This window comes from Pongo abelii, chromosome 22, assembly GCF_028885655.2.
Source record: "Pongo abelii isolate AG06213 chromosome 22, NHGRI_mPonAbe1-v2.0_pri, whole genome shotgun sequence".
Taxonomy (NCBI): Eukaryota; Metazoa; Chordata; class Mammalia; order Primates; family Hominidae; genus Pongo; species Pongo abelii.
Genome location: NC_072007.2, coordinates 5265293 through 5337381, shown reverse-complemented (window position 1 = coordinate 5337381; position 72089 = coordinate 5265293).

Below are 72089 nucleotides of genomic sequence, written 5' to 3'. Positions count from 1 at the left end.
TCAGGTAGCGTGATGCCTCCAGCTTTGTTCTTTTGGCTTAGGATTGACTTGGTGATGCGGGCTCTTTTTTGGTTCCCTATGAACTTTAAAGTAGTTTTTTCCAATTCTGTGAAGAAAGTCATTGGTAACTTGATGGGGATGGCATTGAATCTGTAAATTACCTTGGGAAGGATGGCCATTTTCATGATATTGATTCTTCCTACCCATGAGCATGGAATGTTCTTCCATTTGTTTGTATCCTCTTTTATTTCCTTGAGCAGTGGTTTGTAGTTTTCTCCTTGAAGAGGTCCTTCACATCCCTTGTAAGTTGGATTCCTAGGTATTTTATTCTCTTTGAAGCAATTGTGAATGAGAGTTCACTCATGATTTGGCTCTCTGTTTGTCTGTTATGGATGTATAAGAATGCTTGTGATTTTTGTACATTGATTTTGTATCCTGAGACTTTGCTGAAGTTGCTTATCAGCTTAAGGAGATTTTGGGCTGAGACAATGGGGTTTTCTAGATATACTATCACGTCATCTGCAAACAGGGACAATTTGACTTCCTTTTTTCCTAATTGAATACCCTTGATTTCCTTCTCTTGCCTAATTGCCCTGGCGAGAACTTCCAACACTATGTTGAATAGAAGTGGTGAGAGAGGGCATCCCTGTCTTGTGCCAGTTTTCAAAGTGAATGCTTCCAGTTTTTGCCCATTCAGTATGATATTGGCTGTGGGTTTGTCATAAATAGCTCTTATTATTTTGAGATACGACCCGTCAATACCTAATTTATTGAGAGTTTTTAGCATGAAGGGTTGTTGAATTTTGTCAAAGGCCTTTTCTTCATGTATTGAGATAATCATGTGGTTTTTGACTTTGGTTCTGTTTATATGCTGTATTACATTTATTGCTTTGCGTATATTGAACCAGCCTTGCATCCCAGGGATGAAGCCCCCTTGATCATGGTGGATAAGCTGTTTGATGTGCTGCGAGATTCGGTTTGCCAGTAATTTATTGAGGAATTTTGCATCAATATTCATCAAGGATATTGGTCTAAAATTCTCTTTTTTGGTTGTGTCTCTGCCCAGCTTTGGTATCAGCATGATGCTGGCCTCATAAAATGAGTTAGGAAGGATTCCCTCTTTTTCTATTGATTGGAATAGTTTCTGAAGTAATGGTTCCAGTTCCTCCTTGTACCTCTGGTAGAATTCGGCTGTGAACGCATCTGATCCTGGACTCCTTTTGGTTGGTAAGCTATTGATTATTGCCGCAATTTCAGCTCCTGTTATTAGTCTATTCAGAGATTCAACTTCTTCCTGGTTTAGTCATGGGAGAGTGTATGTGTCGAGGAATTTATACCTTTCTTTTCATTTAATTTTTTTTCTTTTTATCATTATTATTGTTATTATTAACATTATTATTATTGTTATACTTTAGGCTCTATGGTACATGTGCGCAACGTGCAGGTAAGCTACATATGTATACATGCGCCATGCTGGTGCGCTGCACCCACCAACTCGTCATCTAGCATTAGGTATATCTCCCAATGCTGTCCCTCCCCCCTCCCCCCACCCCACAACAGTCCCCGAAGTGTGATGTTCCCCTTCCTGTGTCCATGTGTTCTCATTGTTCAATTCCCACCTATGAGTGAGAATATGTGGTGTTTGGTTTTTTGTTCTTGCAATAGTTTACTGAGAACGATGATTTCCAATTTCATCCATGTCCCTACAAAGGATATGAACTCATCAGTTTTTATGGCTGCCTAGTATTCCATGGTGTATATGTGCCATATTTTCTTAATCCAGTCTATCATTGTTGGACATTTGGGTTGGTTCCAAATCTTTGCTATTGTGTATAATGCCGCAATAAACATACGTGTGCATGTGTCTTTATAGCAGCATGATTTATAGTCCTTTGGGTATATACCCAGTAATGGGATGGCTGGGTCAAATGGAATTTCTAGTTCTAGATCCCTGAGGAATCGCCACAGTGACCTGCACAAGGGTTGAACTAGTTTACAGTCCCACCAACAGTGTAAAGTGTTCCTATTTCTCCACATCCTCTCCAGCACCTGTTGTTTCCTGACTTTTTAATGATTGCCATTCTATCTGGTGTGAGATGGTATCTCATTGTGGTTTTGATTTGCATTTCTCTGATGGCCAGTGATGGTGAGCTTTTTTTCACGTGTTTTTTGGCTGCATAAATGTCTTCTTTTGAGGAGTGTCTGTTCATGTCCTTCGCCCACTTTTTGATGGGGTTGTTTGGTGTTTTCTTGTAAATTTGTTGGAGTTCATTGTAGATTCTGGATATTAGCCGTTTGTCAGATGAGTAGGTTGCGAAAATTTTCTCCCATTTTGTAGGTTGCCTGTTCACTCTGATGGTAGTTTCCTTTGCTGTGCAGAAGCTCTTTAGTTTAATTAGATCCCATTTGTCAATTTTGGCTTTTGTTGCCATTGCTTTTGGTGTTTTAGACATGAAGTCCTTGCCCATGCCTATGTCCTGAATGGTATTGCCTAGGTTTTCTTCTAGGGTTTTTATGGGTTTAGGTCTAACGTTTAAGTCTTTAATCCATCTTGAGTTGACTTTTGTATAAGGTGTAAGGAAGGGATCCAGTTTCAGCTTTCTACACGTGGCTAGCCAGTTTTCCCAGCACCATTTATTAAATAGGGAATCCTTTCTCCATTTCTTGTTTTTGTCAGGTTTGTCAAAGATCAGATAGTTGTAGATATGTGGCATTATTTCTGACGGCTCTGTTCGGTTCCATTGATCTATATCTCTGTTTTGGTACCAGTACCATGCTGTTTGGGTTACTGTAGCCTTGTAGTATAGTTTGAAGTCAGGTAGCGTGATGCCTCCAGCTTTGTTCTTTTGGCTTAGGATTGACTTGGTGATGCGGGCTCTTTTTTGGTTCCCTATGAACTTTAAAGTAGTTTTTTCCAATTCTGTGAAGAAAGTCATTGGTAACTTGATGGGGATGGCATTGAATCTGTAAATTACCTTGGGAAGGATGGCCATTTTCATGATATTGATTCTTCCTACCCATGAGCATGGAATGTTCTTCCATTTGTTTGTATCCTCTTTTATTTCCTTGAGCAGTGGTTTGTAGTTTTCTCCTTGAAGAGGTCCTTCACATCCCTTGTAAGTTGGATTCCTAGGTATTTTATTCTCTTTGAAGCAATTGTGAATGGGAGTTCACTCATGATTTGGCTCTCTGTTTGTCTGTTATTGATGTATAAGAATGCTTGTGATTTTTGTACATTGATGTTGTATCCTGAGACTTTGCTGAAGTTGCTTATCAGCTTAAGGAGATTTTGGGCTGAGACAATGGGGTTTTCTACATATACTATCACGTCATCTGCAAACAGGGACAATTTGACTTCCAGTTTTCCTAATTGAATACCCTTGATTTCCTTCTCTTGCCTAATTGCCCTGGCCAGAACTTCCAACACTATGTTGAATAAAAGTGGTGAGAGAGGGCATCCCTGTCTTGTGCCAGTTTTCAAAGTGAATGCTTCCAGTTTTTGCCCATTCAGTATGATATTGGCTGTGGGTTTGTCATAAATAGCTCTTATTATTTTGAGATACGACCCGTCAATACCTAATTTATTGAGAGTTTTTAGCATGAAGGGTTGTTGAATTTTGTCAAAGGCCTTTTCTTCATGTATTGAGATAATCATGTGGTTTTTGACTTTGGTTCTGTTTATATGCTGTATTACATTTATTGCTTTGCGTATATTGAACCAGCCTTGCATCCCAGGGATGAAGCCCACTTGATCATGGTGGATAAGCTGTTTGATGTGCTGCGAGATTCGGTTTGCCAGTAATTTATTGAGGAATTTTGCATCAATATTCATCAAGGATATTGGTCTAAAATTCTCTTTTTTGGTTGTGTCTCTGCCCAGCTTTGGTATCAGCATGATGCTGGCCTCATAAAATGAGTTAGGAAGGATTCCCTCTTTTTCTATTGATTGGAATAGTTTCTGAAGTAATGGTTCCAGTTCCTCCTTGTACCTCTGGTAGAATTCGGCTGTGAACGCATCTGATCCTGGACTCCTTTTGGTTGGTAAGCTATTGATTATTGCCGCAATTTCAGCTCCTGTTATTAGTCTATTCAGAGATTCAACTTCTTCCTGGTTTAGTCATGGGAGAGTGTATGTGTCGAGGAATTTATACCTTTCTCTTTTTTTTAATTTTTTTTCTTTTTATCATTATTATTATTATTATTACCATTATTATTATTGTTATACTTTAGGCTCTATGGTACATGTGCGCAACGTGCAGGTAAGCTACATATGTATACATGCGCCATGCTGGTGCGCTGCACCCAGCAACTCGTCATCTAGCATTAGGTATATCTCCCAATGCTGTCCCTCCCCCCTCCCCCCACCCCACAACAGTCCCCGAAGTGTGATGTTCCCCTTCCTGTGTCCATGTGTTCTCATTGTTCAATTCCCACCTATGAGTGAGAATATGTGGTGTTTGGTTTTTTGTTCTTGCGATAGTTTACTGAGAACGATGATTTCCTATTTCATCCATGTCCCTACAAAGGATATGAACTCATCAGTTTTTATGGCTGCCTAGTATTCCATGGTGTATATGTGCCATATTTTCTTAATCCAGTCTATCATTGTTGGACATTTGGGTTGGTTCCAAATCTTTGCTATTGTGTATAATGCCGCAATAAACATACGTGTGCATGTGTCTTTATAGCAGCATGATTTATAGTCCTTTGGGTATATACCCAGTAATGGGATGGCTGGGTCAAATGGAATTTCTAGTTCTAGATCCCTGAGGAATCGCCACAGTGACCTGCACAAGGGTTGAACTAGTTTACAGTCCCACCAACAGTGTAAAGTGTTCCTATTTCTCCACATCCTCTCCAGCACCTGTTGTTTCCTGACTTTTTAATGATTGCCATTCTAACTGGTGTGAGATGGTATCTCATTGTGGTTTTGATTTGCATTTCTCTGATGGCCAGTGATGGTGAGCTTTTTTTCACGTGTTTTTTGGCTGCATAAATGTCTTCTTTTGAGGAGTGTCTGTTCATGTCCTTCGCCCACTTTTTGATGGGGTTGTTTGGTGTTTTCTTGTAAATTTGTTGGAGTGCATTGTAGATTCTGGATATTAGCCGTTTGTCAGATGAGTAGGTTGCGAAAATTTTCTCCCATTTTGTAGGTTGCCTGTTCACTCTGATGGTAGTTTCCTTTGCTGTGCAGAAGCTCTTTAGTTTAATTAGATCCCATTTGTCAATTTTGGCTTTTGTTGCCATTGCTTTTGGTGTTTTAGACATGAAGTCCTTGCCCATGCCTATGTCCTGAATGGTATTGCCTAGGTTTTCTTCTAGGGTTTTTATGGGTTTAGGTCTAACGTTTAAGTCTTTAATCCATCTTGAGTTGACTTTTGTATAAGGTGTAAGGAAGGGATCCAGTTTCAGCTTTCTACACGTGGCTAGCCAGTTTTCCCAGCACCATTTATTAAATAGGGAATCCTTTCTCCATTTCTTGTTTTTGTCAGGTTTGTCAAAGATCAGATAGTTGTAGATATGTGGCATTATTTCTGACGGCTCTGTTCTGTTCCATTGATCTATATCTCTGTTTTGGTACCAGTACCATGCTGTTTGGGTTACTGTAGCCTTGTAGTATAGTTTGAAGTCAGGTAGCGTGATGCCTCCAGCTTTGTTCTTTTGGCTTAGGATTGACTTGGTGATGCGGGCTCTTTTTTGGTTCCCTATGAACTTTAAAGTAGTTTTTTCCAATTCTGTGAAGAAAGTCATTGGTAACTTGATGGGGATGGCATTGAATCTGTAAATTACCTTGGGAAGGATGGCCATTTTCATGATATTGATTCTTCCTACCCATGAGCATGGAATGTTCTTCCATTTGTTTGTATCCTCTTTTATTTCCTTGAGCAGTGGTTTGTAGTTTTCTCCTTGAAGAGGTCCTTCACATCCCTTGTAAGTTGGATTCCTAGGTATTTTATTCTCTTTGAAGCAATTGTGAATGGGAGTTCACTCATGATTTGGCTCTCTGTTTGTCTGTTATTGATGTATAAGAATGCTTGTGATTTTTGTACATTGATGTTGTATCCTGAGACTTTGCTGAAGTTGCTTATCAGCTTAAGGAGATTTTGGGCTGAGACAATGGGGTTTTCTACATATACTATCACGTCATCTGCAAACAGGGACAATTTGACTTCCTTTTTTCCTAATTGAATACCCTTGATTTCCTTCTCTTGCCTAATTGCCCTGGCCAGAACTTCCAACACTATGTTGAATAGAAGTGGTGAGAGAGGGCATCCCTGTCTTGTGCCAGTTTTCAAAGTGAATGCTTCCAGTTTCTGCCCATTCAGTATGATATTGGCTGTGGGTTTGTCATAAATAGCTCTTATTATTTTGAGATACGACCCGTCAATACCTAATTTATTGAGAGTTTTTAGCATGAAGGGTTGTTGAATTTTGTCAAAGGCCTTTTCTTCATGTATTGAGATAATCATGTGGTTTTTGACTTTGGTTCTGTTTATATGCTGTATTACATTTATTGCTTTGCGTATATTGAACCAGCCTTGCATCCCAGGGATGAAGCCCACTTGATCATGGTGGATAAGCTGTTTGATGTGCTGCGAGATTCGGTTTGCCAGTAATTTATTGAGGAATTTTGCATCAATATTCATCAAGGATATTGGTCTAAAATTCTCTTTTTTGGTTGTGTCTCTGCCCAGCTTTGGTATCAGCATGATGCTGGCCTCATAAAATGAGTTAGGAAGGATTCCCTCTTTTTCTATTGATTGGAATAGTTTCTGAAGTAATGGTTCCAGTTCCTCCTTGTACCTCTGGTAGAATTCGGCTGTGAACGCATCTGATCCTGGACTCCTTTTGGTTGGTAAGCTATTGATTATTGCCGCAATTTCAGCTCCTGTTATTAGTCTATTCAGAGATTCAACTTCTTCCTGGTTTAGTCATGGGAGAGTGTATGTGTCGAGGAATTTATACCTTTCTCTTTTTTTTATTTTTTTTCTTTTTATCATTATTATTATTATTATTACCATTATTATTATTGTTATACTTTAGGCTCTATGGTACATGTGCGCAACGTGCAGGTAAGCTACATATGTATACATGCGCCATGCTGGTGCGCTGCACCCAGCAACTCGTCATCTAGCATTAGGTATATCTCCCAATGCTGTCCCTCCCCCCTCCCCCCACCCCACAACAGTCCCCGAAGTGTGATGTTCCCCTTCCTGTGTCCATGTGTTCTCATTGTTCAATTCCCACCTATGAGTGAGAATATGTGGTGTTTGGTTTTTTGTTCTTGCGATAGTTTACTGAGAACGATGATTTCCTATTTCATCCATGTCCCTACAAAGGATATGAACTCATCAGTTTTTATGGCTGCCTAGTATTCCATGGTGTATATGTGCCATATTTTCTTAATCCAGTCTATCATTGTTGGACATTTGGGTTGGTTCCAAATCTTTGCTATTGTGTATAATGCCGCAATAAACATACGTGTGCATGTGTCTTTATAGCAGCATGATTTATAGTCCTTTGGGTATATACCCAGTAATGGGATGGCTGGGTCAAATGGAATTTCTAGTTCTAGATCCCTGAGGAATCGCCACAGTGACCTGCACAAGGGTTGAACTAGTTTACAGTCCCACCAACAGTGTAAAGTGTTCCTATTTCTCCACATCCTCTCCAGCACCTGTTGTTTCCTGACTTTTTAATGATTGCCATTCTATCTGGTGTGAGATGGTATCTCATTGTGGTTTTGATTTGCATTTCTCTGATGGCCAGTGATGGTGAGCTTTTTTTCACGTGTTTTTTGGCTGCATAAATGTCTTCTTTTGAGGAGTGTCTGTTCATGTCCTTCGCCCACTTTTTGATGGGGTTGTTTGGTGTTTTCTTGTAAATTTGTTGGAGTGCATTGTAGATTCTGGATATTAGCCGTTTGTCAGATGAGTAGGTTGCGAAAATTTTCTCCCATTTTGTAGGTTGCCTGATCACTCTGATGGTAGTTTCCTTTGCTGTGCAGAAGCTCTTTAGTTTAATTAGATCCCATTAGTCAATTTTGGCTTTTGTTGCCATTGCTTTTGGTGTTTTAGACATGAAGTCCTTGCCCATGCCTATGTCCTGAATGGTATTGCCTAGGTTTTCTTCTAGGGTTTTTATGGGTTTAGGTCTAACGTTTAAGTCTTTAATCCATCTTGAGTTGACTTTTGTATAAGGTGTAAGGAAGGGATCCAGTTTCAGCTTTCTACACGTGGCTAGCCAGTTTTCCCAGCACCATTTATTAAATAGGGAATCCTTTCTCCATTTCTTGTTTTTGTCAGGTTTGTCAAAGATCAGATAGTTGTAGATATGTGGCATTATTTCTGACGGCTCTGTTCTGTTCCATTGATCTATATCTCTGTTTTGGTACCAGTACCATGCTGTTTGGGTTACTGTAGCCTTGTAGTATAGTTTGAAGTCAGGTAGCGTGATGCCTCCAGCTTTGTTCTTTTGGCTTAGGATTGACTTGGTGATGCGGGCTCTTTTTTGGTTCCCTATGAACTTTAAAGTAGTTTTTTCCAATTCTGTGAAGAAAGTCATTGGTAACTTGATGGGGATGGCATTGAATCTGTAAATTACCTTGGGAAGGATGGCCATTTTCATGATATTGATTCTTCCTACCCATGAGCATGGAATGTTCTTCCATTTGTTTGTATCCTCTTTTATTTCCTTGAGCAGTGGTTTGTAGTTTTCTCCTTGAAGAGGTCCTTCACATCCCTTGTAAGTTGGATTCCTAGGTATTTTATTCTCTTTGAAGCAATTGTGAATGGGAGTTCACTCATGATTTGGCTCTCTGTTTGTCTGTTATTGATGTATAAGAATGCTTGTGATTTTTGTACATTGATGTTGTATCCTGAGACTTTGCTGAAGTTGCTTATCAGCTTAAGGAGATTTTGGGCTGAGACAATGGGGTTTTCTAGATATACTATCACGTCATCTGCAAACAGGGACAATTTGACTTCCTTTTTTCCTAATTGAATACCCTTGATTTCCTTCTCTTGCCTAATTGCCCTGGCCAGAACTTCCAACACTATGTTGAATAGAAGTGGTGAGAGAGGGCATCCCTGTCTTGTGCCAGTTTTCAAAGTGAATGCTTCCAGTTTTTGCCCATTCAGTATGATATTGGCTGTGGGTTTGTCATAAATAGCTCTTATTATTTTGAGATACGACCCGTCAATACCTAATTTATTGAGAGTTTTTAGCATGAAGGGTTGTTGAATTTTGTCAAAGGCCTTTTCTTCATGTATTGAGATAATCATGTGGTTTTTGACTTTGGTTCTGTTTATATGCTGTATTACATTTATTGCTTTGCGTATATTGAACCAGCCTTGCATCCCAGGGATGAAGCCCACTTGATCATGGTGGATAAGCTGTTTGATGTGCTGCGAGATTCGGTTTGCCAGTAATTTATTGAGGAATTTTGCATCAATATTCATCAAGGATATTGGTCTAAAATTCTCTTTTTTGGTTGTGTCTCTGCCCAGCTTTGGTATCAGCATGATGCTGGCCTCATAAAATGAGTTAGGAAGGATTCCCTCTTTTTCTATTGATTGGAATAGTTTCTGAAGTAATGGTTCCAGTTCCTCCTTGTACCTCTGGTAGAATTCGGCTGTGAACGCATCTGATCCTGGACTCCTTTTGGTTGGTAAGCTATTGATTATTGCCGCAATTTCAGCTCCTGTTATTAGTCTATTCAGAGATTCAACTTCTTCCTGGTTTAGTCATGGGAGAGTGTATGTGTCGAGGAATTTATACCTTTCTCTTTTTTTTAATTTTTTTTCTTTTTATCATTATTATTATGATTATTACCATTATTATTATTGTTATACTTTAGGCTCTATGGTACATGTGCGCAACGTGCAGGTAAGCTACATATGTATACATGCGCCATGCTGGTGCGCTGCACCCAGCAACTCGTCATCTAGCATTAGGTATATCTCCCAATGCTGTCCCTCCCCCCTCCCCCCACCCCACAACAGTCCCCGAAGTGTGATGTTCCCCTTCCTGTGTCCATGTGTTCTCATTGTTCAATTCCCACCTATGAGTGAGAATATGTGGTGTTTGGTTTTTTGTTCTTGCGATAGTTTACTGAGAACGATGATTTCCAATTTCATCCATGTCCCTACAAAGGATATGAACTCATCAGTTTTTATGGCTGCCTAGTATTCCATGGTGTATATGTGCCATATTTTCTTAATCCAGTCTATCATTGTTGGACATTTGGGTTGGTTCCAAATCTTTGCTATTGTGTATAATGCCGCAATAAACATACGTGTGCATGTGTCTTTATAGCAGCATGATTTATAGTCCTTTGGGTATATACCCAGTAATGGGATGGCTGGGTCAAATGGAATTTCTAGTTCTAGATCCCTGAGGAATCGCCACAGTGACCTGCACAAGGGTTGAACTAGTTTACAGTCCCACCAACAGTGTAAAGTGTTCCTATTTCTCCACATCCTCTCCAGCACCTGTTGTTCCCTGACTTTTTAATGATTGCCATTCTAACTGGTGTGAGATGGTATCTCATTGTGGTTTTGATTTGCATTTCTCTGATGGCCAGTGATGGTGAGCTTTTTTTCACGTGTTTTTTGGCTGCATAAATGTCTTCTTTTGAGGAGTGTCTGTTCATGTCCTTCGCCCACTTTTTGATGGGGTTGTTTGGTGTTTTCTTGTAAATTTGTTGGAGTTCATTGTAGATTCTGGATATTAGCCGTTTGTCAGATGAGTAGGTTGCGAAAATTTTCTCCCATTTTGTAGGTTGCCTGTTCACTCTGATGGTAGTTTCCTTTGCTGTGCAGAAGCTCTTTAGTTTAATTAGATCCCATTTGTCAATTTTGGCTTTTGTTGCCATTGCTTTTGGTGTTTTAGACATGAAGTCCTTGCCCATGCCTATGTCCTGAATGGTATTGCCTAGGTTTTCTTCTAGGGTTTTTATGGGTTTAGGTCTAACGTTTAAGTCTTTAATCCATCTTGAGTTGACTTTTGTATAAGGTGTAAGGAAGGGATCCAGTTTCAGCTTTCTACACGTGGCTAGCCAGTTTTCCCAGCACCATTTATTAAATAGGGAATCCTTTCTCCATTTCTTGCTTTTGTCAGGTTTGTCAAAGATCAGATAGTTGTAGATATGTGGCATTATTTCTGACGGCTCTGTTCTGTTCCATTGATCTATATCTCTGTTTTGGTACCATTACCATGCTGTTTGGGTTACTGTAGCCTTGTAGTATAGTTTGAAGTCAGGTAGCGTGATGCCTCCAGCTTTGTTCTTTTGGCTTAGGATTGACTTGGTGATGCGGGCTCTTTTTTGGTTCCCTATGAACTTTAAAGTAGTTTTTTCCAATTCTGTGAAGAAAGTCATTGGTAACTTGATGGGGATGGCATTGAATCTGTAAATTACCTTGGGAAGGATGGCCATTTTCATGATATTGATTCTTCCTACCCATGAGCATGGAATGTTCTTCCATTTGTTTGTATCCTCTTTTATTTCCTTGAGCAGTGGTTTGTAGTTTTCTCCTTGAAGAGGTCCTTCACATCCCTTGTAAGTTGGATTCCTAGGTATTTTATTCTCTTTGAAGCAATTGTGAATGGGAGTTCACTCATGATTTGGCTCTCTGTTTGTCTGTTATTGATGTATAAGAATGCTTGTGATTTTTGTACATTGATGTTGTATCCTGAGACTTTGCTGAAGTTGCTTATCAGCTTAAGGAGATTTTGGGCTGAGACAATGGGGTTTTCTACATATACTATCACGTCATCTGCAAACAGGGACAATTTGACTTCCTTTTTTCCTAATTGAATACCCTTGATTTCCTTCTCTTGCCTAATTGCCCTGGCCAGAACTTCCAACACTATGTTGAATAGAAGTGGTGAGAGAGGGCATCCCTGTCTTGTGCCAGTTTTCAAAGTGAATGCTTCCAGTTTCTGCCCATTCGGTATGATATTGGCTGTGGGTTTGTCATAAATAGCTCTTATTATTTTGAGATACGACCCGTCAATACCTAATTTATTGAGAGTTTTTAGCATGAAGGGTTGTTGAATTTTGTCAAAGGCCTTTTCTTCATGTATTGAGATAATCATGTGGTTTTTGACTTTGGTTCTGTTTATATGCTGTATTACATTTATTGCTTTGCGTATATTGAACCAGCCTTGCATCCCAGGGATGAAGCCCACTTGATCATGGTGGATAAGCTGTTTGATGTGCTGCGAGATTCGGTTTGCCAGTAATTTATTGAGGAATTTTGCATCAATATTCATCAAGGATATTGGTCTAAAATTCTCTTTTTTGGTTGTGTCTCTGCCCAGCTTTGGTATCAGCATGATGCTGGCCTCATAAAATGAGTTAGGAAGGATTCCCTCTTTTTCTATTGATTGGAATAGTTTCTGAAGTAATGGTTCCAGTTCCTCCTTGTACCTCTGGTAGAATTCGGCTGTGAACGCATCTGATCCTGGACTCCTTTTGGTTGGTAAGCTATTGATTATTGCCGCAATTTCAGCTCCTGTTATTAGTCTATTCAGAGATTCAACTTCTTCCTGGTTTAGTCATGGGAGAGTGTATGTGTCGAGGAATTTATACCTTTCTCTTTTTTTTAATTTTTTTTCTTTTTATCATTATTATTATTATTATTACCATTATCATTATTGTTATACTTTAGGCTCTATGGTACATGTGCGCAACGTGCAGGTAAGCTACATATGTATACATGCGCCATGCTGGTGCGCTGCACCCAGCAACTCGTCATCTAGCATTAGGTATATCTCCCAATGCTGTCCCTCCCACCTCCCCCCACCCCACAACAGTCCCCGAAGTGTGATGTTCCCCTTCCTGTGTCCATGTGTTCTCATTGTTCAATTCCCACCTATGAGTGAGAATATGTGGTGTTTGGTTTTTTGTTCTTGCGATAGTTTACTGAGAACGATGATTTCCTATTTCATCCATGTCCCTACAAAGGATATGAACTCATCAGTTTTTATGGCTGCCTAGTATTCCATGGTGTATATGTGCCATATTTTCTTAATCCAGTCTATCATTGTTGGACATTTGGGTTGGTTCCAAATCTTTGCTATTGTGTATAATGCCGCAATAAACATACGTGTGCATGTGTCTTTATAGCAGCATGATTTATAGTCCTTTGGGTATATACCCAGTAATGGGATGGCTGGGTCAAATGGAATTTCTAGTTCTAGATCCCTGAGGAATCGCCACAGTGACCTGCACAAGGGTTGAACTAGTTTACAGTCCCACCAACAGTGTAAAGTGTTCCTATTTCTCCACATCCTCTCCAGCACCTGTTGTTTCCTGACTTTTTAATGATTGCCATTCTAACTGGTGTGAGATGGTATCTCATTGTGGTTTTGATTTGCATTTCTCTGATGGCCAGTGATGGTGAGCTTTTTTTCACGTGTTTTTTGGCTGCATAAATGTCTTCTTTTGAGGAGTGTCTGTTCATGTCCTTCGCCCACTTTTTGATGGGGTTGTTTGGTGTTTTCTTGTAAATTTGTTGGAGTTCATTGTAGATTCTGGATATTAGCCGTTTGTCAGATGAGTAGGTTGCGAAAATTTTCTCCCATTTTGTAGGTTGCCTGTTCACTCTGATGGTAGTTTCCTTTGCTGTGCAGAAGCTCTTTAGTTTAATTAGATCCCATTTGTCAATTTTGGCTTTTGTTGCCATTGCTTTTGGTGTTTTAGACATGAAGTCCTTGCCCATGCCTATGTCCTGAATGGTATTGCCTAGGTTTTCTTCTAGGGTTTTTATGGGTTTAGGTCTAACGTTTAAGTCTTTAATCCATCTTGAGTTGACTTTTGTATAAGGTGTAAGGAAGGGATCCAGTTTCAGCTTTCTACACGTGGCTAGCCAGTTTTCCCAGCACCATTTATTAAATAGGGAATCCTTTCTCCATTTCTTGTTTTTGTCAGGTTTGTCAAAGATCAGATAGTTGTAGATATGTGGCATTATTTCTGACGGCTCTGTTCTGTTCCATTGATCTATATCTCTGTTTTGGTACCAGTACCATGCTGTTTGGGTTACTGTAGCCTTGTAGTATAGTTTGAAGTCAGGTAGCGTGATGCCTCCAGCTTTGTTCTTTTGGCTTAGGATTGACTTGGTGATGCGGGCTCTTTTTTGGTTCCCTATGAACTTTAAAGTAGTTTTTTCCAATTCTGTGAAGAAAGTCATTGGTAACTTGATGGGGATGGCATTGAATCTGTAAATTACCTTGGGAAGGATGGCCATTTTCATGATATTGATTCTTCCTACCCATGAGCATGGAATGTTCTTCCATTTGTTTGTATCCTCTTTTATTTCCTTGAGCAGTGGTTTGTAGTTTTCTCCTTGAAGAGGTCCTTCACATCCCTTGTAAGTTGGATTCCTAGGTATTTTATTCTCTTTGAAGCAATTGTGAATGGGAGTTCACTCATGATTTGGCTCTCTGTTTGTCTGTTATTGATGTATAAGAATGCTTGTGATTTTTGTACATTGATGTTGTATCCTGAGACTTTGCTGAAGTTGCTTATCAGCTTAAGGAGAGTTTGGGCTGAGACAATGGGGTTTTCTAGATATACTATCACGTCATCTGCAAACAGGGACAATTTGACTTCCTTTTTTCCTAATTGAATACCCTTGATTTCCTTCTCTTGCCTAATTGCCCTGGCCAGAACTTCCAACACTATGTTGAATAGAAGTGGTGAGAGAGGGCATCCCTGTCTTGTGCCAGTTTTCAAAGTGAATGCTTCCAGTTTTTGCCCATTCAGTATGATATTGGCTGTGGGTTTGTCATAAATAGCTCTTATTATTTTGAGATACGACCCGTCAATACCTAATTTATTGAGAGTTTTTAGCATGAAGGGTTGTTGAATTTTGTCAAAGGCCTTTTCTTCATGTATTGAGATAATCATGTGGTTTTTGACTTTGGTTCTGTTTATATGCTGTATTACATTTATTGCTTTGCGTATATTGAACCAGCCTTGCATCCCAGGGATGAAGCCCACTTGATCATGGTGGATAAGCTGTTTGATGTGCTGCGAGATTCGGTTTGCCAGTAATTTATTGAGGAATTTTGCATCAATATTCATCAAGGATATTGGTCTAAAATTCTCTTTTTTGGTTGTGTCTCTGCCCAGCTTTGGTATCAGCATGATGCTGGCCTCATAAAATGAGTTAGGAAGGATTCCCTCTTTTTCTATTGATTGGAATAGTTTCTGAAGTAATGGTTCCAGTTCCTCCTTGTACCTCTGGTAGAATTCGGCTGTGAACGCATCTGATCCTGGACTCCTTTTGGTTGGTAAGCTATTGATTATTGCCGCAATTTCAGCTCCTGTTATTAGTCTATTCAGAGATTCAACTTCTTCCTGGTTTAGTCATGGGAGAGTGTATGTGTCGAGGAATTTATACCTTTCTCTTTTTTTTAATTTTTTTTCTTTTTATCATTATTATTATTATTATTACCATTATTATTATTGTTATACTTTAGGCTCTATGGTACATGTGCGCAACGTGCAGGTAAGCTACATATGTATACATGCGCCATGCTGGTGCGCTGCACCCAGCAACTCGTCATCTAGCATTAGGTATATCTCCCAATGCTGTCCCTCCCCCCTCCCCCCACCCCACAACAGTCCCCGAAGTGTGATGTTCCCCTTCCTGTGTCCATGTGTTCTCATTGTTCAATTCCCACCTATGAGTGAGAATATGTGGTGTTTGGTTTTTTGTTCTTGCGATAGTTTACTGAGAACGATGATTTCCAATTTCATCCATGTCCCTACAAAGGATATGAACTCATCAGTTTTTATGGCTGCCTAGTATTCCATGGTGTATATGTGCCATATTTTCTTAATCCAGTCTATCATTGTTGGACATTTGGGTTGGTTCCAAATCTTTGCTATTGTGTATAATGCCGCAATAAACATACGTGTGCATGTGTCTTTATAGCAGCATGATTTATAGTCCTTTGGGTATATACCCAGTAATGGGATGGCTGGGTCAAATGGAATTTCTAGTTCTAGATCCCTGAGGAATCGCCACAGTGACCTGCACAAGGGTTGAACTAGTTTACAGTCCCACCAACAGTGTAAAGTGTTCCTATTTCTCCACATCCTCTCCAGCACCTGTTGTTTCCTGACTTTTTAATGATTGCCATTCTAACTGGTGTGAGATGGTATCTCATTGTGGTTTTGATTTGCATTTCTCTGATGGCCAGTGATGGTGAGCTTTTTTTCACGTGTTTTTTGGCTGCATAAATGCCTTCTTTTGAGGAGTGTCTGTTCATGTCCTTCGCCCACTTTTTGATGGGGTTGTTTGGTGTTTTCTTGTAAATTTGTTGGAGTGCATTGTAGATTCTGGATATTAGCCGTTTGTCAGATGAGTAGGTTGCGAAAATTTTCTCCCATTTTGTAGGTTGCCTGTTCACTCTGATGGTAGTTTCCTTTGCTGTGCAGAAGCTCTTTAGTTTAATTAGATCCCATTTGTCAATTTTGGCTTTTGTTGCCATTGCTTTTGGTGTTTTAGACATGAAGTCCTTGCCCATGCCTATGTCCTGAATGGTATTGCCTAGGTTTTCTTCTAGGGTTTTTATGGGTTTAGGTCTAACGTTTAAGTCTTTAATCCATCTTGAGTTGACTTTTGTATAAGGTGTAAGGAAGGGATCCAGTTTCAGCTTTCTACACGTGGCTAGCCAGTTTTCCCAGCACCATTTATTAAATAGGGAATCCTTTCTCCATTTCTTGTTTTTGTCAGGTTTGTCAAAGATCAGATAGTTGTAGATATGTGGCATTATTTCTGACGGCTCTGTTCTGTTCCATCAATCTATATCTCTGTTTTGGTACCAGTACCATGCTGTTTGGGTTACTGTAGCCTTGTAGTATAGTTTGAAGTCAGGTAGCGTGATGCCTCCAGCTTTGTTCTTTTGGCTTAGGATTGACTTGGTGATGCGGGCTCTTTTTTGGTTCCCTATGAACTTTAAAGTAGTTTTTTCCAATTCTGTGAAGAAAGTCATTGGTAACTTGATGGGGATGGCATTGAATCTGTAAATTACCTTGGGAAGGATGGCCATTTTCATGATATTGATTCTTCCTACCCATGAGCATGGAATGTTCTTCCATTTGTTTGTATCCTCTTTTATTTCCTTGAGCAGTGGTTTGTAGTTTTCTCCTTGAAGAGGTCCTTCACATCCCTTGTAAGTTGGATTCCTAGGTATTTTATTCTCTTTGAAGCAATTGTGAATGGGAGTTCACTCATGATTCGGCTCTCTGTTTGTCTGTTATTGATGTATAAGAATGCTTGTGATTTTTGTACATTGATGTTGTATCCTGAGACTTTGCTGAAGTTGCTTATCAGCTTAAGGAGATTTTGGGCTGAGACAATGGGGTTTTCTAGATATACTATCACGTCATCTGCAAACAGGGACAGTTTGACTTCCTTTTTTCCTAATTGAATACCCTTGATTTCCTTCTCTTGCCTAATTGCCCTGGCGAGAACTTCCAACACTATGTTGAATAGAAGTGGTGAGAGAGGGCATCCCTGTCTTGTGCCAGTTTTCAAAGTGAATGCTTCCAGTTTTTGCCCATTCAGTATGATATTGGCTGTGGGTTTGTCATAAATAGCTCTTATTATTTTGAGATACGACCCGTCAATACCTAATTTATTGAGAGTTTTTAGCATGAAGGGTTGTTGAATTTTGTCAAAGGCCTTTTCTTCATGTATTGAGATAATCATGTGGTTTTTGACTTTGGTTCTGTTTATATGCTGTATTACATTTATTGCTTTGCGTATATTGAACCAGCCTTGCATCCCAGGGATGAAGCCCACTTGATCATGGTGGATAAGCTGTTTGATGTGCTGCGAGATTCGGTTTGCCAGTAATTTATTGAGGAATTTTGCATCAATATTCATCAAGGATATTGGTCTAAAATTCTCTTTTTTGGTTGTGTCTCTGCCCAGCTTTGGTATCAGCATGATGCTGGCCTCATAAAATGAGTTAGGAAGGATTCCCTCTTTTTCTATTGATTGGAATAGTTTCTGAAGTAATGGTTCCAGTTCCTCCTTGTACCTCTGGTAGAATTCGGCTGTGAACGCATCTGATCCTGGACTCCTTTTTGTTGGTAAGCTATTGATTATTGCCGCAATTTCAGCTCCTGTTATTAGTCTATTCAGAGATTCAACTTCTTCCTGGTTTAGTCATGGGAGAGTGTATGTGTCGAGGAATTTATACCTTTCTCTTTTTTTTAATTTTTTTTCTTTTTATCATTATTATTATTATTATTACCATTATTATTATTGTTATACTTTAGGCTCTATGGTACATGTGCGCAACGTGCAGGTAAGCTACATATGTATACATGCGCCATGCTGGTGCGCTGCACCCAGCAACTCGTCATCTAGCATTAGGTATATCTCCCAATGCTGTCCCTCCCCCCTCCCCCCACCCCACAACAGTCCCCGAAGTGTGATGTTCCCCTTCCTGTGTCCATGTGTTCTCATTGTTCAATTCCCACCTATGAGTGAGAATATGTGGTGTTTGGTTTTTTGTTCTTGCGATAGTTTACTGAGAACGATGATTTCCAATTTCATCCATGTCCCTACAAAGGATATGAACTCATCAGTTTTTATGGCTGCCTAGTATTCCATGGGGTATATGTGCCATATTTTCTTAATCCAGTCTATCATTGTTGGACATTTGGGTTGGTTCCAAATCTTTGCTATTGTGTATAATGCCGCAATAAACATACGTGTGCATGTGTCTTTATAGCAGCATGATTTATAGTCCTTTGGGTATATACCCAGTAATGGGATGGCTGGGTCAAATGGAATTTCTAGTTCTAGATCCCTGAGGAATCGCCACAGTGACCTGCACAAGGGTTGAACTAGTTTACAGTCCCACCAACAGTGTAAAGTGTTCCTATTTCTCCACATCCTCTCCAGCACCTGTTGTTTCCTGACTTTTTAATGATTGCCATTCTAACTGGTGTGAGATGGTATCTCATTGTGGTTTTGATTTGCATTTCTCTGATGGCCAGTGATGGTGAGCTTTTTTTCACGTGTTTTTTGGCTGCATAAATGTCTTCTTTTGAGGAGTGTCTGTTCATGTCCTTCGCCCACTTTTTGATGGGGTTGTTTGGTGTTTTCTTGTAAATTTGTTGGAGTTCATTGTAGATTCTGGATATTAGCCGTTTGTCAGATGAGTAGGTTGCGAAAATTTTCTCCCATTTTGTAGGTTGCCTGTTCACTCTGATGGTAGTTTCCTTTGCTGTGCAGAAGCTCTTTAGTTTAATTAGATCCCATTTGTCAATTTTGGCTTTTGTTGCCATTGCTTTTGGTGTTTTAGACATGAAGTCCTTGCCCATGCCTATGTCCTGAATGGTATTGCCTAGGTTTTCTTCTAGGGTTTTTATGGGTTTAGGTCTAACGTTTAAGTCTTTAATCCATCTTGAGTTGACTTTTGTATAAGGTGTAAGGAAGGGATCCAGTTTCAGCTTTCTACACGTGGCTAGCCAGTTTTCCCAGCACCATTTATTAAATAGGGAATCCTTTCTCCATTTCTTGTTTTTGTCAGGTTTGTCAAAGATCAGATAGTTGTAGATATGTGGCATTATTTCTGACGGCTCTGTTCTGTTCCATTGATCTATATCTCTGTTTTGGTACCAGTACCATGCTGTTTGGGTTACTGTAGCCTTGTAGTATAGTTTGAAGTCAGGTAGCGTGATGCCTCCAGCTTTGTTCTTTTGGCTTAGGATTGACTTGGTGATGCGGGCTCTTTTTTGGTTCCCTATGAACTTTAAAGTAGTTTTTTCCAATTCTGTGAAGAAAGTCATTGGTAACTTGATGGGGATGGCATTGAATCTGTAAATTACCTTGGGAAGGATGGCCATTTTCATGATATTGATTCTTCCTACCCATGAGCATGGAATGTTCTTCCATTTGTTTGTATCCTCTTTTATTTCCTTGAGCAGTGGTTTGTAGTTTTCTCCTTGAAGAGGTCCTTCACATCCCTTGTAAGTTGGATTCCTAGGTATTTTATTCTCTTTGAAGCAATTGTGAATGGGAGTTCACTCATGATTTGGCTCTCTGTTTGTCTGTTATTGATGTATAAGAATCCTTGTGATTTTTGTACATTGATGTTGTATCCTGAGACTTTGCTGAAGTTGCTTATCAGCTTAAGGAGATTTTGGGCTGAGACAATGGGGTTTTCTAGATGTACTATCACGTCATCTGCAAACAGGGACAATTTGACTTCCTTTTTTCCTAATTGAATACCCTTGATTTCCTTCTCTTGCCTAATTGCCCTGGCCAGAACTTCCAACACTATGTTGAATAAAAGTGGTGAGAGAGGGCATCCCTGTCTTGTGCCAGTTTTCAAAGTGAATGCTTCCAGTTTTTGCCCATTCAGTATGATATTGGCTGTGGGTTTGTCATAAATAGCTCTTATTATTTTGAGATACGACCCATCAATACCTAATTTATTGAGAGTTTTTAGCATGAAGGGTTGTTGAATTTTGTCAAAGGCCTTTTCTTCATGTATTGAGATAATCATGTGGTTTTTGACTTTGGTTCTGTTTATATGCTGTATTACATTTATTGCTTTGCGTATATTGAACCAGCCTTGCATCCCAGGGATGAAGCCCACTTGATCATGGTGGATAAGCTGTTTGATGTGCTGCGAGATTCGGTTTGCCAGTAATTTATTGAGGAATTTTGCATCAATATTCATCAAGGATATTGGTCTAAAATTCTCTTTTTTGGTTGTGTCTCTGCCCAGCTTTGGTATCAGCATGATGCTGGCCTCATAAAATGAGTTAGGAAGGATTCCCTCTTTTTCTATTGATTGGAATAGTTTCTGAAGTAATGGTTCCAGTTCCTCCTTGTACCTCTGGTAGAATTCGGCTGTGAACGCATCTGATCCTGGACTCCTTTTGGTTGGTAAGCTATTGATTATTGCCGCAATTTCAGCTCCTGTTATTAGTCTATTCAGAGATTCAACTTCTTCCTGGTTTAGTCATGGGAGAGTGTATGTGTCGAGGAATTTATACCTTTCTTTTTTTTTTAATTTTTTTTCTTTTTATCATTATTATTATTATTATTACCATTATTATTATTGTTATACTTTAGGCTCTATGGTACATGTGCGCAACGTGCAGGTAAGCTACATATGTATACATGCGCCATGCTGGTGCGCTGCACCCAGCAGCTCGTCATCTAGCATTAGGTATATCTCCCAATGCTGTCCCTCCCCCCTCCCCCCACCCCACAACAGTCCCCGAAGTGTGATGTTCCCCTTCCTGTGTCCATGTGTTCTCATTGTTCAATTCCCACCTATGAGTGAGAATATGTGGTGTTTGGTTTTTTGTTCTTGCGATAGTTTACTGAGAACGATGATTTCCTATTTCATCCATGTCCCTACAAAGGATATGAACTCATCAGTTTTTATGGCTGCCTAGTATTCCATGGTGTATATGTGCCATATTTTCTTAATCCAGTCTATCATTGTTGGACATTTGGGTTGGTTCCAAATCTTTGCTATTGTGTATAATGCCGCAATAAACATACGTGTGCATGTGTCTTTATAGCAGCATGATTTATAGTCCTTTGGGTATATACCCAGTAATGGGATGGCTGGGTCAAATGGAATTTGTAGTTCTAGATCCCTGAGGAATCGCCACAGTGACCTGCACAAGGGTTGAACTAGTTTACAGTCCCACCAACAGTGTAAAGTGTTCCTATTTCTCCACATCCTCTCCAGCACCTGTTGTTTCCTGACATTTTAATGATTGCCATTCTAACTGGTGTGAGATGGTATCTCATTGTGGTTTTGATTTGCATTTCTCTGATGGCCAGTGATGGTGAGCTTTTTTTCACGTGTTTTTTGGCTGCATAAATGTCTTCTTTTGAGGAGTGTCTGTTCATGTCCTTCGCCCACTTTTTGATGGCTTTGTTTGGTGTTTTCTTGTAAATTTGTTGGAGTTCATTGTAGATTCTGGATATTAGCCGTTTGTCAGATGAGTAGGTTGCGAAAATTTTCTCCCATTTTGTAGGTTGCCTGTTCACTCTGATGGTAGTTTCCTTTGCTGTGCAGAAGCTCTTTAGTTTAATTAGATCCCATTTGTCAATTTTGGCTTTTGTTGCCATTGCTTTTGGTGTTTTAGGCATGAAGTCCTTGCCCATGCCTATGTCCTGAATGGTATTGCCTAGGTTTTCTTCTAGGGTTTTTATGGGTTTAGGTCTAACGTTTAAGTCTTTAATCCATCTTGAGTTGACTTTTGTATAAGGTGTAAGGAAGCGATCCAGTTTCAGCTTTCTACAGGTGGCTAGCCAGTTTTCCCAGCACCATTTATTAAATAGGGAATCCTTTCTCCATTTCTTGTTTTTGTCAGGTTTGTCAAAGATCAGATAGTTGTAGATATGTGGCATTATTTCTGACGGCTCTGTTCTGTTCCATTGATCTATATCTCTGTTTTGGTACCAGTACCATGCTGTTTGGGTTACTGTAGCCTTGTAGTATAGTTTGAAGTCAGGTAGCGTGATGCCTCCAGCTTTGTTCTTTTGGCTTAGGATTGACTTGGTGATGCGGGCTCTTTTTTGGTTCCCTATGAACTTTAAAGTAGTTTTTTCCAATTCTGTGAAGAAAGTCATTGGTAACTTGATGGGGATGGCATTGAATCTGTAAATTACCTTGGGAAGGATGGCCATTTTCATGATATTGATTCTTCCTACCCATGAGCATGGAATGTTCTTCCATTTGTTTGTATCCTCTTTTATTTCCTTGAGCAGTGGTTTGTAGTTTTCTCCTTGAAGAGGTCCTTCACATCCCTTGTAAGTTGGATTCCTAGGTATTTTATTCTCTTTGAAGCAATTGTGAATGGGAGTTCACTCATGATTTGGCTCTCTGTTTGTCTGTTATTGATGTATAAGAATGCTTGTGATTTTTGTACATTGATGTTGTATCCTGAGACTTTGCTGAAGTTGCTTATCAGCTTAAGGAGATTTTGGGCTGAGACAATGGGGTTTTCTACATATACTATCACGTCATCTGCAAACAGGGACAATTTGACTTCCTTTTTTCCTAATTGAATACCCTTGATTTCCTTCTCTTGCCTAATTGCCCTGGCCAGAACTTCCAACACTATGTTGAATAGAAGTGGTGAGAGAGGGCATCCCTGTCTTGTGCCAGTTTTCAAAGTGAATGCTTCCAGTTTCTGCCCATTCAGTATGATATTGGCTGTGGGTTTGTCATAAATAGCTCTTATTATTTTGAGATACGACCCGTCAATACCTAATTTATTGAGAGTTTTTAGCATGAAGGGTTGTTGAATTTTGTCAAAGGCCTTTTCTTCATGTATTGAGATAATCATGTGGTTTTTGACTTTGGTTCTGTTTATATGCTGTATTACATTTATTGCTTTGCGTATATTGAACCAGCCTTGCATCCCAGGGATGAAGCCCACTTGATCATGGTGGATAAGCTGTTTGATGTGCTGCGAGATTCGGTTTGCCAGTAATTTATTGAGGAATTTTGCATCAATATTCATCAAGGATATTGGTCTAAAATTCTCTTTTTTGGTTGTGTCTCTGCCCAGCTTTGGTATCAGCATGATGCTGGCCTCATAAAATGAGTTAGGAAGGATTCCCTCTTTTTCTATTGATTGGAATAGTTTCTGAAGTAATGGTTCCAGTTCCTCCTTGTACCTCTGGTAGAATTCGGCTGTGAACGCATCTGATCCTGGACTCCTTTTGGTTGGTAAGCTATTGATTATTGCCGCAATTTCAGCTCCTGTTATTAGTCTATTCAGAGATTCAACTTCTTCCTGGTTTAGTCATGGGAGAGTGTATGTGTCGAGGAATTTATACCTTTCTCTTTTTTTTAATTTTTTTTCTTTTTATCATTATTATTATTATTATTACCATTATTATTATTGTTATACTTTAGGCTCTATGGTACATGTGCGCAACGTGCAGGTAAGCTACATATGTATACATGCGCCATGCTGGTGCGCTGCACCCAGCAACTCGTCATCTAGCATTAGGTATATCTCCCAATGCTGTCCCTCCCCCCTCCCCCCACCCCACAACAGTCCCCGAAGTGTGATGTTCCCCTTCCTGTGTCCATGTGTTCTCATTGTTCAATTCCCACCTATGAGTGAGAATATGTGGTGTTTGGTTTTTTGTTCTTGCGATAGTTTACTGAGAACGATGATTTCCTATTTCATCCATGTCCCTACAAAGGATATGAACTCATCAGTTTTTATGGCTGCCTAGTATTCCATGGTGTATATGTGCCATATTTTCTTAATCCAGTCTATCATTGTTGGACATTTGGGTTGGTTCCAAATCTTTGCTATTGTGTATAATGCCGCAATAAACATACGTGTGCATGTGTCTTTATAGCAGCATGATTTATAGTCCTTTGGGTATATACCCAGTAATGGGATGGCTGGGTCAAATGGAATTTCTAGTTCTAGATCCCTGAGGAATCGCCACAGTGACCTGCACAAGGGTTGAACTAGTTTACAGTCCCACCAACAGTGTAAAGTGTTCCTATTTCTCCACATCCTCTCCAGCACCTGTTGTTTCCTGACTTTTTAATGATTGCCATTCTAACTGGTGTGAGATGGTATCTCATTGTGGTTTTGATTTGCATTTCTCTGATGGCCAGTGATGGTGAGCTTTTTTTCACGTGTTTTTTGGCTGCATAAATGTCTTCTTTTGAGGAGTGTCTGTTCATGTCCTTCGCCCACTTTTTGATGGGGTTGTTTGGTGTTTTCTTGTAAATTTGTTGGAGTTCATTGTAGTTTCTGGATATTAGCCGTTTGTCAGATGAGTAGGTTGCGAAAATTTTCTCCCATTTTGTAGGTTGCCTGTTCACTCTGATGGTAGTTTCCTTTGCTGTGCAGAAGCTCTTTAGTTTAATTAGATCCCATTTGTCAATTTTGGCTTTTGTTGCCATTGCTTTTGGTGTTTTAGACATGAAGTCCTTGCCCATGCCTATGTCCTGAATGGTATTGCCTAGGTTTTCTTCTAGGGTTTTTATGGGTTTAGGTCTAACGTTTAAGTCTTTAATCCATCTTGAGTTGACTTTTGTATAAGGTGTAAGGAAGGGATCCAGTTTCAGCTTTCTACACGTGGCTAGCCAGTTTTCCCAGCACCATTTATTAAATAGGGAATCCTTTCTCCATTTCTTGTTTTTGTCAGGTTTGTCAAAGATCAGATAGTTGTAGATATGTGGCATTATTTCTGACGGCTCTGTTCTGTTCCATTGATCTATATCTCTGTTTTGGTACCAGTACCATGCTGTTTGGGTTACTGTAGCCTTGTAGTATAGTTTGAAGTCAGGTAGCGTGATGCCTCCAGCTTTGTTCTTTTGGCTTAGGATTGACTTGGTGATGCGGGCTCTTTTTTGGTTCCCTATGAACTTTAAAGTAGTTTTTTCCAATTCTGTGAAGAAAGTCATTGGTAACTTGATGGGGATGGCATTGAATCTGTAAATTACCTTGGGAAGGATGGCCATTTTCATGATATTGATTCTTCCTACCCATGAGCATGGAATGTTCTTCCATTTGTTTGTATCCTCTTTTATTTCCTTGAGCAGTGGTTTGTAGTTTTCTCCTTGAAGAGGTCCTTCACATCCCTTGTAAGTTGGATTCCTAGGTATTTTATTCTCTTTGAAGCAATTGTGAATGGGAGTTCACTCATGATTTGGCTCTCTGTTTGTCTGTTATTGATGTATAAGAATGCTTGTGATTTTTGTACATTGATGTTGTATCCTGAGACTTTGCTGAAGTTGCTTATCAGCTTAAGGAGATTTTGGGCTGAGACAATGGGGTTTTCTACATATACTATCACGTCATCTGCAAACAGGGACAATTTGACTTCCTTTTTTCCTAATTGAATACCCTTGATTTCCTTCTCTTGCCTAATTGCCCTGGCCAGAACTTCCAACACTATGTTGAATAGAAGTGGTGAGAGAGGGCATCCCTGTCTTGTGCCAGTTTTCAAAGTGAATGCTTCCAGTTTCTGCCCATTCAGTATGATATTGGCTGTGGGTTTGTCATAAATAGCTCTTATTATTTTGAGATACGACCCGTCAATACCTAATTTATTGAGAGTTTTTAGCATGAAGGGTTGTTGAATTTTGTCAAAGGCCTTTTCTTCATGTATTGAGATAATCATGTGGTTTTTGACTTTGGTTCTGTTTATATGCTGTATTACATTTATTGCTTTGCGTATATTGAACCAGCCTTGCATCCCAGGGATGAAGCCCACTTGATCATGGTGGATAAGCTGTTTGATGTGCTGCGAGATTCGGTTTGCCAGTAATTTATTGAGGAATTTTGCATCAATATTCATCAAGGATATTGGTCTAAAATTCTCTTTTTTGGTTGTGTCTCTGCCCAGCTTTGGTATCAGCATGATGCTGGCCTCATAAAATGAGTTAGGAAGGATTCCCTCTTTTTCTATTGATTGGAATAGTTTCTGAAGTAATGGTTCCAGTTCCTCCTTGTACCTCTGGTAGAATTCGGCTTTGAACGCATCTGATCCTGGACTCCTTTTGGTTGGTAAGCTATTGATTATTGCCGCAATTTCAGCTCCTGTTATTAGTCTATTCAGAGATTCAACTTCTTCCTGGTTTAGTCATGGGAGAGTGTATGTGTCGAGGAATTTATACCTTTCTCTTTTTTTTATTTTTTTTCTTTTTATCATTATTATTATTATTATTACCATTATTATTATTGTTATACTTTAGGCTCTATGGTACATGTGCGCAACGTGCAGGTAAGCTACATATGTATACATGCGCCATGCTGGTGCGCTGCACCCAGCAACTCGTCATCTAGCATTAGGTATATCTCCCAATGCTGTCCCTCCCCCCTCCCCCCACCCCACAACAGTCCCCGAAGTGTGATGTTCCCCTTCCTGTGTCCATGTGTTCTCATTGTTCAATTCCCACCTATGAGTGAGAATATGTGGTGTTTGGTTTTTTGTTCTTGCGATAGTTTACTGAGAACGATGATTTCCTATTTCATCCATGTCCCTACAAAGGATATGAACTCATCAGTTTTTATGGCTGCCTAGTATTCCATGGTGTATATGTGCCATATTTTCTTAATCCAGTCTATCATTGTTGGACATTTGGGTTGGTTCCAAATCTTTGCTATTGTGTATAATGCCGCAATAAACATACGTGTGCATGTGTCTTTATAGCAGCATGATTTATAGTCCTTTGGGTATATACCCAGTAATGGGATGGCTGGGTCAAATGGAATTTCTAGTTCTAGATCCCTGAGGAATCGCCACAGTGACCTGCACAAGGGTTGAACTAGTTTACAGTCCCACCAACAGTGTAAAGTGTTCCTATTTCTCCACATCCTCTCCAGCACCTGTTGTTTCCTGACTTTTTAATGATTGCCATTCTATCTGGTGTGAGATGGTATCTCATTGTGGTTTTGATTTGCATTTCTCTGATGGCCAGTGATGGTGAGCTTTTTTTCACGTGTTTTTTGGCTGCATAAATGTCTTCTTTTGAGGAGTGTCTGTTCATGTCCTTCGCCCACTTTTTGATGGGGTTGTTTGGTGTTTTCTTGTAAATTTGTTGGAGTGCATTGTAGATTCTGGATATTAGCCGTTTGTCAGATGAGTAGGTTGCGAAAATTTTCTCCCATTTTGTAGGTTGCCTGATCACTCTGATGGTAGTTTCCTTTGCTGTGCAGAAGCTCTTTAGTTTAATTAGATCCCATTTGTCAATTTTGGCTTTTGTTGCCATTGCTTTTGGTGTTTTAGACATGAAGTCCTTGCCCATGCCTATGTCCTGAATGGTATTGCCTAGGTTTTCTTCTAGGGTTTTTATGGGTTTAGGTCTAACGTTTAAGTCTTTAATCCATCTTGAGTTGACTTTTGTATAAGGTGTAAGGAAGGGATCCAGTTTCAGCTTTCTACACGTGGCTAGCCAGTTTTCCCAGCACCATTTATTAAATAGGGAATCCTTTCTCCATTTCTTGTTTTTGTCAGGTTTGTCAAAGATCAGATAGTTGTAGATATGTGGCATTATTTCTGACGGCTCTGTTCTGTTCCATTGATCTATATCTCTGTTTTGGTACCAGTACCATGCTGTTTGGGTTACTGTAGCCTTGTAGTATAGTTTGAAGTCAGGTAGCGTGATGCCTCCAGCTTTGTTCTTTTGGCTTAGGATTGACTTGGTGATGCGGGCTCTTTTTTGGTTCCCTATGAACTTTAAAGTAGTTTTTTCCAATTCTGTGAAGAAAGTCATTGGTAACTTGATGGGGATGGCATTGAATCTGTAAATTACCTTGGGAAGGATGGCCATTTTCATGATATTGATTCTTCCTACCCATGAGCATGGAATGTTCTTCCATTTGTTTGTATCCTCTTTTATTTCCTTGAGCAGTGGTTTGTAGTTTTCTCCTTGAAGAGGTCCTTCACATCCCTTGTAAGTTGGATTCCTAGGTATTTTATTCTCTTTGAAGCAATTGTGAATGGGAGTTCACTCATGATTTGGCTCTCTGTTTGTCTGTTATTGATGTATAAGAATGCTTGTGATTTTTGTACATTGATGTTGTATCCTGAGACTTTGCTGAAGTTGCTTATCAGCTTAAGGAGATTTTGGGCTGAGACAATGGGGTTTTCTAGATATACTATCACGTCATCTGCAAACAGGGACAATTTGACTTCCTTTTTTCCTAATTGAATACCCTTGATTTCCTTCTCTTGCCTAATTGCCCTGGCCAGAACTTCCAACACTATGTTGAATAGAAGTGGTGAGAGAGGGCATCCCTGTCTTGTGCCAGTTTTCAAAGTGAATGCTTCCAGTTTTTGCCCGTTCAGTATGATATTGGCTGTGGGTTTGTCATAAATAGCTCTTATTATTTTGAGATACGACCCGTCAATACCTAATTTATTGAGAGTTTTTAGCATGAAGGGTTGTTGAATTTTGTCAAAGGCCTTTTCTTCATGTATTGAGATAATCATGTGGTTTTTGACTTTGGTTCTGTTTATATGCTGTATTACATTTATTGCTTTGCGTATATTGAACCAGCCTTGCATCCCAGGGATGAAGCCCACTTGATCATGGTGGATAAGCTGTTTGATGTGCTGCGAGATTCGGTTTGCCAGTAATTTATTGAGGAATTTTGCATCAATATTCATCAAGGATATTGGTCTAAAATTCTCTTTTTTGGTTGTGTCTCTGCCCAGCTTTGGTATCAGCATGATGCTGGCCTCATAAAATGAGTTAGGAAGGATTCCCTCTTTTTCTATTGATTGGAATAGTTTCTGAAGTAATGGTTCCAGTTCCTCCTTGTACCTCTGGTAGAATTCGGCTGTGAACGCATCTGATCCTGGACTCCTTTTGGTTGGTAAGCTATTGATTATTGCCGCAATTTCAGCTCCTGTTATTAGTCTATTCAGAGATTCAACTTCTTCCTGGTTTAGTCATGGGAGAGTGTATGTGTCGAGGAATTTATACCTTTCTCTTTTTTTTAATTTTTTTTCTTTTTATCATTATTATTATGATTATTACCATTATTATTATTGTTATACTTTAGGCTCTATGGTACATGTGCGCAACGTGCAGGTAAGCTACATATGTATACATGCGCCATGCTGGTGCGCTGCACCCAGCAACTCGTCATCTAGCATTAGGTATATCTCCCAATGCTGTCCCTCCCCCCTCCCCCCACCCCACAACAGTCCCCGAAGTGTGATGTTCCCCTTCCTGTGTCCATGTGTTCTCATTGTTCAATTCCCACCTATGAGTGAGAATATGTGGTGTTTGGTTTTTTGTTCTTGCGATAGTTTACTGAGAACGATGATTTCCAATTTCATCCATGTCCCTACAAAGGATATGAACTCATCAGTTTTTATGGCTGCCTAGTATTCCATGGTGTATATGTGCCATATTTTCTTAATCCAGTCTATCATTGTTGGACATTTGGGTTGGTTCCAAATCTTTGCTATTGTGTATAATGCCGCAATAAACATACGTGTGCATGTGTCTTTATAGCAGCATGATTTATAGTCCTTTGGGTATATACCCAGTAATGGGATGGCTGGGTCAAATGGAATTTCTAGTTCTAGATCCCTGAGGAATCGCCACAGTGACCTGCACAAGGGTTGAACTAGTTTACAGTCCCACCAACAGTGTAAAGTGTTCCTATTTCTCCACATCCTCTCCAGCACCTGTTGTTCCCTGACTTTTTAATGATTGCCATTCTAACTGGTGTGAGATGGTATCTCATTGTGGTTTTGATTTGCATTTCTCTGATGGCCAGTGATGGTGAGCTTTTTTTCACGTGTTTTTTGGCTGCATAAATGTCTTCTTTTGAGGAGTGTCTGTTCATGTCCTTCGCCCACTTTTTGATGGGGTTGTTTGGTGTTTTCTTGTAAATTTGTTGGAGTTCATTGTAGATTCTGGATATTAGCCGTTTGTCAGATGAGTAGGTTGCGAAAATTTTCTCCCATTTTGTAGGTTGCCTGTTCACTCTGATGGTAGTTTCCTTTGCTGTGCAGAAGCTCTTTAGTTTAATTAGATCCCATTTGTCAATTTTGGCTTTTGTTGCCATTGCTTTTGGTGTTTTAGACATGAAGTCCTTGCCCATGCCTATGTCCTGAATGGTATTGCCTAGGTTTTCTTCTAGGGTTTTTATGGGTTTAGGTCTAACGTTTAAGTCTTTAATCCATCTTGAGTTGACTTTTGTATAAGGTGTAAGGAAGGGATCCAGTTTCAGCTTTCTACACGTGGCTAGCCAGTTTTCCCAGCACCATTTATTAAATAGGGAATCCTTTCTCCATTTCTTGTTTTTGTCAGGTTTGTCAAAGATCAGATAGTTGTAGATATGTGGCATTATTTCTGACGGCTCTGTTCTGTTCCATTGATCTATATCTCTGTTTTGGTACCATTACCATGCTGTTTGGGTTACTGTAGCCTTGTAGTATAGTTTGAAGTCAGGTAGCGTGATGCCTCCAGCTTTGTTCTTTTGGCTTAGGATTGACTTGGTGATGCGGGCTCTTTTTTGGTTCCCTATGAACTTTAAAGTAGTTTTTTCCAATTCTGTGAAGAAAGTCATTGGTAACTTGATGGGGATGGCATTGAATCTGTAAATTACCTTGGGAAGGATGGCCATTTTCATGATATTGATTCTTCCTACCCATGAGCATGGAATGTTCTTCCATTTGTTTGTATCCTCTTTTATTTCCTTGAGCAGTGGTTTGTAGTTTTCTCCTTGAAGAGGTCCTTCACATCCCTTGTAAGTTGGATTCCTAGGTATTTTATTCTCTTTGAAGCAATTGTGAATGGGAGTTCACTCATGATTTGGCTCTCTGTTTGTCTGTTATTGATGTATAAGAATGCTTGTGATTTTTGTACATTGATGTTGTATCCTGAGACTTTGCTGAAGTTGCTTATCAGCTTAAGGAGATTTTGGGCTGAGACAATGGGGTTTTCTACATATACTATCACGTCATCTGCAAACAGGGACAATTTGACTTCCTTTTTTCCTAATTGAATACCCTTGATTTCCTTCTCTTGCCTAATTGCCCTGGCCAGAACTTCCAACACTATGTTGAATAGAAGTGGTGAGAGAGGGCATCCCTGTCTTGTGCCAGTTTTCAAAGTGAATGCTTCCAGTTTCTGCCCATTCGGTATGATATTGGCTGTGGGTTTGTCATAAATAGCTCTTATTATTTTGAGATACGACCCGTCAATACCTAATTTATTGAGAGTTTTTAGCATGAAGGGTTGTTGAATTTTGTCAAAGGCCTTTTCTTCATGTATTGAGATAATCATGTGGTTTTTGACTTTGGTTCTGTTTATATGCTGTATTACATTTATTGCTTTGCGTATATTGAACCAGCCTTGCATCCCAGGGATGAAGCCCACTTGATCATGGTGGATAAGCTGTTTGATGTGCTGCGAGATTCGGTTTGCCAGTAATTTATTGAGGAATTTTGCATCAATATTCATCAAGGATATTGGTCTAAAATTCTCTTTTTTGGTTGTGTCTCTGCCCAGCTTTGGTATCAGCATGATGCTGGCCTCATAAAATGAGTTAGGAAGGATTCCCTCTTTTTCTATTGATTGGAATAGTTTCTGAAGTAATGGTTCCAGTTCCTCCTTGTACCTCTGGTAGAATTCGGCTGTGAACGCATCTGATCCTGGACTCCTTTTGGTTGGTAAGCTATTGATTATTGCCGCAATTTCAGCTCCTGTTATTAGTCTATTCAGAGATTCAACTTCTTCCTGGTTTAGTCATGGGAGAGTGTATGTGTCGAGGAATTTATACCTTTCTCTTTTTTTTAATTTTTTTTCTTTTTATCATTATTATTATTATTATTACCATTATCATTATTGTTATACTTTAGGCTCTATTGTACATGTGCGCAACGTGCAGGTAAGCTACATATGTATACATGCGCCATGCTGGTGCGCTGCACCCAGCAACTCGTCATCTAGCATTAGGTATATCTCCCAATGCTGTCCCTCCCCCCTCCCCCCACCCCACAACAGTCCCCGAAGTGTGATGTTCCCCTTCCTGTGTCCATGTGTTCTCATTGTTCAATTCCCACCTATGAGTGAGAATATGTGGTGTTTGGTTTTTTGTTCTTGCGATAGTTTACTGAGAACGATGATTTCCTATTTCATCCATGTCCCTACAAAGGATATGAACTCATCAGTTTTTATGGCTGCCTAGTATTCCATGGTGTATATGTGCCATATTTTCTTAATCCAGTCTATCATTGTTGGACATTTGGGTTGGTTCCAAATCTTTGCTATTGTGTATAATGCCGCAATAAACATACGTGTGCATGTGTCTTTATAGCAGCATGATTTATAGTCCTTTGGGTATATACCCAGTAATGGGATGGCTGGGTCAAATGGAATTTCTAGTTCTAGATCCCTGAGGAATCGCCACAGTGACCTGCACAAGGGTTGAACTAGTTTACAGTCCCACCAACAGTGTAAAGTGTTCCTATTTCTCCACATCCTCTCCAGCACCTGTTGTTTCCTGACTTTTTAATGATTGCCATTCTATCTGGTGTGAGATGGTATCTCATTGTGGTTTTGATTTGCATTTCTCTGATGGCCAGTGATGGTGAGCTTTTTTTCACGTGTTTTTTGGCTGCATAAATGTCTTCTTTTGAGGAGTGTCTGTTCATGTCCTTCGCCCACTTTTTGATGGGGTTGTTTGGTGTTTTCTTGTAAATTTGTTGGAGTGCATTGTAGATTCTGGATATTAGCCGTTTGTCAGATGAGTAGGTTGCGAAAATTTTCTCCCATTTTGTAGGTTGCCTGATCACTCTCATGGTAGTTTCCTTTGCTGTGCAGAAGCTCTTTAGTTTAATTAGATCCCATTTGTCAATTTTGGCTTTTGTTGCCATTGCTTTTGGTGTTTTAGACATGAAGTCCTTGCCCATGCCTATGTCCTGAATGGTATTGCCTAGGTTTTCTTCTAGGGTTTTTATGGGTTTAGGTCTAACGTTTAAGTCTTTAATCCATCTTGAGTTGACTTTTGTATAAGGTGTAAGGAAGGGATCCAGTTTCAGCTTTCTACACGTGGCTAGCCAGTTTTCCCAGCACCATTTATTAAATAGGGAATCCTTTCTCCATTTCTTGTTTTTGTCAGGTTTGTCAAAGATCAGATAGTTGTAGATATGTGGCATTATTTCTGACGGCTCTGTTCTGTTCCATTGATCTATATCTCTGTTTTGGTACCATTACCATGCTGTTTGGGTTACTGTAGCCTTGTAGTATAGTTTGAAGTCAGGTAGCGTGATGCCTCCAGCTTTGTTCTTTTGGCTTAGGATTGACTTGGTGATGCGGGCTCTTTTTTGGTTCCCTATGAACTTTAAAGTAGTTTTTTCCAATTCTGTGAAGAAAGTCATTGGTAACTTGATGGGGATGGCATTGAATCTGTAAATTACCTTGGGAAGGATGGCCATTTTCATGATATTGATTCTTCCTACCCATGAGCATGGAATGTTCTTCCATTTGTTTGTATCCTCTTTTATTTCCTTGAGCAGTGGTTTGTAGTTTTCTCCTTGAAGAGGTCCTTCACATCCCTTGTAAGTTGGATTCCTAGGTATTTTATTCTCTTTGAAGCAATTGTGAATGGGAGTTCACTCATGATTTGGCTCTCTGTTTGTCTGTTATTGATGTATAAGAATGCTTGTGATTTTTGTACATTGATGTTGTATCCTGAGACTTTGCTGAAGTTGCTTATCAGCTTAAGGAGATTTTGGGCTGAGACAATGGGGTTTTCTACATATACTATCACGTCATCTGCAAACAGGGACAATTTGACTTCCTTTTTTCCTAATTGAATACCCTTGATTTCCTTCTCTTGCCTAATTGCCCTGGCCAGAACTTCCAACACTATGTTGAATAGAAGTGGTGAGAGAGGGCATCCCTGTCTTGTGCCAGTTTTCAAAGTGAATGCTTCCAGTTTCTGCCCATTCAGTATGATATTGGCTGTGGGTTTGTCATAAATAGCTCTTATTATTTTGAGATACGACCCGTCAATACCTAATTTATTGAGAGTATTTAGCATGAAGGGTTGTTGAATTTTGTCAAAGGCCTTTTCTTCATGTATTGAGATAATCATGTGGTTTTTGACTTTGGTTCTGGTTATATGCTGTATTACATTTATTGCTTTGCGTATATTGAACCAGCCTTGCATCCCAGGGATGAAGCCCACTTGATCATGGTGGATAAGCTGTTTGATGTGCTGCGAGATTCAGTTTGCCAGTAATTTATTGAGGAATTTTGCATCAATATTCATCAAGGATATTGGTCTAAAATTCTCTTTTTTGGTTGTGTCTCTGCCCAGCTTTGGTATCAGCATGATGCTGGCCTCATAAAATGAGTTAGGAAGGATTCCCTCTTTTTCTATTGATTGGAATAGTTTCTGAAGTAATGGTTCCAGTTCCTCCTTGTACCTCTGGTAGAATTCGGCTGTGAACGTATCTGATCCTGGACTCCTTTTGGTTGGTAAGCTATTGATTATTGCCGCAATTTCAGCTCCTGTTATTAGTCTATTCAGAGATTCAACTTCTTCCTGGTTTAGTCATGGGAGAGTGTATGTGTCGAGGAATTTATACCTTTCTCTTTTTTTTAATTTTTTTCTTTTTATCATTATTATTATTATTATTACCATTATTATTATTGTTATACTTTAGGCTCTATGGTACATGTGCGCAACGTGCAGGTAAGCTACATATGTATACATGCGCCATGCTGGTGCGCTGCACCCAGCAACTCGTCATCTAGCATTAGGTATATCTCCCAATGCTGTCCCTCCCCCCTCCCCCCACCCCACAACAGTCCCCGAAGTGTGATGTTCCCCTTCCTGTGTCCATGTGTTCTCATTGTTCAATTCCCACCTATGAGTGAGAATATGTGGTGTTTGGTTTTTTGTTCTTGCGATAGTTTACTGAGAACGATGATTTCCTATTTCATCCATGTCCCTACAAAGGATATGAACTCATCAGTTTTTATGGCTGCCTAGTATTCCATGGTGTATATGTGCCATATTTTCTTAATCCAGTCTATCATTGTTGGACATTTGGGTTGGTTCCAAATCTTTGCTATTGTGTATAATGCCGCAATAAACATACGTGTGCATGTGTCTTTATAGCAGCATGATTTATAGTCCTTTGGGTATATACCCAGTAATGGGATGGCTGGGTCAAATGGAATTTCTAGTTCTAGATCCCTGAGGAATCGCCACAGTGACCTGCACAAGGGTTGAACTAGTTTACAGTCCCACCAACAGTGTAAAGTGTTCCTATTTCTCCACATCCTCTCCAGCACCTGTTGTTTCCTGACTTTTTAATGATTGCCATTCTAACTGGTGTGAGATGGTATCTCATTGTGGTTTTGATTTGCATTTCTCTGATGGCCAGTGATGGTGAGCTTTTTTTCACGTGTTTTTTGGCTGCATAAATGTCTTCTTTTGAGGAGTGTCTGTTCATGTCCTTCGCCCACTTTTTGATGGGGTTGTTTGGTGTTTTCTTGTAAATTTGTTGGAGTGCATTGTAGATTCTGGATATTAGCCGTTTGTCAGATGAGTAGGTTGCGAAAATTTTCTCCCATTTTGTAGGTTGCCTGTTCACTCTGATGGTAGTTTCCTTTGCTGTGCAGAAGCTCTTTAGTTTAATTAGATCCCATTTGTCAATTTTGGCTTTTGTTGCCATTGCTTTTGGTGTTTTAGACATGAAGTCCTTGCCCATGCCTATGTCCTGAATGGTATTGCCTAGGTTTTCTTCTAGGGTTTTTATGGGTTTAGGTCTAACGTTTAAGTCTTTAATCCATCTTGAGTTGACTTTTGTATAAGGTGTAAGGAAGGGATCCAGTTTCAGCTTTCTACACGTGGCTAGCCAGTTTTCCCAGCACCATTTATTAAATAGGGAATCCTTTCTCCATTTCTTGTTTTTGTCAGGTTTGTCAAAGATCAGATAGTTGTAGATATGTGGCATTATTTCTGACGGCTCTGTTCTGTTCCATTGATCTATATCTCTGTTTTGGTACCAGTACCATGCTGTTTGGGTTACTGTAGGCTTGTAGTATAGTTTGAAGTCAGGTAGCGTGATGCCTCCAGCTTTGTTCTTTTGGCTTAGGATTGACTTGGTGATGCGGGCTCTTTTTTGGTTCCCTATGAACTTTAAAGTAGTTTTTTCCAATTCTGTGAAGAAAGTCATTGGTAACTTGATGGGGATGGCATTGAATCTGTAAATTACCTTGGGAAGGATGGCCATTTTCATGATATTGATTCTTCCTACCCATGAGCATGGAATGTTCTTCCATTTGTTTGTATCCTCTTTTATTTCCTTGAGCAGTGGTTTGCAGTTTTCTCCTTGAAGAGGTCCTTCACATCCCTTGTAAGTTGGATTCCTAGGTATTTTATTCTCTTTGAAGCAATTGTGAATGGGAGTTCACTCATGATTTGGCTCTCTGTTTGTCTGTTATTGATGTATAAGAATGCTTGTGATTTTTGTACATTGATGTTGTATCCTGAGACTTTGCTGAAGTTGCTTATCAGCTTAAGGAGATTTTGGGCTGAGACAATGGGGTTTTCTAGATATACTATCACGTCATCTGCAAACAGGGACAATTTGACTTCCTTTTTTCCTAATTGAATACCCTTGATTTCCTTCTCTTGCCTAATTGCCCTGGCGAGAACTTCCAACACTATGTTGAATAGAAGTGGTGAGAGAGGGCATCCCTGTCTTGTGCCAGTTTTCAAAGTGAATGCTTCCAGTTTTTGCCCATTCAGTATGATATTGGCTGTGGGTTTGTCATAAATAGCTCTTATTATTTTGAGATACGACCCGTCAATACCTAATTTATTGAGAGTTTTTAGCATGAAGGGTTGTTGAATTTTGTCAAAGGCCTTTTCTTCATGTATTGAGATAATCATGTGGTTTTTGACTTTGGTTCTGTTTATATGCTGTATTACATTTATTGCTTTGCGTATATTGAACCAGCCTTGCATCCCAGGGATGAAGCCCACTTGATCATGGTGGATAAGCTGTTTGATGTGCTGCGAGATTCGGTTTGCCAGTAATTTATTGAGGAATTTTGCATCAATATTCATCAAGGATATTGGTCTAAAATTCTCTTTTTTGGTTGTGTCTCTGCCCAGCTTTGGTATCAGCATGATGCTGGCCTCATAAAATGAGTTAGGAAGGATTCCCTCTTTTTCTATTGATTGGAATAGTTTCTGAAGTAATGGTTCCAGTTCCTCCTTGTACCTCTGGTAGAATTCGGCTGTGAACGCATCTGATCCTGGACTCCTTTTGGTTGGTAAGCTATTGATTATTGCCGCAATTTCAGCTCCTGTTATTAGTCTATTCAGAGATTCAACTTCTTCCTGGTTTAGTCATGGGAGAGTGTATGTGTCGAGGAATTTATACCTTTCTCTTTTTTTTAATTTTTTTTCTTTTTATCATTATTATTATTATTATTACCATTATTATTATTGTTATACTTTAGGCTCTATGGTACATGTGCGCAACGTGCAGGTAAGCTACATATGTATACATGCGCCATGCTGGTGCGCTGCACCCACCAACTCGTCATCTAGCATTAGGTATATCTCCCAATGCTGTCCCTCCCCCCTCCCCCCACCCCACAACAGTCCCCGAAGTGTGATGTTCCCCTTCCTGTGTCCATGTGTTCTCATTGTTCAATTCCCACCTATGAGTGAGAATATGTGGTGTTTGGTTTTTTGTTCTTGCGATAGTTTACTGAGAACGATGATTTCCTATTTCATCCATGTCCCTACAAAGGATATGAACTCATCAGTTTTTATGGCTGCCTAGTATTCCATGGTGTATATGTGCCATATTTTCTTAATCCAGTCTATCATTGTTGGACATTTGGGTTGGTTCCAAATCTTTGCTATTGTGTATAATGCCGCAATAAACATACGTGTGCATGTGTCTTTATAGCAGCATGATTTATAGTCCTTTGGGTATATACCCAGTAATGGGATGGCTGGGTCAAATGGAATTTCTAGTTCTAGATCCCTGAGGAATCGCCACAGTGACCTGCACAAGGGTTGAACTAGTTTACAGTCCCACCAACAGTGTAAAGTGTTCCTATTTCTCCACATCCTCTCCAGCACCTGTTGTTTCCTGACTTTTTAATGATTGCCATTCTAACTGGTGTGAGATGGTATCTCATTGTGGTTTTGATTTGCATTTCTCTGATGGCCAGTGATGGTGAGCTTTTTTTCACGTGTTTTTTGGCTGCATAAATGTCTTCTTTTGAGGAGTGTCTGTTCATGTCCTTCGCCCACTTTTTGATGGGGTTGTTTGGTGTTTTCTTGTAAATTTGTTGGAGTGCATTGTAGATTCTGGATATTAGCCGTTTGTCAGATGAGTAGGTTGCGAAAATTTTCTCCCATTTTGTAGGTTGCCTGTTCACTCTGATGGTAGTTTCCTTTGCTGTGCAGAAGCTCTTTAGTTTAATTAGATCCCATTTGTCAATTTTGGCTTTTGTTGCCATTGCTTTTGGTGTTTTAGACATGAAGTCCTTGCCCATGCCTATGTCCTGAATGGTATTGCCTAGGTTTTCTTCTAGGGTTTTTATGGGTTTAGGTCTAACGTTTAAGTCTTTAATCCATCTTGAGTTGACTTTTGTATAAGGTGTAAGGAAGGGATCCAGTTTCAGCTTTCTACACGTGGCTAGCCAGTTTTCCCAGCACCATTTATTAAATAGGGAATCCTTTCTCCATTTCTTGTTTTTGTCAGGTTTGTCAAAGATCAGATAGTTGTAGATATGTGGCATTATTTCTGACGGCTCTGTTCTGTTCCATTGATCTATATCTCTGTTTTGGTACCAGTACCATGCTGTTTGGGTTACTGTAGGCTTGTAGTATAGTTTGAAGTCAGGTAGCGTGATGCCTCCAGCTTTGTTCTTTTGGCTTAGGATTGACTTGGTGATGCGGGCTCTTTTTTGGTTCCCTATGAACTTTAAAGTAGTTTTTTCCAATTCTGTGAAGAAAGTCATTGGTAACTTGATGGGGATGGCATTGAATCTGTAAATTACCTTGGGAAGGATGGCCATTTTCATGATATTGATTCTTCCTACCCATGAGCATGGAATGTTCTTCCATTTGTTTGTATCCTCTTTTATTTCCTTGAGCAGTGGTTTGCAGTTTTCTCCTTGAAGAGGTCCTTCACATCCCTTGTCAGTTGGATTCCTAGGTATTTTATTCTCTTTGAAGCAATTGTGAATGGGAGTTCACTCATGATTTGGCTCTCTGTTTGTCTGTTATTGATGTATAAGAATGCTTGTGATTTTTGTACATTGATGTTGTATCCTGAGACTTTGCTGAAGTTGCTTATCAGCTTAAGGAGATTTTGGGCTGAGACAATGGGGTTTTCTAGATATACTATCACGTCATCTGCAAACAGGGACAATTTGACTTCCTTTTTTCCTAATTGAATACCCTTGATTTCCTTCTCTTGCCTAATTGCCCTGGCGAGAACTTCCAACACTATGTTGAATAGAAGTGGTGAGAGAGGGCATCCCTGTCTTGTGCCAGTTTTCAAAGTGAATGCTTCCAGTTTTTGCCCATTCAGTATGATATTGGCTGTGGGTTTGTCATAAATAGCTCTTATTATTTTGAGATACGACCCGTCAATACCTAATTTATTGAGAGTTTTTAGCATGAAGGGTTGTTGAATTTTGTCAAAGGCCTTTTCTTCATGTATTGAGATAATCATGTGGTTTTTGACTTTGGTTCTGTTTATATGCTGTATTACATTTATTGCTTTGCGTATATTGAACCAGCCTTGCATCCCAGGGATGAAGCCCACTTGATCATGGTGGATAAGCTGTTTGATGTGCTGCGAGATTCGGTTTGCCAGTAATTTATTGAGGAATTTTGCATCAATATTCATCAAGGATATTGGTCTAAAATTCTCTTTTTTGGTTGTGTCTCTGCCCAGCTTTGGTATCAGCATGATGCTGGCCTCATAAAATGAGTTAGGAAGGATTCCCTCTTTTTCTATTGATTGGAATAGTTTCTGAAGTAATGGTTCCAGTTCCTCCTTGTACCTCTGGTAGAATTCGGCTGTGAACGCATCTGATCCTGGACTCCTTTTGGTTGGTAAGCTATTGATTATTGCCGCAATTTCAGCTCCTGTTATTAGTCTATTCAGAGATTCAACTTCTTCCTGGTTTAGTCATGGGAGAGTGTATGTGTCGAGGAATTTATACCTTTCTCTTTTTTTTAATTTTTTTTCTTTTTATCATTATTATTATTATTACCATTATTATTATTGTTATACTTTAGGCTCTATGGTACATGTGCGCAACGTGCAGGTAAGCTACATATGTATACATGCGCCATGCTGGTGCGCTGCACCCAGCAACTCGTCATCTAGCATTAGGTATATCTCCCAATGCTGTCCCTCCCCCCTCCCCCCACCCCACAACAGTCCCCGAAGTGTGATGTTCCCCTTCCTGTGTCCATGTGTTCTCATTGTTCAATTCCCACCTATGAGTGAGAATATGTGGTGTTTGGTTTTTTGTTCTTGCGATAGTTTACTGAGAACGATGATTTCCTATTTCATCCATGTCCCTACAAAGGATATGAACTCATCAGTTTTTATGGCTGCCTAGTATTCCATGGTGTATATGTGCCATATTTTCTTAATCCAGTCTATCATTGTTGGACATTTGGGTTGGTTCCAAATCTTTGCTATTGTGTATAATGCCGCAATAAACATACGTGTGCATGTGTCTTTATAGCAGCATGATTTATAGTCCTTTGGGTATATACCCAGTAATGGGATGGCTGGGTCAAATGGAATTTCTAGTTCTAGATCCCTGAGGAATCGCCACAGTGACCTGCACAAGGGTTGAACTAGTTTACAGTCCCACCAACAGTGTAAAGTGTTCCTATTTCTCCACATCCTCTCCAGCACCTGTTGTTTCCTGACTTTTTAATGATTGCCATTCTAACTGGTGTGAGATGGTATCTCATTGTGGTTTTGATTTGCATTTCTCTGATGGCCAGTGATGGTGAGCTTTTTTTCACGTGTTTTTTGGCTGCATAAATGTCTTCTTTTGAGGAGTGTCTGTTCATGTCCTTCGCCCACTTTTTGATGGGGTTGTTTGGTGTTTTCTTGTAAATTTGTTGGAGTTCATTGTAGATTCTGGATATTAGCCGTTTGTCAGATGAGTAGGTTGCGAAAATTTTCTCCCATTTTGTAGGTTGCCTGTTCACTCTGATGGTAGTTTCCTTTGCTGTGCAGAAGCTCTTTAGTTTAATTAGATCCCATTTGTCAATTTTGGCTTTTGTTGCCATTGCTTTTGGTGTTTTAGACATGAAGTCCTTGCCCATGCCTATGTCCTGAATGGTATTGCCTAGGTTTTCTTCTAGGGTTTTTATGGGTTTAGGTCTAACGTTTAAGTCTTTAATCCATCTTGAGTTGACTTTTGTATAAGGTGTAAGGAAGGGATCCAGTTTCAGCTTTCTACACGTGGCTAGCCAGTTTTCCCAGCACCATTTATTAAATAGGGAATCCTTTCTCCATTTCTTGTTTTTGTCAGGTTTGTCAAAGATCAGATAGTTGTAGATATGTGGCATTATTTCTGACGGCTCTGTTCTGTTCCATTGATCTATATCTCTGTTTTGGTACCAGTACCATGCTGTTTGGGTTACTGTAGCCTTGTAGTATAGTTTGAAGTCAGGTAGCGTGATGCCTCCAGCTTTGTTCTTTTGGCTTAGGATTGACTTGGTGATGCGGGCTCTTTTTTGGTTCCCTATGAACTTTAAAGTAGTTTTTTCCAATTCTGTGAAGAAAGTCATTGGTAACTTGATGGGGATGGCATTGAATCTGTAAATTACCTTGGGAAGGATGGCCATTTTCATGATATTGATTCTTCCTACCCATGAGCATGGAATGTTCTTCCATTTGTTTGTATCCTCTTTTATTTCCTTGAGCAGTGGTTTGTAGTTTTCTCCTTGAAGAGGTCCTTCACATCCCTTGTAAGTTGGATTCCTAGGTATTTTATTCTCTTTGAAGCAATTGTGAATGGGAGTTCACTCATGATTTGGCTCTCTGTTTGTCTGTTATTGATGTATAAGAATGCTTGTGATTTTTGTACATTGATGTTGTATCCTGAGACTTTGCTGAAGTTGCTTATCAGCTTAAGGAGATTTTGGGCTGAGACAATGGGGTTTTCTAGATATACTATCACGTCATCTGCAAACAGGGACAATTTGACTTCCTTTTTTCCTAATTGAATACCCTTGATTTCCTTCTCTTGCCTAATTGCCCTGGCCAGAACTTCCAACACTATGTTGAATAGAAGTGGTGAGAGAGGGCATCCCTGTCTTGTGCCAGTTTTCAAAGTGAATGCTTCCAGTTTTTGCCCATTCAGTATGATATTGGCTGTGGGTTTGTCATAAATAGCTCTTATTATTTTGAGATACGACCCGTCAATACCTAATTTATTGAGAGTTTTTAGCATGAAGGGTTGTTGAATTTTGTCAAAGGCCTTTTCTTCATGTATTGAGATAATCATGTGGTTTTTCACTTAGGTTCTGCTTATATGCTGTATTACATTAATTGCTTTGCGTATATTGAACCAGCCTTGCATCCCAGGGATGAAGCCCACTTGATCATGGTGGATAAGCTGTTTGATGTGCTGCGAGATTCGGTTTGCCAGTAATTTATTGAGGAATTTTGCATCAATATTCATCAAGGATATTGGTCTAAAATTCTCTTTTTTGGTTGTGTCTCTGCCCAGCTTTGGTATCAGCATGATGCTGGCCTCATAAAATGAGTTAGGAAGGATTCCCTCTTTTTTTATTGATTGCAATAGTTTCTGAAGTAATGGTTCCAGTTCCTCCTTGTACCTCTGGTAGAATTCGGCTGTGAACGCATCTGATCCTGGACTCCTTTTGGTTGGTAAGCTATTGATTATTGCCGCAATTTCAGCTCCTGTTATTAGTCTATTCAGAGATTCAACTTCTTCCTGGTTTAGTCATGGGAGAGTGTATGTGTCGAGGAATTTATACCTTTCTTTTTTTTTTAATTTTTTTTCTTTTTATCATTATTATTATTATTATTACCATTATTATTATTGTTATACTTTAGGCTCTATGGTACATGTGCGCAACGTGCAGGTAAGCTACATATGTATACATGCGCCATGCTGGTGCGCTGCACCCAGCAACTCGTCATCTAGCATTAGGTATATCTCCCAATGCTGTCCCTCCCCCCTCCCCCCACCCCACAACAGTCCCCGAAGTGTGATGTTCCCCTTCCTGTGTCCATGTGTTCTCATTGTTCAATTCCCACCTATGAGTGAGAATATGTGGTGTTTGGTTTTTTGTTCTTGCGATAGTTTACTGAGAACGATGATTTCCAATTTCATCCATGTCCCTACAAAGGATATGAACTCATCAGTTTTTATGGCTGCCTAGTATTCCATGGTGTATATGTGCCATATTTTCTTAATCCAGTCTATCATTGTTGGACATTTGGATTGGTTCCAAATCTTTGCTATTGCGTATAATGCCGCAATAAACGTACGTGTGCATGTGTCTTTATAGCAGCATGATTTATAGTCCTTTGGGTATATACCCAGTAATGGGATGGCTGGGTCAAATGGAATTTCTAGTTCTAGATCCCTGAGGAATCGCCACAGTGACCTGCACAAGGGTTGAACTAGTTTACAGTCCCACCAACAGTGTAAAGTGTTCCTATTTCTCCACATCCTCTCCAGCACCTGTTGTTTCCTGACTTTTTAATGATTGCCATTCTAACTGGTGTGAGATGGTATCTCATTGTGGTTTTGATTTGCATTTCTCTGATGGCCAGTGATGGTGAGCTTTTTTTCACGTGTTTTTTGGCTGCATAAATGTCTTCTTTTGAGGAGTGTCTGTTCATGTCCTTCGCCCACTTTTTGATGGGCTTGTTTGGTGTTTTCTTGTAAATTTGTTGGAGTTCATTGTAGATTCTGGATATTAGCCGTTTGTCAGATGAGTAGGTTGCAAAAATTTTCTCCCATTTTGTAGGTTGCCTGTTCACTCTGATGGTAGTTTCCTTTGCTGTGCAGAAGCTCTTTAGTTTAATTAGATCCCATTTGTCAATTTTGGCTTTTGTTGCCATTGCTTTTGGTGTTTTAGACATGAAGTCCTTGCCCATGCCTATGTCCTGAATGGTATTGCCTAGGTTTTCTTCTAGGGTTTTTATGGGTTTAGGTCTAACGTTTAAGTCTTTAATCCATCTTGAGTTGACTTTTGTATAAGGTGTAAGGAAGGGATCCAGTTTCAGCTTTCTACACGTGGCTAGCCAGTTTTCCCAGCACCATTTATTAAATAGGGAATCCTTTCTCCATTTCTTGTTTTTGTCAGGTTTGTCAAAGATCAGATAGTTGTAGATATGTGGCATTATTTCTGACGGCTCTGTTCTGTTCCATTGATCTATATCTCTGTTTTGGTACCAGTACCATGCTGTTTGGGTTACTGTAGCCTTGTAGTATAGTTTGAAGTCAGGTAGCGTGATGCCTCCAGCTTTGTTCTTTTGGCTTAGGATTGACTTGGTGATGCGGGCTCTTTTTTGGTTCCCTATGAACTTTAAAGTAGTTTTTTCCAATTCTGTGAAGAAAGTCATTGGTAACTTGATGGGGATGGCATTGAATCTGTAAATTACCTTGGGAAGGATGGCCATTTTCATGATATTGATTCTTCCTACCCATGAGCATGGAATGTTCTTCCATTTGTTTGTATCCTCTTTTATTTCCTTGAGCAGTGGTTTGTAGTTTTCTCCTTGAAGAGGTCCTTCACATCCCTTGTAAGTTGGATTCCTAGGTATTTTATTCTCTTTGAAGCAATTGTGAATGGGAGTTCACTCATGATTTGGCTCTCTGTTTGTCTGTTATTGATGTATAAGAATGCTTGTGATTTTTGTACATTGATGTTGTATCCTGAGACTTTGCTGAAGTTGCTTATCAGCTTAAGGAGATTTTGGGCTGAGACAATGGGGTTTTCTAGATATACTATCACGTCATCTGCAAACAGGGACAATTTGACTTCCTTTTTTCCTAACTGAATACCCTTGATTTCCTTCTCTTGCCTAATTGCCCTGGCCAGAACTTCCAACACTATGTTGAATAGAAGTGGTGAGAGAGGGCATCCCTGTCTTGTGCCAGTTTTCAAAGTGAATGCTTCCAGTTTTTGCCCATTCAGTATGATATTGGCTGTGGGTTTGTCATAAATAGCTCTTATTATTTTGAGATACGACCCGTCAATACCTAATTTATTGAGAGTTTTTAGCATGAAGGGTTGTTGAATTTTGTCAAAGGCCTTTTCTTCATGTATTGAGATAATCATGTGGTTTTTCACTTTGGTTCTGTTTATATGCTGTATTACATTAATTGCTTTGCGTATATTGAACCAGCCTTGCATCCCAGGGATGAAGCCCACTTGATCATGGTGGATAAGCTGTTTGATGTGCTGCGAGATTCGGTTTGCCAGTAATTTATTGAGGAATTTTGCATCAATATTCATCAAGGATATTGGTCTAAAATTCTCTTTTTTGGTTGTGTCTCTGCCCAGCTTTGGTATCAGCATGATGCTGGCCTCATAAAATGAGTTAGGAAGGATTCCCTCTTTTTCTATTGATTGGAATAGTTTCTGAAGTAATGGTTCCAGTTCCTCCTTGTACCTCTGGTAGAATTCGGCTGTGAACGCATCTGATCCTGGACTCCTTTTGGTTGGTAAGCTATTGATTATTGCCGCAATTTCAGCTCCTGTTATTAGTCTATTCAGAGATTCAACTTCTTCCTGGTTTAGTCATGGGAGAGTGTATGTGTCGAGGAATTTATACCTTTCTCTTTTTTTTAATTTTTTTTCTTTTTATCATTATTATTATTATTATTACCATTATTATTATTGTTATACTTTAGGCTCTATGGTACATGTGCGCAACGTGCAGGTAAGCTACATATGTATACATGCGCCATGCTGGTGCGCTGCACCCAGCAACTCGTCATCTAGCATTAGGTATATCTCCCAATGCTGTCCCTCCCCCCTCCCCCCACCCCACAACAGTCCCCGAAGTGTGATGTTCCCCTTCCTGTGTCCATGTGTTCTCATTGTTCAATTCCCACCTATGAGTGAGAATATGTGGTGTTTGGTTTTTTGTTCTTGCGATAGTTTACTGAGAACGATGATTTCCAATTTCATCCATGTCCCTACAAAGGATATGAACTCATCAGTTTTTATGGCTGCCTAGTATTCCATGGTGTATATGTGCCATATTTTCTTAATCCAGTCTATCATTGTTGGACATTTGGGTTGGTTCCAAATCTTTGCTATTGTGTATAATGCCGCAATAAACGTACGTGTGCATGTGTCTTTATAGCAGCATGATTTATAGTCCTTTGGGTATATACCCAGTAATGGGATGGCTGGGTCAAATGGAATTTCTAGTTCTAGATCCCTGAGGAATCGCCACAGTGACCTGCACAAGGGTTGAACTAGTTTACAGTCCCACCAACAGTGTAAAGTGTTCCTATTTCTCCACATCCTCTCCAGCACCTGTTGTTTTCTGACTTTTTAATGATTGCCATTCTAACTGGTGTGAGATGGTATCTCATTGTGGTTTTGATTTGCATTTCTCTGATGGCCAGTGATGGTGAGCTTTTTTTCACGTGTTTTTTGGCTGCATAAATGTCTTCTTTTGAGGAGTGTCTGTTCATGTCCTTCGCCCACTTTTTGATGGGGTTGTTTGGTGTTTTCTTGTAAATTTGTTGGAGTTCATTGTAGATTCTGGATATTAGCCGTTTGTCAGATGAGTAGGTTGCGAAAATTTTCTCCCATTTTGTAGGTTGCCTGTTCACTCTGATGGTAGTTTCCTTTGCTGTGCAGAAGCTCTTTAGTTTAATTAGATCCCATTTGTCAATTTTGGCTTTTGTTGCCATTGCTTTTGGTGTTTTAGACATGAAGTCCTTGCCCATGCCTATGTCCTGAATGGTATTGCCTAGGTTTTCTTCTAGGGTTTTTATGGGTTTAGGTCTAACGTTTAAGTCTTTAATCCATCTTGAGTTGACTTTTGTATAAGGTGTAAGGAAGGGATCCAGTTTCAGCTTTCTACACGTGGCTAGCCAGTTTTCCCAGCACCATTTATTAAATAGGGAATCCTTTCTCCATTTCTTGTTTTTGTCAGGTTTGTCAAAGATCAGATAGTTGTAGATATGTGGCATTATTTCTGACGGCTCTGTTCTGTTCCATTGATCTATATCTCTGTTTTGGTACCAGTACCATGCTGTTTGGGTTACTGTAGCCTTGTAGTATAGTTTGAAGTCAGGTAGCGTGATGCCTCCAGCTTTGTTCTTTTGGCTTAGGATTGACTTGGTGATGCGGGCTCTTTTTTGGTTCCCTATGAACTTTAAAGTAGTTTTTTCCAATTCTGTGAAGAAAGTCATTGGTAACTTGATGGGGATGGCATTGAATCTGTAAATTACCTTGGGAAGGATGGCCATTTTCATGATATTGATTCTTCCTACCCATGAGCATGGAATGTTCTTCCATTTGTTTGTATCCTCTTTTATTTCCTTGAGCAGTGGTTTGTAGTTTTCTCCTTGAAGAGGTCCTTCACATCCCTTGTAAGTTGGATTCCTAGGTATTTTATTCTCTTTGAAGCAATTGTGAATGGGAGTTCACTCATGATTTGGCTCTCTGTTTGTCTGTTATTGATGTATAAGAATGCTTGTGATTTTTGTACATTGATGTTGTATCCTGAGACTTTGCTGAAGTTGCTTATCAGCTTAAGGAGATTTTGGGCTGAGACAATGGGGTTTTCTAGATATACTATCACGTCATCTGCAAACAGGGACAATTTGACTTCCTTTTTTCCTAATTGAATACCCTTGATTTCCTTCTCTTGCCTAATTGCCCTGGCCAGAACTTCCAACACTATGTTGAATAGAAGTGGTGAGAGAGGGCATCCCTGTCTTGTGCCAGTTTTCAAAGTGAATGCTTCCAGTTTTTGCCCATTCAGTATGATATTGGCTGTGGGTTTGTCATAAATAGCTCTTATTATTTTGAGATACGACCCGTCAATACCTAATTTATTGAGAGTTTTTAGCATGAAGGGTTGTTGAATTTTGTCAAAGGCCTTTTCTTCATGTATTGAGATAATCATGTGGTTTTTGACTTTGGTTCTGTTTATATGCTGTATTACATTTATTGCTTTGCGTATATTGAACCAGCCTTGCATCCCAGGGATGAAGCCCACTTGATCATGGTGGATAAGCTGTTTGATGTGCTGCGAGATTCGGTTTGCCAGTAATTTATTGAGGAATTTTGCATCAATATTCATCAAGGATATTGGTCTAAAATTCTCTTTTTTGGTTGTGTCTCTGCCCAGCTTTGGTATCAGCATGATGCTGGCCTCATAAAATGAGTTAGGAAGGATTCCCTCTTTTTCTATTGATTGGAATAGTTTCTGAAGTAATGGTTCCAGTTCCTCCTTGTACCTCTGGTAGAATTCGGCTGTGAACGCATCTGATCCTGGACTCCTTTTGGTTGGTAAGCTATTGATTATTGCCGCAATTTCAGCTCCTGTTATTAGTCTATTCAGAGATTCAACTTCTTCCTGGTTTAGTCATGGGAGAGTGTATGTGTCGAGGAATTTATACCTTTCTTTTTTTTTTAATTTTTTTCTTTTTATCATTATTATTATTATTATTACCATTATTATTATTGTTATACTTTAGGCTCTATGGTACATGTGCGCAACGTGCAGGTAAGCTACATATGTATACATGCGCCATGCTGGTGCGCTGCACCCACCAACTCGTCATCTAGCATTAGGTATATCTCCCAATGCTGTCCCTCCCCCTCCCCCCACCCCACAACAGTCCCCGAAGTGTGATGTTCCCCTTCCTGTGTCCATGTGTTCTCATTGTTCAATTCCCACCTATGAGTGAGAATATGTGGTGTTTGGTTTTTTGTTCTTGCGATAGTTTGCTGAGAACGATGATTTCCAATTTCATCCATGTCCCTACAAAGGATATGAACTCATCAGTTTTTATGGCTGCCTAGTATTCCATGGTGTATATGTGCCATATTTTCTTAATCCGGTCTATCATTGTTGGACATTTGGGTTGGTTCCAAATCTTTGCTATTGCGTATAATGCCGCAATAAACATACGTGTGCATGTGTCTTTATAGCAGCATGATTTATAGTCCTTTGGGTATATACCCAGTAATGGGATGGCTGGGTCAAATGGAATTTCTAGTTCTAGATCCCTGAGGAATCGCCACAGTGACCTGCACAAGGGTTGAACTAGTTTACAGTCCCACCAACAGTGTAAAGTGTTCCTATTTCTCCACATCCTCTCCAGCACCTGTTGTTTCCTGACTTTTTAATGATTGCCATTCTAACTGGTGTGAGATGTTATCTCATTGTGGTTTTGATTTGCATTTCTCTGATGGCCAGTGATGGTGAGCTTTTTTTCACGTGTTTTTTGGCTGCATAAATGTCTTCTTTTGAGGAGTGTCTGTTCATGTCCTTCGCCCACTTTTTGATGGGGTTGTTTGGTGTTTTCTTGTAAATTTGTTGGAGTTCATTGTAGATTCTGGATATTAGCCGTTTGTCAGATGAGTAGGTTGCGAAAATTTTCTCCCATTTTGTAGGTTGCCTGTTCACTCTGATGGTAGTTTCCTTTGCTGTGCAGAAGCTCTTTAGTTTAATTAGATCCCATTTGTCAATTTTGGCTTTTGTTGCCATTGCTTTTGGTGTTTTAGACATGAAGTCCTTGCCCATGCCTATGTCCTGAATGGTATTGCCTAGGTTTTCTTCTAGGGTTTTTATGGGTTTAGGTCTAACGTTTAAGTGTTTAATCCATCTTGAGTTGACTTTTGTATAAGGTGTAAGGAAGGGATCCAGTTTCAGCTTTCTACACGTGGCTAGCCAGTTTTCCCAGCACCATTTATTAAATAGGGAATCCTTTCTCCATTTCTTGTTTTTGTCAGGTTTGTCAAAGATCAGATAGTTGTAGATATGTGGCATTATTTCTGACGGCTCTGTTCTGTTCCATTGATCTATATCTCTGTTTTGGTACCAGTACCATGCTGTTTGGGTTACTGTAGCCTTGTAGTATAGTTTGAAGTCAGGTAGCGTGATGCCTCCAGCTTTGTTCTTTTGGCTTAGGATTGACTTGGTGATGCGGGCTCTTTTTTGGTTCCCTATGAACTTTAAAGTAGTTTTTTCCAATTCTGTGAAGAAAGTCATTGGTAACTTGATGGGGATGGCATTGAATCTGTAAATTACCTTGGGAAGGATGGCCATTTTCATGATATTGATTCTTCCTACCCATGAGCATGGAATGTTCTTCCATTTGTTTGTATCCTCTTTTATTTCCTTGAGCAGTGGTTTGTAGTTTTCTCCTTGAAGAGGTCCTTCACATCCCTTGTAAGTTGGATTCCTAGGTATTTTATTCTCTTTGAAGCAATTGTGAATGGGAGTTCACTCATGATTTGGCTCTCTGTTTGTCTGTTATTGATGTATAAGAATGCTTGTGATTTTTGTACATTGATGTTGTATCCTGAGACTTTGCTGAAGTTGCTTATCAGCTTAAGGAGATTTTGGGCTGAGACAATGGGGTTTTCTAGATATACTATCACGTCATCTGCAAACAGGGACAATTTGACTTCCTTTTTTCCTAATTGAATACCCTTGATTTCCTTCTCTTGCCTAATTGCCCTGGCCAGAACTTCCAACACTATGTTGAATAGAAGTGGTGAGAGAGGGCATCCCTGTCTTGTGCCAGTTTTCAAAGTGAATGCTTCCAGTTTTTGCCCATTCAGTATGATATTGGCTGTGGGTTTGTCATAAATAGCTCTTATTATTTTGAGATACGACCCGTCAATACCTAATTTATTGAGAGTTTTTAGCATGAAGGGTTGTTGAATTTTGTCAAAGGCCTTTTCTTCATGTATTGAGATAATCATGTGGTTTTTGACTTTGGTTCTGTTTATATGCTGTATTACATTTATTGCTTTGCGTATATTGAACCAGCCTTGCATCCCAGGGATGAAGCCCACTTGATCATGGTGGATAAGCTGTTTGATGTGCTGCGAGATTCGGTTTGCCAGTAATTTATTGAGGAATTTTGCATCAATATTCATCAAGGATATTGGTCTAAAATTCTCTTTTTTGGTTGTGTCTCTGCCCAGCTTTGGTATCAGCATGATGCTGGCCTCATAAAATGAGTTAGGAAGGATTCCCTCTTTTTCTATTGATTGGAATAGTTTCTGAAGTAATGGTTCCAGTTCCTCCTTGTACCTCTGGTAGAATTCGGCTGTGAACGCATCTGATCCTGGACTCCTTTTGGTTGGTAAGCTATTGATTATTGCCGCAATTTCAGCTCCTGTTATTAGTCTATTCAGAGATTCAACTTCTTCCTGGTTTAGTCATGGGAGAGTGTATGTGTCGAGGAATTTATACCTTTCTTTTTTTTTTAATTTTTTTCTTTTTATCATTATTATTATTATTATTACCATTATTATTATTGTTATACTTTAGGCTCTATGGTACATGTGCGCAACGTGCAGGTAAGCTACATATGTATACATGCGCCATGCTGGTGCGCTGCACCCACCAACTCGTCATCTAGCATTAGGTATATCTCCCAATGCTGTCCCTCCCCCTCCCCCCACCCCACAACAGTCCCCGAAGTGTGATGTTCCCCTTCCTGTGTCCATGTGTTCTCATTGTTCAATTCCCACCTATGAGTGATAATATGTGGTGTTTGGTTTTTTGTTCTTGCGATAGTTTGCTGAGAACGATGATTTCCAATTTCATCCATGTCCCTACAAAGGATATGAACTCATCAGTTTTTATGGCTGCCTAGTATTCCATGGTGTATATGTGCCATATTTTCTTAATCCGGTCTATCATTGTTGGACATTTGGGTTGGTTCCAAATCTTTGCTATTGCGTATAATGCCGCAATAAACATACGTGTGCATGTGTCTTTATAGCAGCATGATTTATAGTCCTTTGGGTATATACCCAGTAATGGGATGGCTGGGTCAAATGGAATTTCTAGTTCTAGATCCCTGAGGAATCGCCACAGTGACCTGAACAAGGGTTGAACTAGTTTACAGTCCCACCAACAGTGTAAAGTGTTCCTATTTCTCCACATCCTCTCCAGCACCTGTTGTTTCCTGACTTTTTAATGATTGCCATTCTAACTGGTGTGAGATGTTATCTCATTGTGGTTTTGATTTGCATTTCTCTGATGGCCAGTGATGGTGAGCTTTTTTTCACGTGTTTTTTGGCTGCATAAATGTCTTCTTTTGAGGAGTGTCTGTTCATGTCCTTCGCCCACTTTTTGATGGGGTTGTTTGGTGTTTTCTTGTAAATTTGTTGGAGTTCATTGTAGATTCTGGATATTAGCCGTTTGTCAGATGAGTAGGTTGCGAAAATTTTCTCCCATTTTGTAGGTTGCCTGTTCACTCTGATGGTAGTTTCCTTTGCTGTGCAGAAGCTCTTTAGTTTAATTAGATCCCATTTGTCAATTTTGGCTTTTGTTGCCATTGCTTTTGGTGTTTTAGACATGAAGTCCTTGCCCATGCCTATGTCCTGAATGGTATTGCCTAGGTTTTCTTCTAGGGTTTTTATGGGTTTAGGTCTAACGTTTAAGTCTTTAATCCATCTTGAGTTGACTTTTGTATAAGGTGTAAGGAAGGGATCCAGTTTCAGCTTTCTACACGTGGCTAGCCAGTTTTCCCAGCACCATTTATTAAATAGGGAATCCTTTCTCCATTTCTTGTTTTTGTCAGGTTTGTCAAAGATCAGATAGTTGTAGATATGTGGCATTATTTCTGACGGCTCTGTTCTGTTCCATTGATCTATATCTCTGTTTTGGTACCAGTACCATGCTGTTTGGGTTACTGTAGCCTTGTAGTATAGTTTGAAGTCAGGTAGCGTGATGCCTCCAGCTTTGTTCTTTTGGCTTAGGATTGACTTGGTGATGCGGGCTCTTTTTTGGTTCCCTATGAACTTTAAAGTAGTTTTTTCCAATTCTGTGAAGAAAGTCATTGGTAACTTGATGGGGATGGCATTGAATCTGTAAATTACCTTGGGAAGGATGGCCATTTTCATGATATTGATTCTTCCTACCCATGAGCATGGAATGTTCTTCCATTTGTTTGTATCCTCTTTTATTTCCTTGAGCAGTGGTTTGTAGTTTTCTCCTTGAAGAGGTCCTTCACATCCCTTGTAAGTTGGATTCCTAGGTATTTTATTCTCTTTGAAGCAATTGTGAATGGGAGTTCACTCATGATTTGGCTCTCTGTTTGTCTGTTATTGATGTATAAGAATGCTTGTGATTTTTGTACATTGATGTTGTATCCTGAGACTTTGCTGAAGTTGCTTATCAGCTTAAGGAGATTTTGGGCTGAGACAATGGGGTTTTCTAGATATACTATCACGTCATCTGCAAACAGGGACAATTTGACTTCCTTTTTTCCTAATTGAATACCCTTGATTTCCTTCTCTTGCCTAATTGCCCTGGCCAGAACTTCCAACACTATGTTGAATAGAAGTGGTGAGAGAGGGCATCCCTGTCTTGTGCCAGTTTTCAAAGTGAATGCTTCCAGTTTTTGCCCATTCAGTATGATATTGGCTGTGGGTTTGTCATAAATAGCTCTTATTATTTTGAGATACGACCCGTCAATACCTAATTTATTGAGAGTTTTTAGCATGAAGGGTTGTTGAATTTTGTCAAAGGCCTTTTCTTCATGTATTGAGATAATCATGTGGTTTTTGACTTTGGTTCTGTTTATATGCTGTATTACATTTATTGCTTTGCGTATATTGAACCAGCCTTGCATCCCAGGGATGAAGCCCACTTGATCATGGTGGATAAGCTGTTTGATGTGCTGCGAGATTCGGTTTGCCAGTAATTTATTGAGGAATTTTGCATCAATATTCATCAAGGATATTGGTCTAAAATTCTCTTTTTTGGTTGTGTCTCTGCCCAGCTTTGGTATCAGCATGATGCTGGCCTCATAAAATGAGTTAGGAAGGATTCCCTCTTTTTCTATTGATTGGAATAGTTTCTGAAGTAATGGTTCCAGTTCCTCCTTGTACCTCTGGTAGAATTCGGCTGTGAACGCATCTGATCCTGGACTCCTTTTGGTTGGTAAGCTATTGATTATTGCCGCAATTTCAGCTCCTGTTATTAGTCTATTCAGAGATTCAACTTCTTCCTGGTTTAGTCATGGGAGAGTGTATGTGTCGAGGAATTTATACCTTTCTTTTTTTTTTAATTTTTTTCTTTTTATCATTATTATTATTATTATTACCATTATTATTATTGTTATACTTTAGGCTCTATGGTACATGTGCGCAACGTGCAGGTAAGCTACATATGTATACATGCGCCATGCTGGTGGTGCGCTGCACCCACCAACTCGTCATCTAGCATTAGGTATATCTCCCAATGCTGTCCCTCCCCCTCCCCCCACCCCACAACAGTCCCCGAAGTGTGATGTTCCCCTTCCTGTGTCCATGTGTTCTCATTGTTCAATTCCCACCTATGAGTGAGAATATGTGGTGTTTGGTTTTTTGTTCTTGCGATAGTTTGCTGAGAACGATGATTTCCAATTTCATCCATGTCCCTACAAAGGATATGAACTCATCAGTTTTTATGGCTGCCTAGTATTCCATGGTGTATATGTGCCATATTTTCTTAATCCGGTCTATCATTGTTGGACATTTGGGTTGGTTCCAAATCTTTGCTATTGCGTATAATGCCGCAATAAACATACGTGTGCATGTGTCTTTATAGCAGCATGATTTATAGTCCTTTGGGTATATACCCAGTAATGGGATGGCTGGGTCAAATGGAATTTCTAGTTCTAGATCCCTGAGGAATCGCCACAGTGACCTGCACAAGGGTTGAACTAGTTTACAGTCCCACCAACAGTGTAAAGTGTTCCTATTTCTCCACATCCTCTCCAGCACCTGTTGTTTCCTGACTTTTTAATGATTGCCATTCTAACTGGTGTGAGATGTTATCTCATTGTGGTTTTGATTTGCATTTCTCTGATGGCCAGTGATGGTGAGCTTTTTTTCACGTGTTTTTTGGCTGCATAAATGTCTTCTTTTGAGGAGTGTCTGTTCATGTCCTTCGCCCACTTTTTGATGGGGTTGTTTGGTGTTTTCTTGTAAATTTGTTGGAGTTCATTGTAGATTCTGGATATTAGCCGTTTGTCAGATGAGTAGGTTGCGAAAATTTTCTCCCATTTTGTAGGTTGCCTGTTCACTCTGATGGTAGTTTCCTTTGCTGTGCAGAAGCTCTTTAGTTTAATTAGATCCCATTTGTCAATTTTGGCTTTTGTTGCCATTGCTTTTGGTGTTTTAGACATGAAGTCCTTGCCCATGCCTATGTCCTGAATGGTATTGCCTAGGTTTTCTTCTAGGGTTTTTATGGGTTTAGGTCTAACGTTTAAGTCTTTAATCCATCTTGAGTTGACTTTTGTATAAGGTGTAAGGAAGGGATCCAGTTTCAGCTTTCTACACGTGGCTAGCCAGTTTTCCCAGCACCATTTATTAAATAGGGAATCCTTTCTCCATTTCTTGTTTTTGTCAGGTTTGTCAAAGATCAGATAGTTGTAGATATGTGGCATTATTTCTGACGGCTCTGTTCTGTTCCATTGATCTATATCTCTGTTTTGGTACCAGTACCATGCTGTTTGGGTTACTGTAGCCTTGTAGTATAGTTTGAAGTCAGGTAGCGTGATGCCTCCAGCTTTGTTCTTTTGGCTTAGGATTGACTTGGTGATGCGGGCTCTTTTTTGGTTCCCTATGAACTTTAAAGTAGTTTTTTCCAATTCTGTGAAGAAAGTCATTGGTAACTTGATGGGGATGGCATTGAATCTGTAAATTACCTTGGGAAGGATGGCCATTTTCATGATATTGATTCTTCCTACCCATGAGCATGGAATGTTCTTCCATTTGTTTGTATCCTCTTTTATTTCCTTGAGCAGTGGTTTGTAGTTTTCTCCTTGAAGAGGTCCTTCACATCCCTTGTAAGTTGGATTCCTAGGTATTTTATTCTCTTTGAAGCAATTGTGAATGGGAGTTCACTCATGATTTGGCTCTCTGTTTGTCTGTTATTGATGTATAAGAATGCTTGTGATTTTTGTACATTGATGTTGTATCCTGAGACTTTGCTGAAGTTGCTTATCAGCTTAAGGAGATTTTGGGCTGAGACAATGGGGTTTTCTAGATATACTATCACGTCATCTGCAAACAGGGACAATTTGACTTCCTTTTTTCCTAATTGAATACCCTTGATTTCCTTCTCTTGCCTAATTGCCCTGGCCAGAACTTCCAACACTATGTTGAATAGAAGTGGTGAGAGAGGGCATCCCTGTCTTGTGCCAGTTTTCAAAGTGAATGCTTCCAGTTTTTGCCCATTCAGTATGATATTGGCTGTGGGTTTGTCATAAATAGCTCTTATTATTTTGAGATACGACCCGTCAATACCTAATTTATTGAGAGTTTTTAGCATGAAGGGTTGTTGAATTTTGTCAAAGGCCTTTTCTTCATGTATTGAGATAATCATGTGGTTTTTCACTTTGGTTCTGTTTATATGCTGTATTACATTAATTGCTTTGCGTATATTGAACCAGCCTTGCATCCCAGGGATGAAGCCCACTTGATCATGGTGGATAAGCTGTTTGATGTGCTGCGAGATTCGGTTTGCCAGTAATTTATTGAGGAATTTTGCATCAATATTCATCAAGGATATTGGTCTAAAATTCTCTTTTTTGGTTGTGTCTCTGCCCAGCTTTGGTATCAGCATGATGCTGGCCTCATAAAATGAGTTAGGAAGGATTCCCTCTTTTTCTATTGATTGGAATAGTTTCTGAAGTAATGGTTCCAGTTCCTCCTTGTACCTCTGGTAGAATTCGGCTGTGAACGCATCTGATCCTGGACTCCTTTTGGTTGGTAAGCTATTGATTATTGCCGCAATTTCAGCTCCTGTTATTAGTCTATTCAGAGATTCAACTTCTTCCTGGTTTAGTCATGGGAGAGTGTATGTGTCGAGGAATTTATACCTTTCTCTTTTTTTTAATTTTTTTTCTTTTTATCATTATTATTATTATTATTACCATTATTATTATTGTTATACTTTAGGCTCTATGGTACATGTGCGCAACGTGCAGGTAAGCTACATATGTATACATGCGCCATGCTGGTGCGCTGCACCCAGCAACTCGTCATCTAGCATTAGGTATATCTCCCAATGCTGTCCCTCCCCCCTCCCCCCACCCCACAACAGTCCCCGAAGTGTGATGTTCCCCTTCCTGTGTCCATGTGTTCTCATTGTTCAATTCCCACCTATGAGTGAGAATATGTGGTGTTTGGTTTTTTGTTCTTGCGATAGTTTACTGAGAACGATGATTTCCAATTTCATCCATGTCCCTACAAAGGATATGAACTCATCAGTTTTTATGGCTGCCTAGTATTCCATGGTGTATATGTGCCATATTTTCTTAATCCAGTCTATCATTGTTGGACATTTGGGTTGGTTCCAAATCTTTGCTATTGTGTATAATGCCGCAATAAACATACGTGTGCATGTGTCTTTATAGCAGCATGATTTATAGTCCTTTGGGTATATACCCAGTAATGGGATGGCTGGGTCAAATGGAATTTGTAGTTCTAGATCCCTGAGGAATCGCCACAGTGACCTGCACAAGGGTTGAACTAGTTTACAGTCCCACCAACAGTGTAAAGTGTTCCTATTTCTCCACATCCTCTCCAGCACCTGTTGTTTTCTGACTTTTTAATGATTGCCATTCTAACTGGTGTGAGATGGTATCTCATTGTGGTTTTGATTTGCATTTCTCTGATGGCCAGTGATGGTGAGCTTTTTTTCACGTGTTTTTTGGCTGCATAAATGTCTTCTTTTGAGGAGTGTCTGTTCATGTCCTTCGCCCACTTTTTGATGGGGTTGTTTGGTGTTTTCTTGTAAATTTGTTGGAGTTCATTGTAGATTCTGGATATTAGCCGTTTGTCAGATGAGTAGGTTGCGAAAATTTTCTCCCATTTTGTAGGTTGCCTGTTCACTCTGATGGTAGTTTCCTTTGCTGTGCAGAAGCTCTTTAGTTTAATTAGATCCCATTTGTCAATTTTGGCTTTTGTTGCCATTGCTTTTGGTGTTTTAGACATGAAGTCCTTGCCCATGCCTATGTCCTGAATGGTATTGCCTAGGTTTTCTTCTAGGGTTTTTATGGGTTTAGGTCTAACGTTTAAGTCTTTAATCCATCTTGAGTTGACTTTTGTATAAGGTGTAAGGAAGGGATCCAGTTTCAGCTTTCTACACGTGGCTAGCCAGTTTTCCCAGCACCATTTATTAAATAGGGAATCCTTTCTCCATTTCTTGTTTTTGTCAGGTTTGTCAAAGATCAGATAGTTGTAGATATGTGGCATTATTTCTGACGGCTCTGTTCTGTTCCATTGATCTATATCTCTGTTTTGGTACCAGTACCATGCTGTTTGGGTTACTGTAGCCTTGTAGTATAGTTTGAAGTCAGGTAGCGTGATGCCTCCAGCTTTGTTCTTTTGGCTTAGGATTGACTTGGTGATGCGGGCTCTTTTTTGGTTCCCTATGAACTTTAAAGTAGTTTTTTCCAATTCTGTGAAGAAAGTCATTGGTAACTTGATGGGGATGGCATTGAATCTGTAAATTACCTTGGGAAGGATGGCCATTTTCATGATATTGATTCTTCCTACCCATGAGCATGGAATGTTCTTCCATTTGTTTGTATCCTCTTTTATTTCCTTGAGCAGTGGTTTGTAGTTTTCTCCTTGAAGAGGTCCTTCACATCCCTTGTAAGTTGGATTCCTAGGTATTTTATTCTCTTTGAAGCAATTGTGAATGGGAGTTCACTCATGATTTGGCTCTCTGTTTGTCTGTTATTGATGTATAAGAATGCTTGTGATTTTTGTACATTGATGTTGTATCCTGAGACTTTGCTGAAGTTGCTTATCAGCTTAAGGAGATTTTGGGCTGAGACAATGGGGTTTTCTAGATATACTATCACGTCATCTGCAAACAGGGACAATTTGACTTCCTTTTTTCCTAATTGAATACCCTTGATTTCCTTCTCTTGCCTAATTGCCCTGGCCAGAACTTCCAACACTATGTTGAATAGAAGTGGTGAGAGAGGGCATCCCTGTCTTGTGCCAGTTTTCAAAGTGAATGCTTCCAGTTTTTGCCCATTCAGTATGATATTGGCTGTGGGTTTGTCATAAATAGCTCTTATTATTTTGAGATACGACCCGTCAATACCTAATTTATTGAGAGTTTTTAGCATGAAGGGTTGTTGAATTTTGTCAAAGGCCTTTTCTTCATGTATTGAGATAATCATGTGGTTTTTGACTTTGGTTCTGTTTATATGCTGTATTACATTTATTGCTTTGCGTATATTGAACCAGCCTTGCATCCCAGGGATGAAGCCCACTTGATCATGGTGGATAAGCTGTTTGATGTGCTGCGAGATTCGGTTTGCCAGTAATTTATTGAGGAATTTTGCATCAATATTCATCAAGGATATTGGTCTAAAATTCTCTTTTTTGGTTGTGTCTCTGCCCAGCTTTGGTATCAGCATGATGCTGGCCTCATAAAATGAGTTAGGAAGGATTCCCTCTTTTTCTATTGATTGGAATAGTTTCTGAAGTAATGGTTCCAGTTCCTCCTTGTACCTCTGGTAGAATTCGGCTGTGAACGCATCTGATCCTGGACTCCTTTTGGTTGGTAAGCTATTGATTATTGCCGCAATTTCAGCTCCTGTTATTAGTCTATTCAGAGATTCAACTTCTTCCTGGTTTAGTCATGGGAGAGTGTATGTGTCGAGGAATTTATACCTTTCTTTTTTTTTTAATTTTTTTCTTTTTATCATTATTATTATTATTATTACCATTATTATTATTGTTATACTTTAGGCTCTATGGTACATGTGCGCAACGTGCAGGTAAGCTACATATGTATACATGCGCCATGCTGGTGCGCTGCACCCACCAACTCGTCATCTAGCATTAGGTATATCTCCCAATGCTGTCCCTCCCCCTCCCCCCACCCCACAACAGTCCCCGAAGTGTGATGTTCCCCTTCCTGTGTCCATGTGTTCTCATTGTTCAATTCCCACCTATGAGTGAGAATATGTGGTGTTTGGTTTTTTGTTCTTGCGATAGTTTGCTGAGAACGATGATTTCCAATTTCATCCATGTCCCTACAAAGGATATGAACTCATCAGTTTTTATGGCTGCCTAGTATTCCATGGTGTATATGTGCCATATTTTCTTAATCCGGTCTATCATTGTTGGACATTTGGGTTGGTTCCAAATCTTTGCTATTGCGTATAATGCCGCAATAAACATACGTGTGCATGTGTCTTTATAGCAGCATGATTTATAGTCCTTTGGGTATATACCCAGTAATGGGATGGCTGGGTCAAATGGAATTTCTAGTTCTAGATCCCTGAGGAATCGCCACAGTGACCTGCACAAGGGTTGAACTAGTTTACAGTCCCACCAACAGTGTAAAGTGTTCCTATTTCTCCACATCCTCTCCAGCACCTGTTGTTTCCTGACTTTTTAATGATTGCCATTCTAACTGGTGTGAGATGTTATCTCATTGTGGTTTTGATTTGCATTTCTCTGATGGCCAGTGATGGTGAGCTTTTTTTCACGTGTTTTTTGGCTGCATAAATGTCTTCTTTTGAGGAGTGTCTGTTCATGTCCTTCGCCCACTTTTTGATGGGGTTGTTTGGTGTTTTCTTGTAAATTTGTTGGAGTTCATTGTAGATTCTGGATATTAGCCGTTTGTCAGATGAGTAGGTTGCGAAAATTTTCTCCCATTTTGTAGGTTGCCTGTTCACTCTGATGGTAGTTTCCTTTGCTGTGCAGAAGCTCTTTAGTTTAATTAGATCCCATTTGTCAATTTTGGCTTTTGTTGCCATTGCTTTTGGTGTTTTAGACATGAAGTCCTTGCCCATGCCTATGTCCTGAATGGTATTGCCTAGGTTTTCTTCTAGGGTTTTTATGGGTTTAGGTCTAACGTTTAAGTCTTTAATCCATCTTGAGTTGACTTTTGTATAAGGTGTAAGGAAGGGATCCAGTTTCAGCTTTCTACACGTGGCTAGCCAGTTTTCCCAGCACCATTTATTAAATAGGGAATCCTTTCTCCATTTCTTGTTTTTGTCAGGTTTGTCAAAGATCAGATAGTTGTAGATATGTGGCATTATTTCTGACGGCTCTGTTCTGTTCCATTGATCTATATCTCTGTTTTGGTACCAGTACCATGCTGTTTGGGTTACTGTAGCCTTGTAGTATAGTTTGAAGTCAGGTAGCGTGATGCCTCCAGCTTTGTTCTTTTGGCTTAGGATTGACTTGGTGATGCGGGCTCTTTTTTGGTTCCCTATGAACTTTAAAGTAGTTTTTTCCAATTCTGTGAAGAAAGTCATTGGTAACTTGATGGGGATGGCATTGAATCTGTAAATTACCTTGGGAAGGATGGCCATTTTCATGATATTGATTCTTCCTACCCATGAGCATGGAATGTTCTTCCATTTGTTTGTATCCTCTTTTATTTCCTTGAGCAGTGGTTTGTAGTTTTCTCCTTGAAGAGGTCCTTCACATCCCTTGTAAGTTGGATTCCTAGGTATTTTATTCTCTTTGAAGCAATTGTGAATGGGAGTTCACTCATGATTTGGCTCTCTGTTTGTCTGTTATTGATGTATAAGAATGCTTGTGATTTTTGTACATTGATGTTGTATCCTGAGACTTTGCTGAAGTTGCTTATCAGCTTAAGGAGATTTTGGGCTGAGACAATGGGGTTTTCTAGATATACTATCACGTCATCTGCAAACAGGGACAATTTGACTTCCTTTTTTCCTAATTGAATACCCTTGATTTCCTTCTCTTGCCTAATTGCCCTGGCCAGAACTTCCAACACTATGTTGAATAGAAGTGGTGAGAGAGGGCATCCCTGTCTTGTGCCAGTTTTCAAAGTGAATGCTTCCAGTTTTTGCCCATTCAGTATGATATTGGCTGTGGGTTTGTCATAAATAGCTCTTATTATTTTGAGATACGACCCGTCAATACCTAATTTATTGAGAGTTTTTAGCATGAAGGGTTGTTGAATTTTGTCAAAGGCCTTTTCTTCATGTATTGAGATAATCATGTGGTTTTTGACTTTGGTTCTGTTTATATGCTGTATTACATTTATTGCTTTGCGTATATTGAACCAGCCTTGCATCCCAGGGATGAAGCCCACTTGATCATGGTGGATAAGCTGTTTGATGTGCTGCGAGATTCGGTTTGCCAGTAATTTATTGAGGAATTTTGCATCAATATTCATCAAGGATATTGGTCTAAAATTCTCTTTTTTGGTTGTGTCTCTGCCCAGCTTTGGTATCAGCATGATGCTGGCCTCATAAAATGAGTTAGGAAGGATTCCCTCTTTTTCTATTGATTGGAATAGTTTCTGAAGTAATGGTTCCAGTTCCTCCTTGTACCTCTGGTAGAATTCGGCTGTGAACGCATCTGATCCTGGACTCCTTTTGGTTGGTAAGCTATTGATTATTGCCGCAATTTCAGCTCCTGTTATTAGTCTATTCAGAGATTCAACTTCTTCCTGGTTTAGTCATGGGAGAGTGTATGTGTCGAGGAATTTATACCTTTCTTTTTTTTTTAATTTTTTTCTTTTTATCATTATTATTATTATTATTACCATTATTATTATTGTTATACTTTAGGCTCTATGGTACATGTGCGCAACGTGCAGGTAAGCTACATATGTATACATGCGCCATGCTGGTGCGCTGCACCCACCAACTCGTCATCTAGCATTAGGTATATCTCCCAATGCTGTCCCTCCCCCTCCCCCCACCCCACAACAGTCCCCGAAGTGTGATGTTCCCCTTCCTGTGTCCATGTGTTCTCATTGTTCAATTCCCACCTATGAGTGAGAATATGTGGTGTTTGGTTTTTTGTTCTTGCGATAGTTTGCTGAGAACGATGATTTCCAATTTCATCCATGTCCCTACAAAGGATATGAACTCATCAGTTTTTATGGCTGCCTAGTATTCCATGGTGTATATGTGCCATATTTTCTTAATCCGGTCTATCATTGTTGGACATTTGGGTTGGTTCCAAATCTTTGCTATTGCGTATAATGCCGCAATAAACATACGTGTGCATGTGTCTTTATAGCAGCATGATTTATAGTCCTTTGGGTATATACCCAGTAATGGGATGGCTGGGTCAAATGGAATTTCTAGTTCTAGATCCCTGAGGAATCGCCACAGTGACCTGCACAAGGGTTGAACTAGTTTACAGTCCCACCAACAGTGTAAAGTGTTCCTATTTCTCCACATCCTCTCCAGCACCTGTTGTTTCCTGACTTTTTAATGATTGCCATTCTAACTGGTGTGAGATGTTATCTCATTGTGGTTTTGATTTGCATTTCTCTGATGGCCAGTGATGGTGAGCTTTTTTTCACGTGTTTTTTGGCTGCATAAATGTCTTCTTTTGAGGAGTGTCTGTTCATGTCCTTCGCCCACTTTTTGATGGGGTTGTTTGGTGTTTTCTTGTAAATTTGTTGGAGTTCATTGTAGATTCTGGATATTAGCCGTTTGTCAGATGAGTAGGTTGCGAAAATTTTCTCCCATTTTGTAGGTTGCCTGTTCACTCTGATGGTAGTTTCCTTTGCTGTGCAGAAGCTCTTTAGTTTAATTAGATCCCATTTGTCAATTTTGGCTTTTGTTGCCATTGCTTTTGGTGTTTTAGACATGAAGTCCTTGCCCATGCCTATGTCCTGAATGGTATTGCCTAGGTTTTCTTCTAGGGTTTTTATGGGTTTAGGTCTAACGTTTAAGTCTTTAATCCATCTTGAGTTGACTTTTGTATAAGGTGTAAGGAAGGGATCCAGTTTCAGCTTTCTACACGTGGCTAGCCAGTTTTCCCAGCACCATTTATTAAATAGGGAATCCTTTCTCCATTTCTTGTTTTTGTCAGGTTTGTCAAAGATCAGATAGTTGTAGATATGTGGCATTATTTCTGACGGCTCTGTTCTGTTCCATTGATCTATATCTCTGTTTTGGTACCAGTACCATGCTGTTTGGGTTACTGTAGCCTTGTAGTATAGTTTGAAGTCAGGTAGCGTGATGCCTCCAGCTTTGTTCTTTTGGCTTAGGATTGACTTGGTGATGCGGGCTCTTTTTTGGTTCCCTATGAACTTTAAAGTAGTTTTTTCCAATTCTGTGAAGAAAGTCATTGGTAACTTGATGGGGATGGCATTGAATCTGTAAATTACCTTGGGAAGGATGGCCATTTTCATGATATTGATTCTTCCTACCCATGAGCATGGAATGTTCTTCCATTTGTTTGTATCCTCTTTTATTTCCTTGAGCAGTGGTTTGTAGTTTTCTCCTTGAAGAGGTCCTTCACATCCCTTGTAAGTTGGATTCCTAGGTATTTTATTCTCTTTGAAGCAATTGTGAATGGGAGTTCACTCATGATTTGGCTCTCTGTTTGTCTGTTATTGATGTATAAGAATGCTTGTGATTTTTGTACATTGATGTTGTATCCTGAGACTTTGCTGAAGTTGCTTATCAGCTTAAGGAGATTTTGGGCTGAGACAATGGGGTTTTCTAGATATACTATCACGTCATCTGCAAACAGGGACAATTTGACTTCCTTTTTTCCTAATTGAATACCCTTGATTTCCTTCTCTTGCCTAATTGCCCTGGCCAGAACTTCCAACACTATGTTGAATAGAAGTGGTGAGAGAGGGCATCCCTGTCTTGTGCCAGTTTTCAAAGTGAATGCTTCCAGTTTTTGCCCATTCAGTATGATATTGGCTGTGGGTTTGTCATAAATAGCTCTTATTATTTTGAGATACGACCCGTCAATACCTAATTTATTGAGAGTTTTTAGCATGAAGGGTTGTTGAATTTTGTCAAAGGCCTTTTCTTCATGTATTGAGATAATCATGTGGTTTTTGACTTTGGTTCTGTTTATATGCTGTATTACATTTATTGCTTTGCGTATATTGAACCAGCCTTGCATCCCAGGGATGAAGCCCACTTGATCATGGTGGATAAGCTGTTTGATGTGCTGCGAGATTCGGTTTGCCAGTAATTTATTGAGGAATTTTGCATCAATATTCATCAAGGATATTGGTCTAAAATTCTCTTTTTTGGTTGTGTCTCTGCCCAGCTTTGGTATCAGCATGATGCTGGCCTCATAAAATGAGTTAGGAAGGATTCCCTCTTTTTCTATTGATTGGAATAGTTTCTGAAGTAATGGTTCCAGTTCCTCCTTGTACCTCTGGTAGAATTCGGCTGTGAACGCATCTGATCCTGGACTCCTTTTGGTTGGTAAGCTATTGATTATTGCCGCAATTTCAGCTCCTGTTATTAGTCTATTCAGAGATTCAACTTCTTCCTGGTTTAGTCATGGGAGAGTGTATGTGTCGAGGAATTTATACCTTTCTTTTTTTTTTAATTTTTTTCTTTTTATCATTATTATTATTATTATTACCATTATTATTATTGTTATACTTTAGGCTCTATGGTACATGTGCGCAACGTGCAGGTAAGCTACATATGTATACATGCGCCATGCTGGTGCGCTGCACCCACCAACTCGTCATCTAGCATTAGGTATATCTCCCAATGCTGTCCCTCCCCCTCCCCCCACCCCACAACAGTCCCCGAAGTGTGATGTTCCCCTTCCTGTGTCCATGTGTTCTCATTGTTCAATTCCCACCTATGAGTGAGAATATGTGGTGTTTGGTTTTTTGTTCTTGCGATAGTTTGCTGAGAACGATGATTTCCAATTTCATCCATGTCCCTACAAAGGATATGAACTCATCAGTTTTTATGGCTGCCTAGTATTCCATGGTGTATATGTGCCATATTTTCTTAATCCGGTCTATCATTGTTGGACATTTGGGTTGGTTCCAAATCTTTGCTATTGCGTATAATGCCGCAATAAACATACGTGTGCATGTGTCTTTATAGCAGCATGATTTATAGTCCTTTGGGTATATACCCAGTAATGGGATGGCTGGGTCAAATGGAATTTCTAGTTCTAGATCCCTGAGGAATCGCCACAGTGACCTGCACAAGGGTTGAACTAGTTTACAGTCCCACCAACAGTGTAAAGTGTTCCTATTTCTCCACATCCTCTCCAGCACCTGTTGTTTCCTGACTTTTTAATGATTGCCATTCTAACTGGTGTGAGATGGTATCTCATTGTGGTTTTGATTTGCATTTCTCTGATGGCCAGTGATGGTGAGCTTTTTTTCACGTGTTTTTTGGCTGCATAAATGTCTTCTTTTGAGGAGTGTCTGTTCATGTCCTTCGCCCACTTTTTGATGGGGTTGTTTGGTGTTTTCTTGTAAATTTGTTGGAGTTCATTGTAGATTCTGGATATTAGCCGTTTGTCAGATGAGTAGGTTGCGAAAATTTTCTCCCATTTTGTAGGTTGCCTGTTCACTCTGATGGTAGTTTCCTTTGCTGTGCAGAAGCTCTTTAGTTTAATTAGATCCCATTTGTCAATTTTGGCTTTTGTTGCCATTGCTTTTGGTGTTTTAGACATGAAGTCCTTGCCCATGCCTATGTCCTGAATGGTATTGCCTAGGTTTTCTTCTAGGGTTTTTATGGGTTTAGGTCTAACGTTTAAGTCTTTAATCCATCTTGAGTTGACTTTTGTATAAGGTGTAAGGAAGGGATCCAGTTTCAGCTTTCTACACGTGGCTAGCCAGTTTTCCCAGCACCATTTATTAAATAGGGAATCCTTTCTCCATTTCTTGTTTTTGTCAGGTTTGTCAAAGATCAGATAGTTGTAGATATGTGGCATTATTTCTGACGGCTCTGTTCTGTTCCATTGATCTATATCTCTGTTTTGGTACCAGTACCATGCTGTTTGGGTTACTGTAGCCTTGTAGTATAGTTTGAAGTCAGGTAGCGTGATGCCTCCAGCTTTGTTCTTTTGGCTTAGGATTGACTTGGTGATGCGGGCTCTTTTTTGGTTCCCTATGAACTTTAAAGTAGTTTTTTCCAATTCTGTGAAGAAAGTCATTGGTAACTTGATGGGGATGGCATTGAATCTGTAAATTACCTTGGGAAGGATGGCCATTTTCATGATATTGATTCTTCCTACCCATGAGCATGGAATGTTCTTCCATTTGTTTGTATCCTCTTTTATTTCCTTGAGCAGTGGTTTGTAGTTTTCTCCTTGAAGAGGTCCTTCACATCCCTTGTAAGTTGGATTCCTAGGTATTTTATTCTCTTTGAAGCAATTGTGAATGGGAGTTCACTCATGATTTGGCTCTCTGTTTGTCTGTTATTGATGTATAAGAATGCTTGTGATTTTTGTACATTGATGTTGTATCCTGAGACTTTGCTGAAGTTGCTTATCAGCTTAAGGAGATTTTGGGCTGAGACAATGGGGTTTTCTAGATATACTATCACGTCATCTGCAAACAGGGACAATTTGACTTCCTTTTTTCCTAATTGAATACCCTTGATTTCCTTCTCTTGCCTAATTGCCCTGGCCAGAACTTCCAACACTATGTTGAATAGAAGTGGTGAGAGAGGGCATCCCTGTCTTGTGCCAGTTTTCAAAGTGAATGCTTCCAGTTTTTGCCCATTCAGTATGATATTGGCTGTGGGTTTGTCATAAATAGCTCTTATTATTTTGAGATACGACCCGTCAATACCTAATTTATTGAGAGTTTTTAGCATGAAGGGTTGTTGAATTTTGTCAAAGGCCTTTTCTTCATGTATTGAGATAATCATGTGGTTTTTGACTTTGGTTCTGTTTATATGCTGTATTACATTTATTGCTTTGCGTATATTGAACCAGCCTTGCATCCCAGGGATGAAGCCCACTTGATCATGGTGGATAAGCTGTTTGATGTGCTGCGAGATTCGGTTTGCCAGTAATTTATTGAGGAATTTTGCATCAATATTCATCAAGGATATTGGTCTAAAATTCTCTTTTTTGGTTGTGTCTCTGCCCAGCTTTGGTATCAGCATGATGCTGGCCTCATAAAATGAGTTAGGAAGGATTCCCTCTTTTTCTATTGATTGGAATAGTTTCTGAAGTAATGGTTCCAGTTCCTCCTTGTACCTCTGGTAGAATTCGGCTGTGAACGCATCTGATCCTGGACTCCTTTTGGTTGGTAAGCTATTGATTATTGCCGCAATTTCAGCTCCTGTTATTAGTCTATTCAGAGATTCAACTTCTTCCTGGTTTAGTCATGGGAGAGTGTATGTGTCGAGGAATTTATACCTTTCTCTTTTTTTTAATTTTTTTTCTTTTTATCATTATTATTATTATTATTACCATTATTATTATTGTTATACTTTAGGCTCTATGGTACATGTGCGCAACGTGCAGGTAAGCTACATATGTATACATGCGCCATGATGGTGCGCTGCACCCAGCAACTCGTCATCTAGCATTAGGTATATGTCCCAATGCTGTCCTTCCCCCCTCCCCCCACCCCACAACAGTCCCCGAAGTGTGATGTTCCCCTTCCTGTGTCCATGTGTTCTCATTGTTCAATTCCCACCTATGAGTGAGAATATGTGGTGTTTGGTTTTTTGTTCTTGCGATAGTTTACTGAGAACGATGATTTCCTATTTCATCCATGTCCCTACAAAGGATATGAACTCATCAGTTTTTATGGCTGCCTAGTATTCCATGGTGTATATGTGCCATATTTTCTTAATCCAGTCTATCATTGTTGGACATTTGTGTTGGTTCCAAATCTTTGCTATTGTGTATAATGCCGCAATAAACATACGTGTGCATGTGTCTTTATAGCAGCATGATTTATAGTCCTTTGGGTATATACCCAGTAATGGGATGGCTGGGTCAAATGGAATTTCTAGTTCTAGATCCCTGAGGAATCGCCACAGTGACCTGCACAAGGGTTGAACTAGTTTACAGTCCCACCAACAGTGTAAAGTGTTCCTATTTCTCCACATCCTCTCCAGCACCTGTTGTTTCCTGACTTTTTAATGATTGCCATTCTAACTGGTGAGAGATGGTATCTCATTGTGGTTTTGATTTGCATTTCTCTGATGGCCAGTGATGGTGAGCTTTTTTTCACGTGTTTTTTGGCTGCATAAATGTCTTCTTTTGAGGAGTGTCTGTTCATGTCCTTCGCCCACTTTTTGATGGGGTTGTTTGGTGTTTTCTTGTAAATTTGTTGGAGTTCATTGTAGATTCTGGATATTAGCCGTTTGTCAGATGAGTAGGTTGCGAAAATTTTCTCCCATTTTGTAGGTTGCCTGTTCACTCTGATGGTAGTTTCCTTTGCTGTGCAGAAGCTCTTTAGTTTAATTAGATCCCTTTTGTCAATTTTGGCTTTTGTTGCCATTGCTTTTTGTGTTTTAGACATGAAGTCCTTGCCCATGCCTATGTCCTGAATGGTATTGCCTAGGTTTTCTTCTAGGGTTTTTATGGGTTTAGGTCTAACGTTTAAGTCTTTAATCCATCTTGAGTTGACTTTTGTATAAGGTGTAAGGAAGGGATCCAGTTTCAGCTTTCTACATGTGGCTAGCCAGTTTTCCCAGCACCATTTATTAAATAGGGAATCCTTCCTCCATTTCTTGTTTTTGTCAGGTTTGTCAAAGTTCAGATAGTTGTAGATATGTGGCATTATTTCTGACGGCTCTTTTCTTTTCCATTGATCAATATCTCTGTTTTGGTACCAGTACCATGCTGTTTGGGTTACTGTAGCCTTTTAGTATAATTTGAAGTCAGGTAGCGTGATGCCTCCAGCTTTGTTTTTTTGGCTTAGGATTGACTTGGTGATGCGGGCTCTTTTTTGGTTCCATATGAACTTTAAAGTAGTTTTTTCCAATTCTGTGAAGAAAGTCATTGGTAACTTGATGGGGATGGCATTGAATCTGTAAATTACCTTGGGAAGGATGGCCATTTTCATGATATTGATTCTTCCTACCCATGAGCGTGGAATGTTCTTCCATTTGTTTGTATCCTCTTTTATTTCCTTGAGCAGTGGTTTGTAGTTTTCTCCTTGAAGAGGTCCTTCACATCCCTTGTAAATAGGATTCCTAGGTATTTTATTCTCTTTGAAGCAATTGTGAATGGGAGTTCACTCATGATTTGGCTCTCTGTTTGTCTGTTATTGATGTATAAGAATGCTTGTGATTTTTGTACATTGATGTTGTATCCTGAGACTTTGCTGAAGTTGCTTATCAGCTTAAGGAGATTTTGGGCTGAGACAATGGGGTTTTCTAGATATACTATCACGTCATCTGCAAAGAGGGACAATTTGACTTCCTTTTTTCCTAATTGAATACCCTTGATTTCCTTCTCTTGCCTGATTGCCCTGGCCAGAACTTCCAACACTATGTTGAATTGAAGTGGTGAGAGAGGGCATCCCTGTCTTGTGCCAGTTTTCAAAGTGAATGCTTCCAGTTTTTGCCCATTCAGTATGATATTGGCTGTGGGTTTGTCCTAAATAGCTCTTATTATTTTGAGATACCACCAATCAATGCCTAATTTATTGAAATATTTTAGCATGAAGGGTTATTGAATTTTGTCAAAGGCCTTTTCTTCATGTATTGAGATAATCATGTGGTTTTTGACTTTGGTTCTGTTTATATGCTGGATTACATTTATTGATTTGCGTATATTGAACCAGTCTTGCATCCCAGGGATGAAGCCCACTTGATCACGGTGGATAAGCTGTTTGATGTGCTGCTGGATTCGGTTTGCCAGTAATTTATTGAGGATTTTTGCATCAATATTCATCAAGGATATTGGTCTAAAATTCTCTTTATTGGTTGTGTCTCTGCCCAGATTTGGTATCAGCATGATGCTGTCCTCATAAAATGAGTTAGGAAGGATTCCCTCTTTTTCTATTGATTGGAATAATTTCTAAAGTAATGGTTCCAGTTCCTCCTTGTACCTCCGGTAGAATTCAGCTGTGAACCCATCTGATCCTGGACTCTTTTTGGTTGGTAAGCTATTGATTATTGCCGCAATTTCAGCTCCTGTTATTAGTCTATTCAGAGATTCAACTTCTTCCTGGTTTAGTCATGGGAGAGTATGTGTGTGGAGGAATTTATACCTTTCTTTTTTTTTAATTTTTTTTCTCTTTATCATTATTATTATTATTATTATTATTATCATAATTATTATTATTATACTTTAGGCTCTATGGTACATGTGCGCAACGTGCAGGTAAGCTACATATGTATACATGTGTCATGCTGGTGCGCTGCACCCACCAACTCGTCATCTAACATTAGGTATATCTCCCAATGCTGTCCCTCCCCCCTCCCCCCACCCCACAACAGTCCCCGAAGTGTGATGTTCCCCTTCCTGTGTCCACGTGTTCTCATTGTTCAATTCCCACCTATGAGTGAGAATATGTGGTGTTTGGTTGTTTGTTCTTGCGATAGTTTACTGAGAACGGTGATTTCCAATTTCATCCATGTCCCTACAAAGGATATGAACTCAT